The sequence below is a fragment of the Argopecten irradians genome, chromosome 1, assembly GCF_041381155.1.
Source record: "Argopecten irradians isolate NY chromosome 1, Ai_NY, whole genome shotgun sequence".
In the NCBI taxonomy this organism is placed as follows: Eukaryota; Metazoa; Mollusca; class Bivalvia; order Pectinida; family Pectinidae; genus Argopecten; species Argopecten irradians.
The window spans coordinates 33696722-33768810 of NC_091134.1; the positions used below are offsets into that span (position 1 = coordinate 33696722).

The 72089-nt window shown below is 33.3% G+C and overlaps 5 protein-coding genes across 5 annotated transcripts; 3 read left to right on the top strand and 2 right to left on the bottom strand.

Annotated features, from left to right (window-relative positions):
- Nucleotides 1-1972: 1972 nt before the first annotated feature.
- Nucleotides 1973-19187, bottom strand: LOC138323314 (serine protease inhibitor dipetalogastin-like). Its single transcript, XM_069267876.1, has 18 exons — nucleotides 19182-19187; nucleotides 18616-18693; nucleotides 17478-17555; nucleotides 15641-15723; nucleotides 14904-14940; nucleotides 13664-13746; nucleotides 13219-13255; nucleotides 12458-12540; nucleotides 12013-12049; nucleotides 11248-11330; nucleotides 10440-10476; nucleotides 9522-9604; nucleotides 9067-9103; nucleotides 7736-8540; nucleotides 6759-6841; nucleotides 5617-5653; nucleotides 5367-5402; nucleotides 1973-2079 (listed from the first exon to the last, which is right to left on the bottom strand). Exons 1-14 carry the CDS (start codon nucleotides 19185-19187, stop codon nucleotides 8436-8438), a joined length of 867 nt encoding a protein of 288 aa, XP_069123977.1. The 3' UTR covers nucleotides 1973-2079; nucleotides 5367-5402; nucleotides 5617-5653; nucleotides 6759-6841; nucleotides 7736-8435.
- Nucleotides 19188-23556: 4369 nt separating this feature from the next.
- Nucleotides 23557-26623, top strand: LOC138310334 (serine protease inhibitor dipetalogastin-like). The gene is made up of 4 exons (XM_069251506.1): nucleotides 23557-23593; nucleotides 24246-24410; nucleotides 24885-25007; nucleotides 26408-26623. The coding sequence occupies exons 2-4, from the start codon at nucleotides 24268-24270 to the stop codon at nucleotides 26445-26447; spliced, it is 306 nt and encodes a 101-aa protein (XP_069107607.1). The 5' UTR covers nucleotides 23557-23593; nucleotides 24246-24267; the 3' UTR covers nucleotides 26448-26623.
- A 4745-nt stretch (nucleotides 26624-31368) lies between these two features.
- Nucleotides 31369-34101, bottom strand: LOC138310337 (thrombin inhibitor rhodniin-like). Its single transcript, XM_069251519.1, has 4 exons — nucleotides 34029-34101; nucleotides 33545-33721; nucleotides 32044-32169; nucleotides 31369-31591 (listed from the first exon to the last, which is right to left on the bottom strand). Exons 2-4 carry the CDS (start codon nucleotides 33694-33696, stop codon nucleotides 31552-31554), a joined length of 318 nt encoding a protein of 105 aa, XP_069107620.1. The 5' UTR covers nucleotides 33697-33721; nucleotides 34029-34101; the 3' UTR covers nucleotides 31369-31551.
- A 3517-nt stretch (nucleotides 34102-37618) lies between these two features.
- LOC138310344 (thrombin inhibitor rhodniin-like) lies at nucleotides 37619-39955 on the top strand. Its single transcript, XM_069251532.1, has 4 exons — nucleotides 37619-37704; nucleotides 38090-38281; nucleotides 39216-39338; nucleotides 39731-39955. Exons 2-4 carry the CDS (start codon nucleotides 38112-38114, stop codon nucleotides 39765-39767), a joined length of 330 nt encoding a protein of 109 aa, XP_069107633.1. The 5' UTR covers nucleotides 37619-37704; nucleotides 38090-38111; the 3' UTR covers nucleotides 39768-39955.
- Nucleotides 39956-47341: 7386 nt separating this feature from the next.
- LOC138325083 (uncharacterized) lies at nucleotides 47342-62637 on the top strand. The gene is made up of 6 exons (XM_069270483.1): nucleotides 47342-47439; nucleotides 48771-49067; nucleotides 50053-50292; nucleotides 50647-50871; nucleotides 51698-51769; nucleotides 60121-62637. The coding sequence occupies exons 1-6, from the start codon at nucleotides 47382-47384 to the stop codon at nucleotides 60291-60293; spliced, it is 1065 nt and encodes a 354-aa protein (XP_069126584.1). The 5' UTR covers nucleotides 47342-47381; the 3' UTR covers nucleotides 60294-62637.
- Nucleotides 62638-72089: the final 9452 nt, after the last annotated feature.

The following is a 72089-nucleotide window of genomic DNA, read 5'->3' on the forward strand; positions in this document are numbered from 1 at the left end:
GCATCGTGTAACCATATTATTGCATCACGTCCCCATGTTATAGCATCGTGTAACCATATTATGCATCACGTCCCCATGTTATAGCATCGTGTAACCATATTATTGCATCACGTCCCATGTTATAGCATCGTGTAACCATATTATTGCATCACGTCCCCATGTTATAGCATCGTGTAACCATATTATTGCATCACGTCCCCATGTTATAGCATCGTGTAACTATATTATTGCATCACGTCCCCATGTTATAGCATCGTGTAACCATATTATTGCATCGTGTCGCTATGTTATAGTATTATGTTATTATGTTATTGCATCGTGTTACCATGTTATAGCATCGTACGTGTCACCATGTTATAGCATTACGTCATCATATCATTGCATCGTATCACCATGTTATAGCATGATGTCACCGTGTTATTGCATCACGTCCTCATGTTGTAGCATGATGTCACCATGTTATAGCATGATGTCACCATGTTAAAGCATCGTGTCACCATATTATTGCATCGTGTCGCCAAGTTATGAAGACGTTTTCTATTAAGACTACTTGGAAAGCATTTGGATTTTACATTACAGTAAAGCGTTTGGATTTTACATTACAGTAAAGCGTAAAGACGATCCCGATCACCATCTTCTAGCCGGAAACTATCTTCAGTGTTGTTTGGCGGGAGGACGTTTGGTAGGTATGATTAGATCTATGGTTTGATCTACAGCTACAAAATGACAATTTCTAATTACGATACAGTCGCTCTATTTTTGGCGGCGTACAGTCAATCAGAAGTACTTAGTTTAAAAGGTCCCAATGAAAAGGTTATACACAACGGTTCTGTTGCTATTAAAATTCAAGAAACATAACGGCTTTTTTGTTTATTCATATTTTGTGGTAACGCGGCATTTTAGTTCTTCATTCTGTACAGATACACCCAGGGGCGTAGGAAGCGGTGGGGGGGGGGGGGGGGGGGTGTAGCAAACATGTCTTTTTGTCTTTTTTGCCCCCCCCCCCCCCTTATTTTCGCCAAGTGAAATGTGCAAAAAAAAAATGCACACATTTGAAAGAAAAAAAGCACATTTGAAAGAAAAAGGGTCATCCTGCACACTTTTCGTACTTTCGAACTTCTTTTTAGAAAATTTTCCGCTGCGCAGGGCGTTTACCAAAACGTTCAAGCATGTAATTAAAATATTCATTTGTTTATATGTTTTAGCAAGACAATTAATTCATTATTATTTTAAGATACACAACAATGTGCCGATGGTGTGAATCCGGTATACATGTATATGTTCAGATCGAGCAGGGTTGCATAATGGTATGACGACATTCACAATTATCATTTCTAAATGCAGGTACTTTAAATCGAAAAATTACCATGTTAAGAACGCTTTAAATCATCAAAATACATTGTAAAACTCATCTCAGCCATTCTAAATATTTTTTCCCGGGGGAGTCTTGGAACCCCCCAAACAACAAAATCTCGAGCCTTCGGCGCTCGCAAAATCATCAATATACATCGTAAAATTCATATCAGCCATTCTAAATCGTTATATTTTTTCCCGAGGAGACCCCTCGCCCCCCTCCCCCCCTACAACGACAGGCAGCCATCTTGGAATTTGGTAGTTAAAGTTTGTTACCGCTATTTCTCAGAAAGTACTGAAGGGATCATTCTCAAATTCCATACGTAGGTTCCCCTAGGGCCCTAATTATGCATATTGTGTTTTGGGACCGATCGGTCAACAAGATGGTCACCAGTCCGCCATCTTGGTATTTGGTAGTTGAAGTTTGTTACATCTATCAGAAAGTACTGCAGAGATCTGTTTTAAAAGTTTGAAAAGTAGAGAAAAGATCCATCTGTAAATTGTCAGACATAGATCAATCTTTGGTGGGCGCCAAGATCCCTCTGGGATCTCTTGTTTCTGAAAGGTAGTGAACCGTTAACACAAACACATCATTTAAATGAAATAAGCAACAACTTCATGTAAATACATATTTATTTGTATTACAGCTATTGAACGTAATTAGGTCAAGTAAGAAGCCGCACGGTGTTTCCTCATCAATGTGTGATACCCATTCTACGTCTCCACCTGTTAAAGATAAAATGCTCACTATAGATGTAGCAGAAAAGAGTAGCTTTGGACAATTTAAGAAAATAAGGCGCTTGCCTTAAAAATATAGATATAGTCATTTAACTGTAAAAAACACCTGTACAAAAGTATATATATAATTAATCTGGACAATTTTTTCAATTACTATATGATATTTTGATAAAGACGAAAAATACCTAAAAAATTTTCAATTACAATATGATATTTTTGAAAATTACAATATGATATTTTGATAAAGATTTGGCCATATTCTGCGCTTATTCATGCACGTGAATACCATATGGCAGCAACGAAAAATACCTAAAAAATGGCAAAATATCATGATTGTTTGCCCAAAATTGCAGAAAATTGTACACAATATTTTATCTTAAGACATGCCTTAATTTGAGCATTTCTATCAATGACAAAATAAACTGTTCTTCTGTGGTCTGCTACCATAGCGTTGTATAACTGCAACAAATCGTTTTATCCGGTGATGACTATTATTTACTCTGATAATTCCGATTAACCACATATTTAGATTGTAAAAGATTTTATCATAAAGCCGATTATCACTTATTTAAGATTTTTTTTCCAAGATTTAAGATTTTATTTCAACTCAGGTCAACAGAGTTGTATTTACATGTATTATATAACTAGATGCAATGAACTATGTTACAAAGAATACGAAAATCACAAGTTAATTCTGAAATCACAAGTTATGAACATCAAAACCATAGGTTATGAACTCAAAAATAGCAAACTATGAGAATGTACACCAAACTCTCAAATAATGATCACCAAAATCACAAGTTATGAACATCAAAATCACATATTATGAACTCCAAAATCACAAGTTATTAACTCCAAAATAACAAGTTATGAACACCAAAAATCACATGTTATGAACACCAAATTCACAAGTTCTGAAAAAAACCCAATATAAGTAAAACGCTGAACTATTAAAAGAAAATCCAAAATCTTTGATTCAAACCCAATAAAAAGCATCTTTCACGCTATATTATACATGGATATGTAATCTACAAAGGTCATCCTGATATTATTGTGAATTTTAATGTTATCTCTAAATTCGAGTTACAGATAATATATTGATTCTATTTCAGAACAACCATATTAGGTCATAATTATATATATAGACGTTATATAGACGTACCGGTTTGAGAAAACTCATATTTCATAGAAAATTGACAAAAGGAGATTTTTTTTATTTAATTAGTCTCCCTCCAACTTAAGAATGTACACACTTTTTTGCTTATTTTTTATCCATGATTTAAATGTTGAACCTGCGTACTAATTGGTTAGTATAAACTGACATATGCAAAGCTATTCATTGCATCCAGCAATGTATAAATATATCTATAAATGGCACGGTCTTCACGACATTGTCACCAGATTTATTGTTAGTCTCAAACTTGAATTACAGATAATCTATTGTTTAATGGTTTCTCAAATATCAAAGTAGAAAACTTAACGACAGTTTCTGGTGTAACGATTGTGGAATGTACAATGTAATTACCCATTGCCCTTATCCAATGTCACTTTCAACTGATAGAAACATCACTGTAATTTGAAAAAGGATATCGTTAATTAGCAACTGATGTTTGTCATGGGTTTATTCAAAATCCCAAAGTTTGGAAATTTATTTGTTTATTTAGCATGTAATTAATTCGCAGTAATTTGAATAATTTCATTATTCAGAAATCAATTTTTGTTATATGTTAAAGATGCTCTACCGCCGACAGAGCATAAATGATATTCATCACTTGAACAATAATTGGTGTTTAATCGTGTATATATATGTCTAATTAACATAAAAAATAATGTAAAATAATTTATTTTGCCTTTGCTGCATGAGCAATCAGTACTTCATTCCATATAGGATATAGTGCCACGGAATTTTTTCGGGATGCAATTAATTATTTTTAACTTAAAGTAAAATTAGAAGCTCAAACTTTTCAATGGTGGTAATGGTGTAAAGTAAGTAACTTTTTTAACTGAAGAAAAATACTAAATCGTCTGCTCATGTTTTTGATAGTGAAAAAAAAACATTTGTCAGCGGTGGAGCATCTTTAATAAAAAAAAATTATTTCACAAACTCACGAAATGTAGTTTTAATTTTATTACTTCGATCCCCAGAAGCTAAGGGACAATGTTTTTTTTTTTTTTTTTTTTTTGTTTTTTTTTTTAATTTTGTCTGACCTTGCTACAACGCACAGACAGCTCCGTTTCTGAATTTTTCGTTTATCGCAAACCTTCAAACCAATAATTTCTGGGCCTAACTATGTCTATTTCAGTGGTAACTCGACTTTAAGGCAGATTATAACGTGACATTGTCGTGGTTTGCTCTTTTCTCTCTCACTTTAAATATTAAAGGAATTATAAAAACACTTGAAACCATGTCAAAATATCATATGCTTGCCCAAATCATTGTTAAATTAAGAATTACGGGAACACGGGTACAGTGTGATTAAAACACGGATCCTTATAACCACTCCGTTCAATAGAGGATCTGACAATACCCCATAAGGGTTCACGTCCAGATGACCTTTATACCACGTGTACTTCAGAGCAAATGCAGTTTCTACAATTGAAATCGCCTTTTCGCCCCAGTATATATATGCAATTAGCTTTGTTGTGCACTTCGGGCGAGATGACTACATACACGAAAATAATTTGGACAGCTTTTTCAAACTCTTTCGTCCCCAGTCAAGATTCTGGCAGTGCCAATTTGATTGGCTATTTCAAAAAGTCATCTTGACGTGACCCCTAATGGGATGTTCTCAGATCCTCTTATCCAACGTAGTGATAATAAGGATCTGTATTTTAATCAGATTGACACGGGTAAAATATCCATTACAATCTGTCGATAACCCCTGAAATTCGAATGAGCGTGTACTAATAACCCCTGGCAATAATTGCAATCAATTGTTATGAGCGCTTACATCCAGAAATAAAATCAGAAGAAAAGTAAAATCATAAGAATTCAAGTCATGCTAAAGATGCATCAATTGTGTTCGTGTTGCAGATAGATATTTGCACAATGGCTATCTTGTCATCGATTGCTTTATACACATTTATGCTAACTTTTGGTTTCGAACTAAAGTCATAGAGCTATCCCTCCCTCTTCAAAAGTGCGAGCACAATTACCCACCTCTTCAAAAATTATCTGGAGCACTGAATGTTATTTAGAAAGTGTGAGAAAGGAAAACCCATCATCGCTACACGTATCGCATGTAAACACCCGTGAATATCTAAATATGATTTACCTGTTTTGGTTTTGTAGCTTGTTTATGCGTGATGATCTAGAATATAAGAAGATATATATTGATATGTATTAAGATATTTCATACCAGGATGTAAATAGAGAAGCAAACAAAACTAATCGGCAAATAGGATTATAGAATTAACATGGAATAATGTTTACGTCAGAAAATATGATCGTTTACCGGATTAACATATATTTATACAGACTAGCGTGAAAGGTGTGTTAGAAAGTGATTTAGATCACTACAGTACCTTTTAACAAGCTCCATGATGGTTCAAAATAACTCCTCTGAAATGAAAGGATATTTGTCAACTCATCTTTTGAACAACTCCACCTGTTTTTCAAGATTTGTAATTATTTTCTCAAACGAGGTATTCGATTACAATCATGATTGATATATAATTTAAACAAATAAACAAAAAAGAATTAATTGTATTACTTATCTTTCACACAACATGCTATTTCTTGAATGATTCCAGTTCACGTATTAAGATTTAAGAGACAAAAGTACAATATAACCGTGTTGACAAAAAAAGATTGTTTAACATTTAAATAGACAAATGAAGAAGGTCATGTTTTAAAGATGCTCCACCGCCGACAGAGCATAAATGATATTCATCATTTGAACAATATTTGGTGTTTAATCATGTATATATATGTCTAATTAACACAAAAAATAATATAAAATAATTCATTTTGCCTTTGGTGCATGGGCAATCAGTACTTCATTCCATATGGGATATAGTGCCGCGGAATTTTTTCGGGATGCAATTAATTATTTTTTATATTTTTAACTTAAAATAAAATTAGAAGCTCAAGCTTTTCAATGGTGGTAATGGTGTAAAGTTAGTGACTTTTGTAACTGAAGAAAAATACTAAATCGTCTGCTGTTGTTTTTATAGTGAAAAAATACCATTTGTCAGCGATGGAGCATCTTTAAATAAAAATATTTCTATTAATAATACACAATGACATATCATTTCTTGAATAAACGTATAATTAAAGATCATAATTATGATTTAAAGATGCTCCACCGCCGACGAATGGTATATTTTCTCTACTAAAAACAGGAACAGACGAATTAGTATTTTTCCTCAGTTACGAAATTTGAGCTTTTTATCTTAATTCAAGATAAAAATATTAAAAATACTTAATTGTGTCCCGAAAAAAAAATCCATGGAATTGTGCCCTTTATGGATTTAAGTACTTATTGTGCATGCACCAGTAGCAAAATAAAATAATTTTATATGCATTTTCGTGTAAGTTAGACACATATAAACACGATTATACATCAATTATTTTTAAACGAATGGATATCGTTTTTGCTCGGTCGGCGATGGAGCATTTTAATGCAAGGGATGGATGCACGTTACATTATTATATCTTAACTTACTCGCAGTTCATCAGACACTCGTTGTTGTATGTTATCCCATCAGCGCCACAGACTGGCAAAAGTATTTTCTGGCAACCACATAACTACATGTATGTAAACAAAAAAGACAAGCAAGTTATTAAACACTTCAAGATGAAAATTGCTACAAAGGATTTTTTTTTCTGATGACTGAATTTTATTTATTTTTATGTTATTATAATACGTTATTGATAAAAATCGTTCTATAGAGTTGTTAAACTTCGCGGGCGTAGTATTTCGCAATTTTCTGTTTTAAAGCAAAAATAAGACAGAGTATGTGTTATAAAAACACCCTACAGTGTATAAACAATTTTTTTGCGGCGACTAATGTTCACAATTTTGGGTCATATAGTACCACATTACCTGTGCTAGGAACATTTTCGCGTTGATAAACTTTCGTGATTTCTTGGGCCAAACTTACGTTACTAGCACATTTATCATCACCTTCTGAACAGTTTAATTAGAATAAATTAATGTTAATTTTCATAACACGGGTCGTTTTATGTTTCCCGTTGTCGTTCTAAATACCGCACGGTAGTTGCACATGACTATCACCGCGCCAGACGGCAAAACAGCGAAATGAATCTCCACTGTTATCGTATATTACGCAGGAAATCTTGCATATGTTGGAGTTGTAATCTAACCTTAAGCCATCGATATATATATATATGTATTCTATTGTTATTAATGTTTTCAAGAAACCTTTAAATTTTGCTCCGGAAAGGTAGTCGGCCTTTAAACTACGATGTCAGTATTTATTAATGTAATGATTGCATGCACATCTTCAGACCGCTGTTCTATCTAGGAACTTGAAATTTATGTTTTAACTTATTTCTAAATATTTGACGTAGATTTGGGGATAAGATTTTATTTCGTTTATCTAAAATTAATAGGTGTATCGATGGTGCATCTATGGCTATATAATTATGTTACTTTTAGATATCGTCTTTCTACATTACCTTGTTGCATTCTCCATTATGATCCAGGGAAACTCCCCTGAAAGTGTATTAACAAGCATTAGTGGTATTCAGTCTTGGAATGTTTCTTACAAAAGATGAAAGGTCCATTCGCTTTGAATGTATAACCGAATGCAGTTTATTTGATTTAACGGTCTATTAATATGCCATGTACACAAAACAAACATTCATCTATTGTTTTGATTCCGATGACGCTAGTGGACATCATTCAGTTAATTCCTCTACTCATCTTTAAATAAAGATGTAGTGTAATTTAAATTGCTTTCGCGGCTACTTAATTTCGCAAGGTCCGTTTCAAAACATTTTCGCGGAGATTAAGTTTCGCGGATCTAAAACTAAGTTGAAATAATTTTGAATCTTATTGTGGAAGAATTGTGGAAATTATCAGTACGTAGAGATAAACTTTCGCGAATTAACATTAATTGCGAAATTTGCGAAAATAAATCGCACACAAAAGAAAGTTGGTTAATATCTTATATAAATTATAAAAAACATTTCAATATAAATTGCATCTACATCGGGTAATATTTGCTTCAAATGATAATTCCTCCGTCCAATCATGTTAATTTAATTATTAGTATTCCTGGCTAGAACATTCTATTAAGAGCTTAGATACTGCTCAAAACATACATTACACAAAGAATCCATTGTCTAACATACATGATAATTTACTCTTAAACAACTAGAAAATAGGTTGCACTTGCTTGCAGTTCATTGAACACTCATTTGGATAGGTGATTCCGTTCATCCCACAGACAGGCTTCCAATTCGCTGGGCAAGCACAAACCTAGAGAGAATAAAATGGAATGTTACTCTCAAATGACATCTTTAACGAAAAATGACTTTCGGGGTCCTCGGAACTTAACCTATGGAAAGTCGGCATAAATTTATCGTACTTCTTCATCAACTTATCTTAAACTAATTCAATATTACTGACAAATATTTATATCATTCAATAACATAACCAAATGACTTCGCCCCTTCTTCGCAAGGTAAATATCTTGACATAATAACATATTTTAGGAAAAGAGTGACTCCATTTTTTTGGAAATTCTGAGTTGTTATGATTATCTACACAGATCTTAATGTTATGGGGTTTCTTATCATAAAAACCTGCACGGTTTATTCACAGTATTTTTCGTTGTGTAGAATCTGTCTTTCTTTTCGTGGTTGTAATGAAACCATGAATATCACAACCACAAATCGGATATTACATATTATCAATGGGCGTATCTGTTCCTTTTTAAGCGTTTTGAGTTCTTCAGTAAGAACAATTTACACCTAAGTAGATTTATATTGTCTGTCTACAATACCTTGTTGCATTCGCCTTGATGATCCAGGGCAACGCCTCTGTGAAATACAGAAATTAACGAGAATTAGTGATGTCTTATAATATAAAGATATTTATAATGTTATTTACTGTATAAATACAGCAGCTTTTGATTGAGTAAGCTATAGGATGTTATACAAAATAATCGAGATCAATGTTAATGTTAAAATATATTACATTTACAGTATATATGGGATCGTTAAGAGTAATAATTACATTTATTTTAAAAATTATGAAACTAGATTGTGAAATAAATTATTCAAACATTAATTTTCTTTTATTCATACAAGGTGTTCAATACTATATCAGTATCATATTGATAGATTATCTTTTAATGAAACCTACATTGCTTACGTAAATATTTGTTTTATATATAGAATAAAAGCTCGTGAGGAGACATTTATAAACTCATAAGAAAATATATCGTAATGCACTTACTCGCAGTTCATTGCGCACTCATTCGAATAGGTGGTCCCGTCCATTCCACAAACAGGATCCCAATTATAATTGCAGGCACAAACCTAGACACCATAAATGGAATGTTTTCTTGCAAATGGTAATATTAACGTAATAACATATATTAAGATATTTTACCATCATTGATATGGAATGATACATGAAGAAAATGATATAAGTGTATATCTGTTCCATACGTAACATGCCAAGAAAAAACTAAGAATTAGTTCCGTTCTGTGTGTATGTGTGTGTATTTCTTATCAACATCAACCTGCCCATGATCAAAATCGCAGGGCAAACACAAACCTAGAGACAACAAAATAACGTAAATTTATGTTACTCTCAAATGACATCTTTAACGGAAAATGAGAGGTCGGAACTGAAGCTATGGAAATTTAGCGTTAATTCCTATCACTTTTCGTATGTTAATGAAATTATTTAATTCAATATTACGTGTAAGAAATATATTTGATTCATTTAGAAATATTCTTATCATTCAATTACGTAAATAAATTACTCGCCCCTCCTACGCATGGTTAATATCATGGCTTAATAACATATTTTAGGAAAACAGTCACTTTGAAATTTTGGAAATTCTCAGTTTTTATGATTTTCTTTAACAAATCTTTATGTTATGGGGTTCCTTATAAAAAAAACTGCGCCGTTTATTTACAGTAATTTTCCTCAACTCGAAACTTTCGTTCTTTTTTGCATGGTTGCAATGACACCACGAATATTACAACAACAAATTTTGTTTTATTTCATTGGTACGCTTTTCCATCGGATAATATTACATATTATCAATGGGTGTATCTGTTATTTTTTCAAGTGTTTTGGGTTCTTCAGTAAGAACAATATGTATGTCTACCTAAGTAGATTTATATTGTCTGTCTACAATACCTTGTTGCATTCGCCTTGATGATCCAGGGCAACGCCTCTGTGAAATACAAAATTTACGAAAATAAGTGATATGTAGTTTATGATATATAAATGTTGATGATGTAAGTCACTGTATAAATACTTCCCCAAAGACACCAAGTAGATATCGTATTACCTATAACAGGCTAACAATCCCAGAAAGCCCATGTGAAGTGAAAATAAATAAAGTAAATAAATAGATTAAGTTTTATATTCACTTTGATTTGATCTGGAACTTCACACACTCTTGGCATTGAGACAATTATATTATTTATATTTCAAATCATAATTTCTGGAAATGTCATTGAACATTTTTCATTTTGGTTTACACTTCAACAAAATCGTTGTTGCATAAACGTTCCACAAAATGTCTACCCACGAAATAATTTCAAAACTCCTAACCACGAAAATATGATTATTTTATGATAGAAAGTATAACTTTGTATTATACTATGACTCTCCGCTTTCATTGCCGCTTTTGATTGGCTAAGATCTTGGATGATTTAAAGTATTCGGGATTAACGTTAATATTACACTTTTATCTGATCGGTAAAAGCAATAATTATATTTTTTTTAAAGATGAAACTAGATTGCGAAATAAATGTTTCAAATAGCAATTTCCTTGCATTCATACTAGGTGTTAAATACTATATAAGTATCATATTGTTGCTAACTTTGCAATGAAATCTACATGACGTAATTAAATATTTGCTTTACATATGGAATAAAAGCTCTTGAGGAGACATGTACAAACATCAAATTATATGAAAATATATTGTAATGCACTTACTCGCAGTTCATTGCGCACTCATTCGAATAGGTGGTCCCGTCCATTCCACAAACAGGATCCCAATTATAATTGCAGGCACAAACCTAGACACCATAAATGGAATGTTTTATTGCAAATGGTAATATTAACAAAGTAACATATATTAAGATATTTTACCATCATTGATATGGAATGATACATGAAGAAAATGATATAAGTGTATATCTGTTACATACGTATCAATCCAAGAAAAAATTAAGAGTTGTTTCCGCTATGTGTGTGTGTGTGTGTGTGTGTGTGTGTGTGTGTGTGTGCTTCTTATAATTTCTCGTACTTCCCGTATGCTAATCATATTATCTTAAACTAAATTAAGTACATTTAATGATATTTTTATCATTCAATAACGTAAACAAATGACTTCGCCCCTCCTACGCATAGTTAATATTATGGTATAATAACATATTTTAGGAAAAGAGTCATTGTGAAATTTTGGAAATCCTCAGTTGTTATGATTATCCTACACAGATCTTTATGTTATGGGGTTTCTAATCATAAAAAGATGCGCGGTTTATTTACAGTAGTTTTCGTTATGTAGAATCTGTCGTTCTTTTCGTGGTAACACGATTATTTCAACAACTAATTTGGTTTTATTTCATTGGTAGCGCTTTTCCATTAGATAATATAGTACATCATAAATGTGTGTATGTGTTATTTTTTCACGCGTTTTGGGTTCTTCAGTGAGTACAATTTACACCTCAATAGATATATATCGTCTGTTTACAATACCTTCTGGCATTCGCCTTGATGATCCAAAGTCACTCCTCTGTGAAATACACAAAATAACGAGAATTAATGATATGTAGTCGTATAATATCAATTGGTGATAATGTTACTCACTGTAATACAGTCCAAAAGACACCATGAAGGTATTATATTGCCTATTACCAAATACCAACCCAAGGAACCCCAGTGGAAGTGGAAATAAATAAAGTAAATAAATAGATAAAGTTTTATTTTCACTTTGCTTTGATCGGGACTCGACACACTCTTGGTCTTAAGACAAATGTTGACTATTTTATTTTTTTCAACTAATTTACACTATTCTAAAATCGTTATTCCATGAGCGAATACCTACGAAATAATTTGAAAACTCCCAAACACGAAAGTAAGTGCCCCATTTTAGGCAATTACATACATCAAATTATAGGAAAATATATTGTAATGCACTTACTCGCAGTTCATTGTGCACTCATTCGGATAGGTGGTCCCGTCCATTCCACAAACAGGATCCCAATTATAATTGCAGGCACAAACCTAAACACCATAAATGGAATGTTTTCTTGCAAATGGTAATATTAACGTAATAACATATATTAAGATATTTTACCATCATTGATATGGAATGATACATGAAGAAAATGATATAAGTGTATATCTGTTACATACGTATCAATCCAAGAAAAAATTAAGAGTTGTTTCCGCTATGTGTGTGTGTGTGTGTGTGTGTGTGTGTGTGTGTGCTTCTTATAATTTCTCGTACTTCCCGTATGCTAATCATATTATCTTAAACTAAATTAAGTACATTTAATGATATTTTTATCATTCAATAACGTAAACAAATGACTTCGCCCCTCCTACGCATAGTTAATATTATGGTATAATAACATATTTTAGGAAAAGAGTCATTGTTAAATTTTGGAAATCCTCAGTTGTTATGATTATCCTACACAGATCTTTATGTTATGGGGTTTCTAATCATAAAAAGATGCGCGGTTTATTTACAGTAGTTTTCGTTATGTAGAATCTGTCGTTCTTTTCGTGGTAACACGATTATTTCAACAACTAATTTGGTTTTATTTCATTGGTAGCGCTTTTCCATTAGATAATATAGTACATCATAAATGTGTGTATGTGTTATTTTTTCACGCGTTTTGGGTTCTTCAGTGAGTACAATTTACACCTCAATAGATATATATCGTCTGTTTACAATACCTTCTGGCATTCGCCTTGATGATCCAAAGTCACTCCTCTGTGAAATACACAAAATAACGAGAATTAATGATATGTAGTCGTATAATATCAATTGTTGATAATGTTAATCACTGTAATACAGTCCAAAAGACACCATGAAGGTATCGTATTGCCTATTACCAAATACCAACCCCAGGAACCCCAGTGAAAGTGGAAATAAATAAAGTAAATAAATAGATAAAGTTTTATTTTCACTTTGCTTTGATCGGGACTCGACACACTCTTGGTCTTAAGACAAATGTTGACTATTTTATTTTTTTCAACTAATTTACACTATTCTAAAATCGTTATTCCATGAGCGAATACCTACGAAATAATTTGAAAACTCCCAAACACGAAAGTAAGTGCCCCATTTTAGGCAATTACATACATCAAATTATAGGAAAATATATTGTAATGCACTTACTCGCAGTTCATTGTGCACTCATTCGGATAGGTGGTCCCGTCCATTCCACAAACAGGATCCCAATTATAATTGCAGGCACAAACCTAGACACCATAAATGGAATGTTTTTTGAAAATAGTACTACATGTATGGATATATGTTAAAATATTCCTGCAATCATTGATATGGAATAACACACGGATAAATTGATATAACTGAATGTCTGTTACAGATATAGCCAAGAAAAACTAAGAATTGGTTGTAATATATTTCATATTAAAGAAGTTAAACATAAATCTGTCCTTACATTTAGATTTCTCGTCAAACACTATATTAGCACTTTTATTTAAAATGGATACTTGACCCAATTCCCCTTTGATATTGCAACTCCTTTCACCTAGATTTGTTTTTAAATAAGGTGATAATTTTACATTCTCAAAAATTCCTTAGTTTAATATTCTTTATATATATCATTCTTTTGATGTTTGTTTCAAATAAAAACTTAAGGTATGTAGAAATGTTTTGTAAGATCACAGCTCGTCCGGTGTGGACACAATATCTTAAAAAAAATATTGAAAAAATAGAGATTGCCTAAAGAAGAGCAACTACATATGTAGGTGTCTCCCGGAAATAATTACCTACCAAGGAAGATTGAAGAAACTTAATCTACCAACGCTGGCCTTCAGGAGAATCAGAGGAGATATGATTGAACTATATAAATAAGTGTCATACTTATCATACAGAATGCTTTAATTCCATATTACTTTGGAAAGACGCATAATATCGCCATAACGGTAGAGGACATACGAAAAAATATTCCATAAACGGTCAACAACTTTACTTAGACAGAACTATTTCTCGGTCAGAACTGTAACCATTTGGAATGAACTGCCAGAACATGTAGTAGCAGCAGTTAATGACAACTTGTTTAAGAATAAGTTAGATGACTTCATTGAAAAAATTAGAAACCCTTTTCAATTACGAAGCAACAATATCTTAGAAAATGAAATATAATTACATTTAACGACTAAACCTTAAAGGCTAGATTAGTACATGTAGCAACAAATCAAATGAGAGCAGAAACATAATTTCCTAATGTCGTGTCATTGTTCATATCATGATATTGCAATGACGTTGTGCCCGATATGGCCATTTTTATAAACCCTTTCAGGTAATATTACACTGATCACATATTAAAGTACATTACAAAGGCGGTCTCCCCAGAAGCGATGAGAAGACCTTATTAAAACAAAAAGGTCACCTGGTTACATTGTCCACGATGGTCCAAGGCCACTCCTCTAGAAATAAAATAACAAACTTTCTATATTATGCAAACCGATATGATATTGCATTGTATCAGTAAAAAGAATTCGACAATTTGGACTAAGGGTATATATCAAAGTATTTTTTATCTTACAAAGTGACGAACAGGGACAATTCTTCAAGTTGACAATACCAGTTAAAACAGTCTGCGTGATAAATGTTATTACTAGTATTCTAGTCATTTATTGTTAATTTTTTTTTGTCTCTCGTGATTACATATCGTTCCTATATATAGCTGCTCCCGTTTACTAGTACACGATTTTGGTGACAAAACAATGTTGTATACTGCATCAAGATAAACACTAGTTACAACGATATCAAAATATAGAATGATAAAGATAATAGAAAATCACTTTTTTTTTCTCTTATTTGAAGAGTGTTCCCAAATGGAATTTAAAGAAAATTTTGGCTTATATTTGCAATTTCGAATAAAGGGTGGAGATCGACGATTTTTGAAAAGACATTTTCTATTGCGAGAGCAGCGATTACTATGAATTTCCTTTGCTACATTAATCTCAGAAAAAATGGATTTTCAATACGACAAAAGATTATATTCATCGACAAAATGCAGTTAGAGCAATCATATTTTACCAGCATGAAATCCGCAAAAATATGACGACCGCTAAAATATGCATGTTTACAGTAAATCATTTCACAAAATTCGTGTATACTCACTTGCATTCCATTAGACACTTATTGTCATACGTAGTGCCGTCAGTCCCACACACCTTATTTATATTCCTCGGACAACCACATAGCTACAACAATATATATGAACATTTAATTGAAAACAAAAAAGAAAAAGAAACATCAAAACAGTAATGTCGATTTTGGATTTTTTTTCCTGCTTGTGCTTCATGTAAACACTGAACCTTTTCTGTAAAGGCCGTTCAAGAAACGGAGGGGAAAATGCTATAACCAGGTGGTTTTTATACACAGGTTGAAGTGTGTTGCATATGATCATTTGGGATTATAAAAATTGTTTTATTAAGCAGGTGGTTGTTATACAGAGGTGTTCGGTAATACAGGTTTTACTGTAATCAGAGTAACGCTTTCCACAAAGAAAAAACAATATCAGGTTACCGAATGATTTCAAATTCAATACCATTTGCAAAGTGGATTTATATAAAACTTACGTCATCGACACATAAATAACATATGTGAAATAAACAGTTTATCAATAGAAACATTTTAATAAACAGTTTTTGCCTATATGTTCCCCCTATCGTCCACTAAAAACGTAATTTAGTACATTAGGTAAATACGCACTAAAGATAGAAAAAACAAAACTAAAACAAATCTGCGATTATATACGTATATATATATACGGAGCTTATTTGTACTAACTGCAGTTGAAACACAAATCGGCATATCATGTTGCGTTTTAACAATGATATAGAAAAAAAGGAAATACCCAAACATAAATCTAGATAAGGAGCTGTATAGACAGATTTTCAAATTGCATTCTTTGTCTCTTGGTAAACACCAAACAAAACTGCACTGGTGTAATAAATATGAGACTCGAAAATAAAGTTTGTCTATTGGTTATCATATACATTGTGTATATTAAATGAAATTTGAATGTAACAAATATGAAATTTTGTATATTCAATTAAACCTCTCGTTACCTTTCTTTTTAAAAACCAGACTGTCAAATCGTCATCATGATAACTAACTTTGATTATTTTCACTTTTTTACTCTTAAGTACTTCGCTCAGAGCTATGAGAAAGGCTGCCAATACCTGGCAATTGCCCAGAGGAAGTATAACGTGACGAGACCGGTGGGTTTGCTGTTTGGTGTCCTTGGCAGTAAAACAAAACATTAATATGGTTCGAGCTATGTTATTGTCCCCTGAAACGCAGCGGTAGCAAAGCGTTCGAAAAGGCAGATTTGTATTAATATTTGTCTTTTATTATTATTATTATTATTTTGTTCCATCACAGGCACAGGGACATACTACATTTATCTATTTCATATATACTTTATATAGAGTTAAAAATGGACGCAGAAAGAGTTGCCTCTATATCCATATCTGGTATAATTTAAGAGTTCATCCAAATGTCTGTTGATATTGCAGTTGTTGATTATCTAAATTCTCTGGAGTAACGTGACTAAAATCTAAATTCTATTTGGATAAACGGATGATCTTTTTGTCCCATGACGGCCCTCTCACCATGTAAATAAATTCTTCCGAATCATCTTCTTCTTGTTGTCTCGTTTCTTCCTGAAGTCCTTATACCTTAAATCCTTGGCTAGGTCGTTTTGAATATAGATTTTGTAGTGTTTTTAAAAATTCCGGATTATCGAATCCAAAGTGGTAGAAAGAAACACACACACACACACACAATATATAGATATCACCGTTATTATCTTGAAAATATCATACACTGACCCCCAATTATGACTCTGTGGTAAAAATTAGATAGGAAACAAATTAGCAATTACAACTACTAGGCATCAAATACTTCTACGTGATAAAATACTTCCAGGTTTAGGTTTCCAGTTACTTACCTTGGCAGCCTCAATAACAATAGGATTCAACAGTGCACCAACCAAGAACACTTCAGTAAAAGAAATCATCATTATCATCTGAAAAGAAATAAACGTCTTTAAGTTTTTTGTACATTGTCATTGTTCAAAGTTCGATTTAGTTTTTCAAAGCATTGATATGTAAATTCAGATGATTCTTCAATGAGTCAAATATATAAGGAATCAAGATAACTTCTACAGCTGTATTTAAAATTGCTTATCTCAAATGCTTATATATGTATAAACATATCATATGATCATACCTGTGCTTAAATATGGACAGTATTTTAATTGAAACGATATATCATTTAATAAGATACAATTTAATTCAACATTCTTTCGTGTGCAAATTACTTTCTTGCATTTTACGATCCAAGTAAATTCTCGACAGGTTATCTACGCGAATTACCATTTACATCATATAAACTGTAAAGAATTTTCATTCAATCGTTCAACCTGCATTTGTTTCCTTGCGGACTTGTTTTGAAAAATAAATCTCGAAATTTAATAACCGAGAAAACGAATGTTGGTTTAAAATATAATTCTGCTGTATATTGTATTCACAAAAAAAAAATGGCGTAAATGATATTTAGCCTATTCAAGTGAATCTAATGAGCAAGCTATTTAGTTCCTTTTAGTTATGTTAGGTGTATATTAGCATATTTAACTCAAATTGTAAGCAGTGGTATTGTTTATCAAAGTTCCATTAAAGATGCTACACCGCTGACGATTAGTATTTGTCTCTATCAAGAACAGAAGCAGACGAAAAGTATTTTTCTTCGGTCACAAAATTTACTACATGTACCTTTACAGCATAACCACCATTGACATTGAGCTACATATACATATCTTACCTCAAGATAAATATATTTCAAACAATTAATAGCATCCCGAAAACAATTTCATGGCACTATGCCCTATATGAAATGAAGTATTGATTGCGCATGTACCAAAAAGCAAAAAAAAATAAATCATTTTACATGTGTTTTTGTGTTAATGAGACATATATATAAACACTAGTTACTGGTTAGGTGATGAGTGTCGTTTATGCTCTGTCGGCGGTGGAACATATTTAAAAGCTTCTTTATGATAAAGAGTCCGGATAGCTTAGTAGACTTACCTGGGATGTTTCTACGGGGATGTTCTTCGTGAAATTGATAGGACATTGCCTGGGATCGACTTTTATGTGTGCAATGTCCTTCAAACAGATGGTTATTTGATTACTGATATCTAATCTCTATTAGATCCCTAATAATTAATATTATCTAAATTCAGGATCTATGAAAAACATCAGGAACGTTGAGAAACACCATTGATTTTAAAGCGAATAATATTTTGTAATATGATTTGAAAACTGGATGGAATCAATTTAGCTACTACATTGTACATATAATCTTTTTTGAAATAGCTAAAAAAAATGTTGATTTTAGTGCTAACTATATAATGTCATCCTACAGATAGAAAAAAAACATTTATGAAGTAATGAATATTTTTTTAATACATTGAACAATCATTTAGTGGCCTCTATGCCGTAGAGCTAAAATCTACAAACATGTGTAATCACAGTATAGTAAATTACCTCGGTAACTAAGGAAGAAAAAACAAATGAAAAGGTATACAAATTACCTCTTTATTAATTGTTTTTGTAGGACCTTTATATGACCATTTAAACAACAAATTTTTCACCTCCATAATATTATTCTCGTCGACCTCTAATAAGAATTTGATGATTGGAATTTGAACATTTGCTAATGAGCAGTAAAAATAATTAAGATACATCAAAAGTCATGAAGCAGAAATCATTTATTATTAGTGCTTATTTCAATTGTACATTGAAAGTTCACCAGAAATGAATATGGCCAGACGTTGACCAATGTCCAGAGGGGTATAGTGGACACTAACGAGGTGGATGAAAGGTTCAAAGATGTCCAATCACTACAAGGCATCTAATAATACGACGATTGAAGTGTCCATCTGTTGACCGCCTATAGGCATGTGTAATTATTACTGTTTCCGTACGGTAACAGGTGAGCATAGTCATATGCTACCTATCATACATATCACCAATTCTATAACGATTGCCACACTATAGTTTAAACCAGTAAAAGCAAAATCTTGATGAAAGAAAGCACTTCAACTTTACTGTAAAGATGCATTTATTTACCTTCCCAGGTTTTACCAATATGCATTGAATTTTTGCTGTATATGTCTATTTTCCTTATTTTTAAATTTTGCGCTTTTAGTTCAAATGTAAAGATGCATTTTCATCCTCTGCTTTTGAAAATGTTCACCGGGACTTTTGCTGTAAAGGTGCATATTCCTTCTTTGCGGAATGTTAAAGCGGCTAAAACGTTTTCTCAAATAAAATCAGTTAAAAAGGATCATGCAATAATGTCATTTCCCAATCAACCAAACTTTCAGTTTTATATACTGTAAACCCACTTGTTCTCACGGTTTCACGGCGAATCACTCTTTAATAATGACGAATTAATTTCGCGTTTTCACGGCGAATGACTCTTTAATAATGATGATGTAAGTTTGCGTCAGTTGTATTTCTTTTATTATTTTTGAATATCCATTTATAAATTTCGTAAGATTCATGCAAATTAAATTACACAGCAGAACTGTTTAGAGCTTTTAGTTAGATGGAATAATATTTCATTACATAAATCTGACGAATAATAGAATACCCTTAATAAATGTATCATAACCCCATCCCGGAAGTAATGGGAATAACGAGTGAAAAATATCGGTAACAATTAAAGCAGTAATGAATATAGAAATCAGTATGTAATACCGTAGGAGGGGAGTCAAAATAATTGCCTATACCATAATATTCTAGTCCACAACTATTAATCGGTCAGATCCCCTTCATAATGTTTACTCTCATTTTAGGTTATTTTAAAATTTTGTTGATATACCTTTGTAACTAAAAACTTCTAAATCATAATATGTTTTTCCGTTTCTTTTTTTCTCCGTTGTCTTCTTTATCAAACCAAGATAAGCCCCATTTGATTTAAAATTATTCCATATTTTTATTTTGATATTTAATTGATTAAAATTAAATTATCCTTGAATTGTTAACATTTGTTATCAATAGCGGACGATTAAAACACTCTCATTTAAATGTGTTCAGTCTATTTGGCCTACTTTTTACTGAGACATCCATTCGTAATTTCCAATGTTTATTATATTGTAGAGAAATCCATTACTATAAGAAGCGAGCTATATTTTCCGAGTAATCATCAAAGTAATAAAATATATGAAAATGATATTTATATTTTAAAAAAAAGCTTTTCAAAATAGTCAATATGTGTACTTCAATGATACATTATCAAGCATGAGGTAAAGATAGAAATAGGCGCTCGACAGCGTCAAAAAAGAAACAAAATATGATAACACTTAATAGAACAAATTTTACATTCTGCTTTAAATTATTCACTACTCTATGCCGAAGTTGCTGCTATATTCAATTTATTTTCGAGCTTAAAATAACTTGAGGAGAAATGTAGTTAGAAATCAAACCCAATTAAAGGAATGAAAGAAATACTTTTGCTAAAACAAACTTGAAAACAAACAACATTACAATCACTAATGGTTAGTATGTTTACGATTTTCGTGTTTTTGTATCATATTAATTTTTCCAAAGGGATTTTTTTAAAGAAAAACAAATCGTGACTTTATACAATATAATTATCTTAACTTTTACCTTTGTGTTATTACATATCTCTTTGTTTTTTTATATATACATACATGTGATAATATATTCTTTGTCTATGAAAAGGAAACAATATGGCACCAGTCAATGAAACAAATCTCCATTCAAACGTAGACTAATCAGAAAGGTATAAGTATTGGATATGACATATCTCTTTATATATGTTCCCTATAAACAGGGTCATGAAATAGTATCGTATGGACAAGACAGGAAACGAATGAAACATGAAACGATCTGGGAGAGGTCGGGGTTAATTAATTAGTTTTCGATGATTGTTTTTAGAATCATTACAAGATTGGCTAGAGGAAGGTAAGATTGTAATGTTCTTCTCTAAGATTGAATGAAGATGATGGGGGAAAATGTCAAGTAAGCTAAACCTCAGATTGGACATGCATGTGGGCTTTATTAGAGATTATCAATGGGGTATTTTGCGCTATTTTCAAAATGCTTTGTATAAAAGGTTGATTATTAATACGTTGGGAATTGCAAACATCGGGGTCAAAGACACCATTTAAAAAAACCCGTAAAATAATTATTTCGTTGTCAATATACTTTGGTGATATTTAGATACCCTATTTTTATAATCTTTATTTTATTTATAATGATATTTGTTATGATAGATACCGTCAAGGATCTGTATGAAAGTTGATATTCATGTATATAATTGGTCATAAATTTAATTCGTGTAGTGGTGGTTTAACGACTTAATTGTTCAGTCACTGACCTAAGCACAGTACTAACCGCTGTTTATTGTGAATACTTTAGGAATTTATAGTCCAATGTTCTCGTCAGCTAAAAAAATCTTAATATTTAGATTATTTTCTACAAAATAGTGTTCAGAAATTGAAGTACATCTGATACATTGTTCTATTTGTTACAGTTAAAGCAAAATCTCGACCGATATCTAATTGAACATTCTCGAAGAAAATTCCTGGATGTATGGCATTTGATTTACTGTTGAAAACTGTACACCATCTTTCTCGGCACTTCTATTTAATACTTATATTTAATAGTGGATAATTTCTTTTGTAAAACTAGCACATGAATAACAAAAACTCTTTTTATAAGCGAGAACGATTACAAAACAAGAAGGTTTACTTTCGCAAATTTACTTTGTTCACGAACTTCGATTTACTGTCGTTGATTTTCAGTATATGTAAGTAGGACCTTTATCCAACCATTGTCTCTGGCAAAATTTCATGTACTCTACGTAGTTAACCAACTTATTTTGCAAAAATCAATCACCACGAAGAAGATTCATCTACAAGAATACAGTGGGCGTAACTTGGCGAAAATTTTAACATATGATTTGTTCTTCGTTAAGATTTTGAAAACCACCTGGTTTGCTGAATTAAGCTGTAAAAACCATTCAAATGAACAGAAAAAAACCCATTTATGATGCCTTATAATTAGTTACAACCACTACTTGACTTCATGGTATGACCGTATGTATTCATTTCACTTGACTGTAAATGTATATAATAATGATTTTAGCAGTACTGCCAAACATCATTTTCAGCTCCTATTTGTACTTGTAACATGAAAACCTATACATTATAAGTATTGTAATTCTCAAAATGTTGGTTATTTTTGGTTGCGAATAACATATTAAAATCTCTTCTTGATTCGTGAATATGTCACATATAACTTTAACTTTTAAACCGTAAAGCGAAGAATTTACAGTACATAAAATATATAGCTACACAAGTTAAAGATTTCAATATTGAGAATGAATTTATTATTGCTTATTTGAGACCTAATGAACATTTCTCCAAATAGAGAGGTAATTGATAATAGACTTGACAAGTCTGTGTCTTCTCCAGGGTTATGACAAATATGTGTATACTTTTATTACCAAATTATTGAACATAATGATGATGATTTCATCATTAGATTGCCAGATGTTAAAAACGGAAAAAATACATATTCCATTAGGTTAATATAATAGCATGTTAAGCGAATCGTAGTTATTACATATACGTACTCTTTATGTTAGATATACGCATATTTGAATAGGACAAATTTATGTTAAATTTTAGATGTGGGCACGTATGATCATAAATGTAATATTTACATATTGTTTCTAAGAATGGAAGGTTGTATATAAGGTTAATATTTGCAAATAACGACATCCACGTGACAATTTTACAGTTAATGGAATGTTTTGATAGGATGATATAGATTATTTCGACCTATGCGTGGTTCAAATTAACCTAGAGGCTATTGTCCACATGTTACTTAGGTGCCGGACATTTGTAATCAATGATGTATATTATATGTTAATTGATGACATAGTGAAACTAGTACCTATAAATAAAACATGGTTAGAGATCAAATAGTTAACGACGAGAAACAAGTCTCACTGAAAACACCAGTTAAGGTGAGTTATTGTATAGTTACATATTATCATAACTCAATCATTACTTGCTTGATATGTTAATTGAAATTCTAAAAATAAATTTATGAAGTTGATTATAGTATTATTTATTACCTTAAAATTGTATCTATTTGACATCTTACTGGGGATATTATTATAATTGTTATAAACTTGATTGCTCTCGTTTTTTTTATTTGTGTACCTTTAGCACTTTGAACTCAATCCCATAACTTGGTATAAACTATGAGCAATTTCGAGCTTCGAATTTCGTTTCCTAAAATCGTAAAAAACTTTCTTTATGCCCCACAACCTCTCTGAAGCCGCTTAATAACACCCTAATTACCGCGCGTTACTTGACTATCACTGCTTCAAAGGGCAAAGCAACGGAATTATTCTTACTCTTAATATAGATTGAGAAGGGAATCTTGTATATATTTGGTATTGTCACCTCATATTAAGCAATCGATATAAATTTTCTTGTTCTTATTGTTTCAAAAAAACTTTTTTTCAGAAAGTCAGAAAGGTAGTAGGCCTTTAAGTCTTAAGCATTGTACATTCCTTTTTCCAGTTTTAAGCACACAAATGTTTAAGTCCCATCAACAAACATGCAGATAGGCTCAATATTAGATTTTTTCTGCTATTTGTGTTTATTCAGGTATACAACTTTCTACCTAAACATGAAGCTGGCTTTTGTACTCTTCGCTGTTTGTATCTCCGTCACAATGGCGGATGAGAAAGCTTGTGCCTGTCAAATGAAATACAAACCGGTATGCGGAGCTGATGGTGAAACCTATGGTAACGACTGTATGAGGAAGTGCAAGTAAGCAAAGGACGACTTAATGTTTGAAGTTCATAAAATGATAAGACTCATCGATCATCAATCCAAAGAGGTTTCGGTTCTGTGACTCCTGAGGCGTATCTTGCCATAAACCATTTTTAAAAGATATAAATTCTACACTATATAATCATTAATATTGATTCATCATTAACTTTTTTTATTATTATTATTTTATAACATTGATGCATTACATTTGAACCTCGGCAAGGTGTTGCGTCGTACCGATATCTTATAGATGAATGTTATATTTTCAAGACCGTAAAAGCATATTGTTGAGAAATGAAAATGATTATATTAGCTCAAAATTAAATACCGCTATATATACTTTTATTTGTATATGCTTACACGTGTCATAAGGTCACAAGTAAACTTTGTTATACAGCACTATTTCTTAGTTCTAAACGAACTAAAAAACCTATAAAATAAAAAGTTTTGCATTGATTTATTTATTTTCAGCGATGTCCGATTGCTACACAAAGGAAAGTGCGAAAAAGATCTGTGTGTTTGTGACATGAACTTCAAACCTGTTTGTGGGGATGACGGGGATACCTATATCAACGATTGTAGTATGAACTGCCAGTAAGTATAATTATCGAATATTAGAAATAGCGATATATAGATATATGAGATGGTGTTGACTACTGCATTTATTTTTACTCTCGCAAGTGTGAATTTTACATACACTCGTAAGTGTGAAATGAATACCGTATTCAACAACCCCGAGTTTATCAGGCAATATAAATGAGTCTAGTTAAAGATACACTTGTGTTTGTCGATATAAAATCATCGATAACTATGCGAATATTAAATCTCAATTTTGAACATATATAATAGTCTTTTGATAAGGGACAATGGTATGAAATATACTGATTGAGTTATTAAAATACCTGTATAGTTACATGTATATCATTAAAGAGTAATAGTAATTTGAACAGTAAATTATTCATCGTCAAATATAAGGCCATTCTTTAGCATGGTGAAATCTAATATTTTGAGTCGATCAATTTAATGCAATAAGTAGAAACCAAAACGTATTCTGACATTACGGCGCATTTAGTTTGAATAGTATTACTATAGTGAAACACATATTGTATAAAAAAAAGATGCTCACTTACTTCCTGTAGAAAGTGGGCAATTTTGCTTATACGAATATTTAAGGTCAAGGATTTCAAGTTTTGCTAGATTCAAGAGGTCTGATTAATGTGGCATTTGATGGTCAAGCTACAGCAGGCTACTGGTGTCGGTCGATAATTGATGACGTATATGGGAGGTCGTGAGACATCGCGACATTAAGTAGTTCGTGTCAAATCTCAAAATCTCGATCAATAAAAAAACCGCAGTAGCCGTGATTTATCCCTAGACAGTCATGTATTAAATTATGGACCAATGAATTATATTAAGCATAATGCATTCTGATATAAATACAAACTATATATAGAGTATGTTTACAGAAGGATTAAAAGCTGTTATCAAGATGAGTGTGTTAGATAACGCAGTTGAAGTATAAAAATTTATGGAAAAAAGTATCTGTAAAAAATGCAAGTTATTTCACTTACATTTCTCATTCATATGTATGTCTTAAAAGTTTGAAATTCTCACCAATATCACAAAATAACAGTAAAACGTCTAGGTGAACATTAAAAAACTTTGCGCTTGACATACGGCAGTAATAATCAGCTTAATCTGAGTAAATATTAATACCGGTATTGTTTATTACAAAACATGGTCATGTATTTCTATTCTATCACGTTATCAAACCCATCACATCTATGTATTTGCTTTGATGTAATTCTTATAGCAAGTACAATATATATTGCTGTGTATTACGAAAATCTTAATAAGCGATTCATTTTAAACCGCACGTAATACTGTTAGCATCTTCACGATTTTTGTTTTATTTATATCAATGAATAAATTTTCCTTGCATCAAATCGTTTTCTGTATATATTGCTATAACACAATCTTACATTTTTTCACAGGGGAGTTAATCTTGCACATGACGGAGAGTGCGAAAAATAAAGCGACTAATGAAGTACGATCAAAACAATCAGCAATTTAAGGAATCAAATCATTTGTCCATCATCTCATCTTCGTAAAATTAAAAGTATATACAAACTCTTTGTATAATGGATAATGATTGAAATATGCATGTGAATAAGAGATTGAATAATTAATTAAATGTGTATTGAGTTAAACTAATTGTTTTGTTTATTTCAATGCGATAAATGGTGTAACTGGGAACGGTATATGTTTACTGTTGTTTTATACCAGATATGAATATAAAACAATGTCCTTGTTCCCGTTTCGAGACAATGTGCCTTTGTGGTCAGCCGAAGGATACTATAAACCTACTTAATTTCGCGGTTTCTTCCCAAAGACCTTTTACGATTACTGTAGACCAACTTTCTTTCGAGTGCCATTTATTTTCGCTAATTCCGCGATCAATATAAATTCGCGAATATTTCTGTCCGCGAACTAATATCTTAGCTTGCATAATAAGATTTAAAGATGTTTCTATTCAGTTCTAACTCCGCGATACATGATTTCTGCGAAAATGTTTCGAAACGGAAATCCCGAAATTAAGTAGCCGCGAAAGACAGTTGATTTACAGTAATCAATTTCACAATTAACTACAAAAATGCTGAATTGTAATAAATCTTTTTTCGTGACAAATTATTTCTTAGGTTTCTGATTACAAAGGAAATATGTGAAATAAAATGGTTGGTTTTACAGTAAATGAATGTTAATTCCTTATAATAAACAGTGGAATGATGAAGGTTTAATTACTTAGCGAATTCTGTAAATTCTCTGACACGTACAATGTTTAGCACAGAAATCATTCTGAACAAGCGAAATGACGAATAAGTGCACATATTTAGGATCTACAACAATTATTTTTATTAATAGTTAAATTTTTTATTCAAAACTTGCAGAGAATGCACTCAGTGATTTCGAACCAAAGCGCGAATTTCTAACTCGAAAACCGCTGAAATAGGGCGTTCACAATAACACAGATCATTGACATATACATGTGATCCCAGAGGAATACACCCTCGATACTCCAGGGGTTACTGTCGTGATATTCACCTCTGGATATTCTCATAGTTAAACTGATGGCAACAGAACATAACAGGTAATTTAGTCTTTTGATGTACTTCAAACGAATCGTATAACAGTACACTGTGGTTGACTGTGTGGCTTTGAAGTCGCTCTCTCTGTAGTCTTCAAAAGAGGTCTTTGCAGGCCTGTGATTGGTTATTTTTTTTCTTCTGAACTACTTTCAGTTTTACTATGAAATTGTCAAGGAATGAATATAACGCAAGTGATAATAACCCCTGGAACATCGAGGATGAGAAGGATAATGACGCCGACTATTGGACATTTAACATCAGAAAATAAAAATATGGATCTTTTCTCCCAATATTCCAGTCAGAGATATAAATAAACTAAATATCTATTCCAAATTTAATCTTATATATGTATAATGTATATGTATATACAACTGTTAAGTTATTCACTATAGTCAAACATCCATTAATTTCAAATTTTAATCAATATAAAACTGAAAATACATTAATGCGAACCTATGACGTTCAACAAATTACAAACTATCAGTAACATCAATTGGGGAAACATTGCTTTAGTTCTTAAAGTTAACAAACTTCAACCATAAGCCATTTAAATTTCAAAACGGCAGCCGATGGTTTCCTGTTGGCCATCTTGATGCCTGATCGTACCAAAATGCAATTTGTAGAACTAGGGTCCAAAGCGAGCCTTCATATGGAATTTGACAGTACAATTTCAGTCTTTATTTAGAAATAGCAGAACCAAGCTTCACTCATTAGTATCCAAATGGTTGGCTGTTGACATCTTGCCCCATCAATCCAAAAATGCAATATGCATAACTAGGATTCAAATGTTAAAATTGACATTTGCTTTGAAATGGTGGTAACAAACTTCAACTATCAAAATCCGAAATGGCCTGCTATCAGCCATTGTGAGACATGTCTTATCGTTCCCTAAATATGATATGTACAAATGTCGGATATATTGTTGTTAGAATGATTCCAAAATGCATTAATCGCAACTTATGTCCAGAGATACATACACAGGATTTGATACAGATCCCTGTGTTACTTTCTGAGAAATAATGGTAAAAAGAATATTGTTTACGAATGGACGTAACATATACACTCACAACAGGTAATAATAACAGAGTATTCATTGTAGAATATATTAAACAATACAAAGTTAATTCTGATACTTGCAATGCATAGGCTTTAATATTACATGCTCAAATAAGAGCTCAAAGCTAATTTTGGCACTGGCTAAACCTATTATATTTACGTCTAAATTGCAGTGAAATGTGTACATATGGTCAAACTATGAAGCCAAGATGTGGTTTAAATTTCATTTCACATTCCTACAGTGTAATTAGTAATTGTAAAGTGATTACTGCAGGTATGTTTTACATCTAAACCGGTGTAAGGCACGAAACAAGAACTTACACAGTACTTACATTCTATGTTGCAACTAATGTTTTTAAGGCATCATACATGTTTATCAGTCCATTTGAATTATTCTTACAGATTACTTCATTAAACTTTATTTTTTTCAATAGATTAGAGAAGAAAAAATAGCATGTAAAATTTTGACCAGTTATGGCACATATCATTTAAAGCTTACAATGCAAGTTTTTGAAAAAAAATCAGGTTAATATAAGAATATTGCTTTCTTTCAAATGTTGTGCTGATGTTCCCTCTACATCGTTTCTAGGGACGTTAATGGCCAGTTTCCTCTAGTACCTTGTTACCAATGTTGGAATTGGTTGGTACAAAAGCAGACTTGAAAACCGCCATCTGCCTTCGAAACAATGACTGATATCATATGAACACCATATTAAAGTTTCTTTTTTTTATTATCTCTACAGGAATAAACTCGTCCACTTTAAGTAACTATTGTGCGTATTAGACTAAGTGTTGTAAGTTATATAGAGGTTACACAACGTGTGGTTGTTGGATATGGAATTTATTCCACACGAGTGAGTAATTTTTTTAAAGTTACAAAAGGCACGAGCTTTAGCGAGTGTCTTTTGAAACTTTTAATAAATAACTTACGAGTGTTGAATAAATTCCATATCCAACAACCACAAGTCGTGTTACCTGTTTTTACCACAATTATATCCGATTTTAGCCGATAGAAATACGACGTACGCAATCCAACAGCAGTTTTGGTGTCATGGTGTCAAGCGGCGATCACAGCATAGCATGACGTCACTCGATTATTGATGACGTTGACAAAAGATGCGTACAAAGTTTATACCACGTGTGGTATAAACAATCAGCTGCATCGTTTATTTGATACCCTGAGAGTTGAATGACAGCGCCTATTTTGGTAGAAATGATATTTCAAAGCCCACTCACTTCATCCTAATTACGTTTTTTATGTAAACATGACAACCCACGAAAAGAAATTCATGTTTGAAACCAGTGTGTCTAATTTCGAAAATTATCGATATTCTAATTACAAATGCATGTTATGGGCAAAATGTCAGATTAATCGAGAGCGAACTCTCTGCTAATGAAGTCACGAGAACAAATGGATATTATGTCATCGCATATTCTGGCTGGCAATACGAATGTCTGAATAAAAGCGATTGTTTCGAAAAATAAAAAATAATAAAAATAATAACTTTTCTGTCACTATTCATGTTACATATCTTTCGAGCACAGAATGGCTTTGACCCCACATTTTCTATATTTGTGCGACATCACAAATCTACAGATTTCAAACGAGGTCATCTTTCTGTGAACATGTTGCATGTTGAACTCTTGAAATTTTATGTAAATCGTAATAATCATGAAGGATTTACAGACGAAGAAGAAATAAAACATCGAACATAAAATATGTTGTGTTCAACCACAGTGTACAGCTGTATGTAATAAAGTAAACCGAATAAATCTACTTCTAATAAAGTATTACTTTCTTATCGTGAGTAGTGACCTACTACACCTCCAACACAATATCTCGCAATATATTATTGTGAGCAGGTATTGTGTGACATCTTAGTAGTGCCTTTGTGATTGATATGAACTCCCTGTTAAAGGTGCCAGTATCTGAATGTAGGCCGGTGATTTTCTTAAGTACTCCGACTTTTTAAAATATACAAAACCAGACTCGTCCAGGCTTACGATAAAGGAGTAACGGTTGATTAATATGATTAGGAATGGATATTTAATTATGTTCATCAGTACCAAGAATAAGTCATTAGAAAACAACATAGCAGCAGAAAAATAAGCAACTCTTAAAGATGCTCCACCGCCGAGAGAGCATAAATGATATTCATCAATTGAACAATAATTGGTGTTTATATACGTCTAATTAACACAAAAAATAATACAAAATAATTTGTTTTGCCTTCGGTGCATGAACAATCAGCACTTCATTCCATATAGGATATAGTGCCACGGAATTTTTTCGGGATGCAATTTATTATTTTTTTATATTTTCAACTTGAAGTAAAATTAGAAGCTCAAACTTTTCAATGTCGGTAATGGTGTAAATTAAGTAACTTTTGTAACTGAAGAAAAATACTAAATCGTCTGCTCCTGTTTTTAATAGTGAAAAAATACCATTTGTCAGCGGTGGAGCATCTTTAAACGAATACGTGTTGGATCTCTCACTTAACGTTCTATAAAAATGTTTCTACATGCAATGAAGGCCCACCAGACAGATTAATCAAGATAAATCAAATGTTAATTTTAATAACGCAGGTCGTCCTATCCCGCCGCCGTCCTAATTACCGCGCGTTAGTCGACTATCACTGCGTCAGACGACAAAACAGTAAAATGAACCTTCACTATTAACATAGATTACGCAGGAATTTTGTTTTGGAGAGGAAGTGGGCCTTTAAATTTCAAAGAAAACACAAAGTCACTGCTTCTGATTTTACCGTTTTATTTTATATCCATTCTTCTTCGGTATGTTTTACATTTCATGGGTTATCTTAAAATTGATATCATAATTTTATTTTTAACATTTTCAGAAAAGTGATATTTTGATCGACACATATGATAAAAGATTTTTTTTAACACTAAACGTTAAGTCATGTCAATGGGTCATCTTATTTGTCACAGGAACCTTCATGTGCCAAGATCACTCCCCTGGGAATAAAATGTAGATACATTTAGTTTAATCTTATTCTTGAAGAAATTTTAATGACATTTAAAAAATAGAATGACAATGAAATGAAATGAAGTTGTAATGTAATTTTTTATTTAATAAAGGAATACTCATGAATAACTTTAAATACTCTCTTTTAACGACGTTCATTGGAGTGAAAGTTTAAAAGAATAAATATATCTTCTTCTATGTGATGGACTTGTATCTAAGTCATGTTAAATGTGGATTGGAATAAATCGCTTAAAGTATTAGCGAAAGTAGTCGTGTAAACCTATTTTCATTTCACACGGCATCTTTTTATAGATTGTTATGATAATCTCAAACTGTAGATTTTCATCCGTGAATGAAACTATTCAAATCACACGCTAAATGCATTAATAATATATTATATAGTTATATGTTATATATAAGTCCCATCTTATCATTTACATACCTGCACTCCATTCTGCAGGTGTTCATATATGTCTCCCCATCGTCACCACATACGGGGTCATATTCCGCCGTTTCACATTTGCAGTCATCGTCCTCGCATTTCCCGGTGTGGAGCATGCGCTCACCACTGAAAATTATCATATAAGTTGATGTTATGAGTGAATAAACGTTGATATGATAAATAAATGTACTTTCTACCACCAGTGGTGGGTTTTATTTAACTCTAAGGGCATCAAATAAACATCGCAGCTGTTGATTAACAACGTGTGGTATAAACTCTGTACGCATTCCAATTGACTGACTCTGTGGCCGTGCTACGTCATTTATTTGCCAACGTCATCAATAATCAAGTGACGTCATAATATGTTGTGAAAGCTGATAAACGTCCTTACGATGTGTCGTGGTCATTGTGTCGTGTGGTCATTGTGTCGTGGTCATGTGGTCATTGTGTCGTGGTCATTGTGTCGTGGTAGTCATTGTGTAGTGGTCATTGTGTCGTGGTGGTCATTGTGTCGTTGTCATTGTTTTTAAATACGTGTCATTTTTATGCGTGGTATATAATCGACCTGAAATACTGAAAGAATTTCTTAGACTCGTTTCATAAAATCTCATATGAAATGAACACTCAATCATGTTAGATCCTATATATAACTACATGTGTATATGTTTTATCCTGAAGATACTTCTGATTAGAATAATTCAATACCAATGAACTCTATCAAATGATATTTTTTTAATATCAATTATGAAAATAAAAATGCCTTTTTGCTCATGAAAATATACTCCTTATTTTCATATTTTGTTATATACATGTTAACTTACTCTGAGTGTATTTATTTCACCTAAAAGCGATCCTAATTGTGTTAGAAACAAATCACACCACTTATCGTTCTTGAATATGGAATTTACAACATACTCGTAATTTTTTTTAAAAAGTTACTTGCTAAAGCTCGTGTCTTTGTAGCTTTTGTTTTTTTTTTTAAATAACTCACTCGATTGAAATTAATTCCATATGCAATAACCATTTACTGTGTAACCTCTATGTAAACCACTTTATATTTACATACACTGTCCTAACTATACAATGTATACTGTAAACCCGTCACTATTTAGTGATCCGAATAAATTTGCAAAAAACTTAATCTCCGCGAATTAACATTATTAATATTGATAGGAATTTCCATTGAACTTTTAAATCCGCGAACAATAATTTTCGTGAAGTTGTTTTAAAGTGTAGATCACGAAATGTATTAACTGCGAAAGAAAGCTGATCAACAGTAAATATATATCCAGATTGTTATAGCTGTATGCACTATGATAATGAATTCTTTCATACTTGAAGAAAACTGTAAAATAATTTGTAACAATATTTGTAAAACGAATAAATCTTTCAAATTGATATTTCGTGAGCGTGTATAGGCATGTTGCTTGTTGCCCAATTGCTATTGTCTTTAACAGCCAATAGTGAAATAGTCGGACATGTCTATGGTTAGATTACTTACAAGCAGTCCATCATGCACTCGTTGCCATAGGTTTCACCATCAAGTCCACACACTGGTTTGTAAATCATTTGACATGCGCATGCTTTCTTTGTTTCTTCATCTGCCATAGCAGCAGCGATGCAAGCAGCAAGGAGAACAAAGATCAGCTTCATGGTGAGATGATGAAAAGTTATAGACCTTGAAAAATATACAAACAAAAATGTTGTAGAAAATTTAGTCGTTTTGTCATTTTTTCATACAAATATATATATATATACATATATGTGGAAATTCAATAAAAACCACACCATTATGACTTCCAATTAATGGAATTTATCCAACTATTCAAGAATGACAATGGAAAAAACATTGATATCAAAGTACTTACACAGTTGTATTATCTTTAGTATTTGATACTATAAATATAAGTATCTTTTGCAGAATAGAAAATTTGATATAGGAAAAGTGCACCATGCACGATATGATACAATTTAAGTATTCTTACCTTGACCGGTACTGGTACTTGATACAGGTAACACTGATATTTTTGGTATGGAAGTTACTCGAACCGTGCGCTATTTATAGGCACTAGTTTCACTTTGTCATCAATTAAGTCAATGAAGTACACATCGACGAATATCAACAGTGGTCACTCAAGTAACATATGGACAATGGCCTAAAGCTTACAAGCACATAACATGGCTATAGGTGTCAGATTCCATTGTTTGTGATCAATTAATTTAGATACTACGAATTTACTACAGATATCGAGAGATAAATTTTGGCAAAAGTACGTTACAAAATATACAAAAACATGTGTGTTTCGGAGCCCATGCCGGAATTTTATTTATATTTCCCATACTAATAAATAAACAGATGAAAACATGCATGATTTTATTCAAATTTATCAAAACATTTTTTCAGAAAAATCTAACGTTCTTTTCTGAACAATCATTAAAGAAATTACTACCAATACATTTATTAAATGACTTAATTAAGCTTAAAAAATCTTTGTTCGCTAGATTAATTTAAAAACATATTGACAACTTTTCTTGTTCAATATAACTAAAATGTATGTTCTGGAAATTTTGATAAAGTTATTCCAACAGAGATATTAGTTTATCAATTTTCGATATACTTACACGCTTAAACAATATCGTATCGTAATATTTTTTTAATTTATTAAGATATAGTGCAGCTACATTGTATCAATAAATTCATTATTTACCATTTCAACTTTATCGCTATTTGTTAATGCTTAATCAAATATTTACATCGTATTCCTGTAAAATCACTTGTAATAAAAAAAATACTGAGCTTGCCATTATGTGTATCCATATTCATTAATTACTGCAGAATGTTTTATAATGTAATAAATCGTAAATGTAATTATTTTGACGTAATTTCAAAATTGTTTGCCTTACATATATGTTGACCAAGTTAGCGCGATGAATCGTGTATTTGCACTTTATTACAATGCTTACTATATCGAGAAAATACAATTACCGCCAATCATATTCTAAGCGCTTTCTAGTACAAATTGGCCTTAAATATGATAATTTGCTAAGATATTTACGTTTACAGTAGTGAAACAGGAATCAAAATCTACATATATTGAAGTATGACATATCTCATGGAGAGTAGTCTAAAGAATTATTATAATAAATCTGAATATTACATGATTCGACGATGATGTATGATAAAACCATAACTTTTAAAAATGTACTAATCAAATTCTTAAGATAATGATCTAGACTGAAGGATGTCACATCGAGACATTTGTTTAGCAATACCATTTAGTATATGATATATAAAATTGAAAAACAGTTAGAATTATTTTCCATCCGTCGTGGTGGGATAAGTGTAATCAATTGGTATTCGTAAGTTATCTTTTGATAGGACCTAGAATCAAGGATGCCTACTTTTTGGGTTCGCAGGTGACCATCACAAGTAAGGTATTTAAAAAGTAAGATATAAAACATGAAACGATAAGTTCATAAAATGACATGCAGATTTAATAATGTGAAAAACCATTTCGAGTTCGTGGTAATAAAGAAACGAGGGGGATACTATTCTTGATTGGCAGAATTTTAAAGATTTCAGACTTTCTTAATAATGTTGATACTGTGGTTGATAAAACAATAAAAATCCATACATAGGTCTAAAACAATTTGTGGATTATCCACACTAATTAGGATCTTTTCATTATCAATATATTTTAAAAATCGCAAATTATCTTTTACCGTAAATTTGGTTTCAAACGCTTTTTTTATGTCTAAAGCCATAATGATAATATATTTATTGTACTGTAAATTTCACTAATACATTTGCTCTTCATGGCAATAGAATATGTTCTAACTAGACATAATTATTATTTCATTTATCGGTTCCGGATTCAACTATAGTGTAGGTGCTTATTTTATTATCTTGCACGTCAGTGATGACGTTGCATGCACACGTGGGTGCAGCAGATGCAAGTGTCATTCGTGACTAGGAGTGTAACTAACAAGGTTATGAATGATGTGTCATAGGTGACGGTTGGTGTGTACGAAATACATGTGTGAAGTACCATGAAACACAAATAATAAGGAATAGAAGTAAATGGCGAAAACTAGATTTGCAGAACATAAAATAAAATCAAGCCTTATCTAAGTATAAACCTTTTTTCGGCATTTTGTAACCATGTATACCATTGTAAATAAACCACGCTTGTTGGTCGGAATAGGAAATGGGAGCGGGTGTGTATAGGCACTTTGCCTGTTGCCCAATACCAATTGTCTTTAACATTTGAGATTAAAATGTTCTAAAATGAAAATGGAACATAATAAAGGCAAAAATCCGGGTTCTTGCCGAAAACCCACTTATTCAAGCAGGATCAAAGTAAGTTATCCTGTTTCGATACCCCATACATTTTTATATTCGATAGAGAATCGAGCTCCGTTCGTCTTGGTGAAATACCAGTGCGTTACCACGGTGACACTAGACCAGAACATTGTAATTGTTTACAGCCATAATAAGAATCAGAGAGTAAATTGCGCTCAAATTGATGCCAGTCACAAATAGAAATCTGACACTTTTATAAATAAAATAAATCATCACTACACGGTATAAGGTTTCATTGTTATTGGGTATTTTTAGCGAAATATAGTTAATTGTTGTTGTTAAGGGTTTTTTTTGGTTTTTTTCTCGTTTTTTTTTTTTTTTTTTTTTTTTGTTCCTCTTGAGGTTGTTTTCCTGAAAACCATTTTGTTATGGTCTTATACATATGTTTCATTAAATAAGGGGAGATAATGTTTTCTGTTTCCAAAATCTAATGATTTATTTTTTATTTTTAGATATACAATTATAAAGAAACTGACTTTATGATGATTTACATTTGTATTTCGCTCCAGAATTACCTTTTAAGGAACTATGTAATATAGAGACGCTTACCAAGTTCATGTATATATCTGTACAACGCGCCATATATTTGCAATTTTATTTGTTATCCTATTTCAATGCTTATTGTGACCTTGCCTTTTAAAAAAGAAACAATTATCGTAAGAAATTTATTTTCAAGAGAGATGATGCCGTAAAATAATGCATTAAGGGTTAATAAGACGATCATGTTTTCTCTAATTTACAACAAAGAATTAGGTTAATCAAATGTTACGATAACACTTCATAATTTATTGTTATTGGAATAAGAAATAATTTAAATAATTTAAATGTCGTAAGATACAAATGTATTCTGAATTTCAAGAGAGGTGGTGTTATTTTATCAAATTCATAATAAATCTTTTCAAAGTCGTAGATAATGCCAAATCATCTGTAGTACATAATACAGTGTACTTTCAAATTCGATATAACGCATTTTAGATAATCTTAAACTGGCTTTATATGCTGTATTTTCTAGTTTTATCGTCTATTTTAGATTTTGCGTACTCTGTGTGGTAAATTCGTAGTATCTACAATAATTGATAGCGAATAAACAATATCTGTCACCTACTGTCATGTAATGTGATAATAATCTTCAGGCCATTGCCCATATGTTACTCGAGTGACCAGTGTTTATATTCGCCGATGTGTACTATATTAACGTAATTAATGATAAAGTGAAACTAGTGGCTATAAATAGCGCATGTCCAGAGTAATGTTCAAACGAACAGCATCAGAGCTACCTGAATCAAATATCCAAGAAGGTAAGTAAACTTATACCAAGATATAATGTTATATCGTATACATCTTTTTTCATTTGTTTTATAATGAAAATTTGTGTTCAATTCATATCATTAAAACGATGAACACAATAGTTTTTCGTTGATACTATAAACGAACTTTGTTCCGCGTACGATTTACTTTTGCAAACAAAGTAAAATTATTTTCCATAGTATATTTATATCTCAAATATATTCAAAAGTCGTTGAATTAATCATTCTTGTGTGAAAGTAAATAGATAAATATCCACGTCAAAACTACAAAAATAAGTACCCAGATAAAATCATAATACAGTATTTGAAATAGTCTCTAATTATTCTGATCAGGACCCAATCAGTTAATATTACTATACATCTCTAATTGTTCCAGATATCCGTCATCCCGTCTAATCATGAAGCTGACATTTGTTCTCCTTGCGGTTTGTATCGCTATCGCTATGGCAGATGAAATTTTAGATGGTGAAGTTGATCTTGATCCAGCATGTCCTTGTCCCCAAATCTTGAAACAAGTTTGTGGTGCTGACGGCGAAACCTATGACAACGACTGCATAAGGAAATGCAAGTATGTACAATGTACCATGGAACACTGATAATGTCATTTTGTCAGCCGAATGTTTTGCAGTTGCTGTAAAAAACGGTATAGAATTATCTGAGAAGAAAGCACCCATTTAACAGTATACTTCAAATACCATAGCTATTTTTAACCACGTGTATGTCTAAAATTGAACACATATATAATCATTTTTATAGATGATTTTTATTTTTATGCTTTTGACGTATGTCACTAAGAATATATATCTTTGCCATCTGTTTACATGCATACAGTGATATACATTGATAAAATGGAAGGATTTTAGTGATATATACTTAGTTCAAAGCACCACATAAATTAAAAATTAAAAATTCAACAGAGCTGGTGTTAACAAACAAGAATATTTTAACCCAACAATAAACATATATATAATGCATTTTTATGGAATGATATCTGTTACAAAACATGTGAAAGTTTCATGTATGACGTTCTATGACTATTGCGATGAGTACATTGCCGCGGCCTTTAGAATTGTAAATATCAAAACAAAGCCATGTTTTCAAACTTGAAAAAAGCACGTAAAAAACTATATTTACTTATACTTTCACTTTTTTGTTGTCTTTTGTTATGGGCGGTTCATTATTAAATGATATGTGATCTTGGCGTCGTTTAGAGCAGTCAGACCATATACTGTAAACCAACATTCTTTTGCGTGCTATTTTGCTATGAAGGTATAAATTTGAGGAAATTTATCTCCGCGAAATACTATCTTTCTTATATTCTTTCCCGATTAACTTCAAAGTTTTCTATTCAATATTAAATCCTCGAAACCTTATATCCGCGAAAATGCTTTGAAATTGACATTGCGAAATTTAGTAGCCGCGAAAGAAAGTTGATTTTCAGTATAATAACCAAATTCTACATTTACCAAGTATATGCACCCATCACTCTGTATTCATTTTAGTGGTGTCCGCCTTTTGCACAAAGGGAAATGTGAGAAAGATCTGTGTGTTTGTAAGATGGACTTCAAACCAGTTTGTGGGGATGATGGGGATACCTATATCAACGACTGTAGTAGGCAATGCAAGTAAGTATATAGGTACAACCGGGTTAATTATCAAAGTACGCTCATTTATTTCGTCACATGTACCTGGATCAAACATTCTGCAAACTTTTATTCAAAATTAATTTTGTTCTAAAATTCAATGTTTTTAAATGAGAAGGTTTAAAAGCATGTGTTTACATGGAGATCTTCGTACACATTATACAAATACTGTCTGCATGTTAAAATTCTGCAAAAGACAACAACAGTTGAAATTTATGTATATCCAATGAAAGTAATTCCATTTCATCTTCACAAACAATCATTATAATACAGTAGATCAAAACATATGAAACTTATTAAAGATAAAAGAGAACCGATCTTCATTAGTTTAATTCACATTGCCGTAATAAAATGTTTCCACTATTTATTCACAGGGGAGTCAGACTGGCACATGAAGGCGAATGTGACTAAATTCCAAGGATCCAGCAAGACCAAGTTCTTTAATTATTTAACAAAATAAAGCATTTGTCATGTTTGTACATCTTAAGTCCGTTTCTCAAACAGATTAATTTTTTTGTTTCCTGTACAAAAAGAAATAATATGAAATTTTACAAATGAAAAATTTATTATTGATAAAGTATAGATTGATGTAAACAAAGTGAAGCGTATTTGTTTTCTGTTTAATACACATGTATATGTGCAGATGGTACAACAACAACTACCAAACATTATTTCAGATAGTGACTACAATATGTATTTATGTGGAGAATCTTTTTGGACCCAAAGGGTCAGGATGACCTATAGTCGTCATGTTTCGTCCGTCGTCGTCCGCCGTCCGCCGTGCGCCGTGCGTTAACTTTTCACATTTTGAACTTCTTCTCAAGTTCTACCAGTGCGATTTGGCTGAAACTTGCATGAAATGATCCTGACATGGTCCCGACAAAGTGTTGTTACTTTTCGGGTCGATCCGAAATCCAAGATGGCCGCCAAAGCCGCCATCTTGAAAACACATTTTGAACTTCTTCTCAGGTTCTACCAGTGCGATTTGGCTGAAACTTGCATGAAATGATCCTGACATGGTCCCGACAAAGTGTTGTTATTTTTCGGGTCGATCCGAAATCCAAGATGGCCGCCACAGCCGCCATCTTGAAAACACATTTTGAACTTCTTCTCAAGTTCTACAGGTGCAATTAGGCTGAAACTGGCATGAAATGATGCTGACATGGTCCCGACAAAGTGTTGTTACTTTTCGGGTCGATCCGAAATCCAAGATGGGCGCCACAGCCGCCATCTTGAAAACACATTTTGAACTTCTTCTCAAGTTCTACCAGTGCGATTTGGCTGAAACTTGCATGAAATGATCCTGACATGGTCCCGACAAAGTGTTGTTATTTTTCGGGTCGATCCGAAATCCAAGATGGCCGCCACAGCCGCCATCTTGAAAGCACATTTTGAACTTCTTCTCAAGTTCTACCGGTGCGATTTGGCTGAAACTTGCATGAAATGATCCTGACATGGTCCCGACAAAGTGTTGTTATTTTTCGGGTCGATCCGAAATCCAAGATGGCCGCCACAGCCGCCATCTTGAAAATACATTTTGAACTTCTTCTTAAGTTCTACAGGTGCAATTAGGCTGAAACTTGCATGAAATGATCCTGACATGGTCCCGACAAAGTGTTGTTATTTTTTGGGTCGATCCGAAATCCAAGATGGCCGCCGCAGCCGCCATCTTGAAAATACATTTTGAACTTCTTCTCAAGTTCTACCGGTGCAATTTCGCTGAAACTTGCATGAAATGATCCTGACATGGTCCCGACAAAGTGTTTTTATTTTTCGGGTCGATCCGAAATCCAAGATGGCCGCCAAAGCCGCCATCTTGAAAGCACATTTTGAACTTCTTCTCAAGTTCTACCGGTGCGATTTGGCTGAAACTTGCATGAAATGATCCTGACATGGTCCCGACAAAGTGTTGTTATTTTTCGGGTCGATCCGAAATCCAAGATGGCCGCCGCAGCCGCCATTTTGAAAATACATTTTGAACTTCTTCTCAAGTTCTACCGGTGCAATTAGGCTGAAACTTGCATGAAATGATCCTGACATGTTCCCGACAAAGTGTTGTTATTTTTCGGGTCGATCCGAAATCCAAGATGACTGCCACAGCCGCCATCTTGAAAACACATTTTGAACTTCTTCTCAAGTTCTACCAGTGCGATTTGGCTGAAACTTGCATGAAATGATCCTGACATGGTCCCGACAAAGTGCTGTTATTTTTCGGATCAATCCGAAAACCAAGATGGCCGCCACAGCCGCCATCTTTAAAACACATTTTGAACTTCTTCTCAAGTTCTACCACTACGATTTGGCTGAAACTTGCATGAAATGATCCTGACATGGTCCCGACAAAGTGTTGTTACATCTCTGGTTGATCCCAAATCGAAGATGGCTACCATGACACTATATCTAATTAATTTCCTACATGTTAAGGCCCTTTGGCCTCTTGTTTGAAATAAAATTTGTTGAAAGAAATTGAAAATGATCCTGACATGGTCCTGACAAAGTGACACCATATGAAATTAAATTTACTATTGCCAAGGTAGTCAGATGACCGTTAAGGCCCTTTGGGCCTCTTGTTTAAAGTTAAGTTATCGCGTATTTATATTCAATATTTATTCTCCGCAAATATATTTCATTTTTATCTTCCCTGGTTTTATAAGTAATAACACTAACCAAATTTCACATCTAGGTTACATATAGAAACATATTCAGCTTTAGCTTTTTCAATTATATAATATATATAAAGTAACGTTACCCATATGTTACTTGAGTTGAAATATTCTTGTAATCCAAGATTATTTTAATCACAGTTTAACAGCAATTTTCATATTAGGATAAATAATTTCATGTGAAACAAACTAATTTTTATATAGACCCGATTGTTTGAAAGATGATTCGCAAAATTACTTGATTAGCTAATTTTTTTTCTCATTTACTGTAAACCCTGTGATAATATCTTTTCTAAAATGGGCCAGTACGTTAAGCATAGAATGCTTCAGAATTCTATCATTTTTGTCTAGTTTGTTTTACAAGAAATTATCATATATTTTTAAAATTGTAATTAAATTGTGGTGAGCTTAAATATGCTCCACCACCAACAAAGCATAAATGATCGATATTCATCATTTGAACAATAATTGGTGTTTAATCGTGCATATATATGTCTAATTAACCCCCCAAAAAATATAAAATAATTTAATTTGCCTTTGGTGCATGAGCAATCAGTACTTCATTCCACATAGGATATAGTGCCAGGATTTTTTTTCGGAATGCAATTAAATATATATATTTTTTATATTTTTAACTTGAAGTAAAATTAGAAGTTTAAACTTTTCAATGGTGGTAATAGTGTAAATCAAGTAATTTTTTGTAACTGAAGAAAAATACAAAATCGTCTGCTCCTGTTTTTAATAGTGAAAAATACCATTTGTCAGCGGTGGAGTATCTTTAATCATCTTTTGAACAACTGGGTCTTGGTCCCTGGGGGAATAGGATGGGACAAATTTAAGTTAAATTCTTTGAATCTTAATGCAATTTCAAAGCTTTTCATATAGTATTTAGCGAGGAAACTTTGCTTTTTGCTTTCGGCTGCCAGAGCAAATTACAACTCAGATGGGATTTAATATTACTTTGTGGAAATAATTACCCAACTATTATTTGTCCATATTTGAACAGGAATACACCTGAACAAAAACCTCTCCTTTAATATTTCGATAGATGCATATCGGTATGGGAATTGTCATGGTCAGCACGACAATATCACAAGAATTTTTTTCTTTACAATATAAGGTAAGACATATTCAGTGATACCTATATATTTCATCTTTATTGGTATATCTTAATTACGTTTTGATATACCTTACATTTTTGTCGACCAGTTCTCCTTATAGTGTGTGTGACGTGTCCAGGCCCTTGATTTGCAGGAGTCATCTTTGATGCAGAGAACGGTCAAGCGGTTAAGTCATTTTTTAAAGCATTTCTCTTCATGAATTATACTTGCGATAGTTTTTAGGAAAATTATGTTTTCTTGAGTATTACGCATGTACAATTTGAAATTCTTTATACAATTATTATACCTAGATATCAGATGACATATCAATTCACAATGTAGAACCCGTATACATGGCAACATTAATATTCCTTATAACCTTAAAAGTGGATATTGCTAGATAAACCATTTTTATGACACAAGCAAATATGATGTGTATGAGAAAAAGCAAACGTTATTCCTTAGTATTATATATCTTTACTATTTCCATCAGATATGAAATGGACCAAAAGTAAGCGCATGAAGCCAAATGAGCAAATCAATTATATTCATTTCAACGAGCACTCCGGCTTTATTCTACCAACAAACCTGGCATGTTCTTTAATGACCCTGGCTATAACTAGGACTTTGCCTTGTATGTATATATGTAACAACGTAAATTCCTCCGTTTATTTTTCGGAGCACCCGCCTATATGACGGTACAACGAAGTCAGATACATTTGTACACTCCACAAGGGATTACTGGGTTTAGTGTATATGGCATCCAACAACCAACTTTACCAAAACAAACTAACTACAATTGATATACAAACATGTACATGCAACCATACACAGAGAACATTTAATTTAACTATTACCATATACACCTAGCCCCCAAAGAATGCACTGACACTTGATATAATCAAACTAAACGTTGCGTGGGCGTGTGGGGGCCATGCATGACACGTTCGGCTCGATTTGCTTTATCAAATTGTTATCCATAAAAATGATATCGAGACGTTCGCAATTCAGAAGTCAATTGGTTTTCTTATGTATTATCCATTATAACTTATATTAGTGTGTATATGCCGTGATGTCTGCCTTCTCCTTTATGGTATTTTGATGAATGAAATCTTTAAGCGTATTTTTTTCAATACCAATTGGCACATTTATCATGATAGCCTTCTGTTTTACGGACAAAACACAGGGGTCTGAGACTTAGTTATAGTGTACGTATTTAGCATAATTTAAAGTATGATTTTTACCGACTTGTTTACCTAGACTCCTGAAACACCTAAAATGATCTATGGGCACTCTGGTGGGTCCATAATTATAATAACCGTAACTAATATTCAGATCCCCGTGATATAAAAGAGTCTGTGGGCAATCTGGCGGATTAAAATTGATATCAACTGTAAGTAATTCCCATATCCTTTTGTTAAGTCCTAGCTTCTGTTTGAAGCTGCAATGCTACAAATATTAAACACACAAAAAAATGATATTGTGCGAATTTTATATTTAATCATATTTTTTTCTATCGTTCACATACATGTATTACTTTAGTCGCCTATTTAATGTTTCTGAATATCACTCTAATATCATATGACCAGAGTGTAACACGTTACTGACATAGAAAAACACATAAAAGACACTAGCCAGGGTATTCAGTACAACATTCAGTGAGAGTACTGTACTGAATACCCTTTGTTAGCGAGGTTTATGACGTCCAGGATATGTTTCTGCTCTTTGTTCTGTTTCTTCAAAATGGCGGGAACAAATTTGATTGATTAATTTCATAACCTTTATTAATTGGGATTTCAAATCATCTATTTTTTTAATAATTACACGTACCATTGTAACTAATTTATATCTAATTGCTGTAATATATTAGCATACCGTCGGAACACAAGCGTTTGCATTTGGCTCTATAGTATGGCACGCCGTTTTGTCATAAAATACACATAATACTTAATGTCAAATCTTTTGACCTTAAGGGCAAAAAATGTTTTTTGCCATTATGTACATTTCACCTTAAGGGCAAAAGATTTGACCTTAAGGTCAAACAACTTTTTTGCCCTTAAGGTCAAATCTTTTGCCCTTAAGGTCAAATCTTTTGCCCTTAAGGTTAAATGTCCATAATGGCAAATAATTAATCTGTAGAAGTCACTATGTTATTCATACCCCTAATCACATAATGGACTTGTCCACATACTGAACAACATGAAACACCTAGCGAAATGAAATTTTAAGTCCTTTAAAAGTTAAAAAAAAACAACATGAAAACACCAAACAACTGATGAAAATTGAAAATCCCATAAAATAATTTAACAAAATTGTTTTCAAAATTGTTCATTTATTGACACTAGAAGTCTATCTAGTTATAATTCATTTGTATTGCTACAATTATAATAAACAAGTTGTAACTTTACATGTATATTCAAGAAATCTTTAGCCCTTGCTTAAGGTCAAATAACCTTAAGTAAATAAATCTTTTGCCCTTAAGGTCATAAAAATCTTTTGCCCTTAAGGTCAATGATTCTTTTGCCCTTAAGGTCAAAAACTTTTTTAACCTTGAGGTAAATCAATCTTTTGCCCTTAAGGTCATAAAAATCTTTTGCCCTTAAGGTCAATGATTCTTTTGCCCTTAAGGTCAAAAACTTTTTTAACCTTAAGGTAAATAAATCTTTTGCCCTTAAGGTCATAAAAATCTTTTGCCCTAGGTCAAGTCTTTTGCCCTTAAGGTCAAAAAACTTTTTTAACCTTAAGGTAAATAAATCTTTTGCCCTTAAGGTCATTTGCCTTGCCTTACCTTAAGGTCAAAAAATTTTTTGCCCTTAAGGTCAATGATTCTTTTGCCCTTAAGGTCAAAAACTTTTTTAACCTTAAGGTAAATAAATCTTTTGCCCTTAAGGTCAAAAAAATCTTTTGCCCTTCAGGTCAAAGAACTTTTTTTGCCCTTAAGGTAAATAAATCTTTTGCCCTTAAGGTCAAAAAACTTTTTTAACCTTAAGGTAAATAAATCTTTTGCCCTTAAGGTAAATAAATCTTTTGCCCTTAAGGTCAAAAAACTGTTTGGACTATTTTATACTTTAGACGATAATAAAAATTCTACCATTCCCCTTCAAAAAATGAAAAATACTACAAGATTCTTGAATTATTGGAACATTAAAACCTCATTGTCCATCGCTGATACTGTTTATTGAAGAAACACCTGATCTCAAAATGACTCCCCTTCCCCTTAATGAAATGAATACTAATTCTGAACAACAAACAATTGGATGATTCCATTCCCAGTAAGTGGTATATCAACATTAAGGACATCACACATAATAACAAAAAATATTTTTTGCCCTTAAAGTCAAAAGATTTGACGTTAAGGTCAAAAGATTTGCCATTATGTAAAGATTTGTTTACAACTTAAGGTTAAAAAATATGGACATAATGTCAAATAAACGCTTTTGCCATTATGTTACCTATCCGATTTTTTAACCTTAAGGGCAAAAGTTTTGACCTTAAGGGCAAAAGTTTTTGCCATTATGTACAGTTTCAACGTTTTAGCCCTTAAGGTCAAAAGATTTAACCTTAAGATAAAAAGATTTGACCTTAACGGCAAATCTTTTTACCTTAAGGGCAAAAGATTTGACCTTAAGTATTATATGTATTTTATGACAAAACGGCGTGCCATACTATAGACATTTTCTCTCTCTCTATCTTTATAGGTAATATATTGTGTCATGGACACAGTATTACATATGTATATATATAGAGAAAATGTCTATAGAGCCAAACGCCTGTGGTCGGACCTATGCAGATGTGTTAATTATTCGCACACTGTACCAGAAACATTTATACATATGTATATATGTTTCTGACTGTACATGTACAATGTAGAGTGATTAGATTAATGCGCGGGCCCGTGCGATAAATTAAGTTTTCTATTTGTAACGCATTTTCATTTCGACCGTCACATAATCATTTCCCCCTCATGCACATGCTTTTGCAAATATATCTTATTTTTTTCGGGTGTAAAGTGTCAAATCAATTGTTTAATTAACTTAAGGGAAGTTTGAAGTTGTTGTTTATTTATTTCATTTTATTTATTGTTCATTATTAGCGTTTTTTTGTGTGTGTATATTCCTGCTGCTAATTAATTAAGCGATATAATATTTATCATTTGTAGAAACACCAAATTCCAGATAAATTATTACAATCATGTTACGGATTTAGTCGGTCTTTATTACCTGTTCAACACATACATCCGGTGATGACGTCATAATTCAAAAATGGCTACTCCATGGCTGTTTGTTTTGGTTATATCTACCTGGATTTCTCACCTGACAGGTAACTAATTTAACGTTATAAACAACTCGGCAAATATTATTAAGCCTAATGTGAAGAAAACATTTTACGATATGTATACTGTAAACTCGCACAGTTGATTATTAGATATTTATTTCACCTGTGCAAGTGTGTAGTACAGGTATATGTGCTAAAAATAGCTTGGTAGTGCTAAACCGATTAATCATTTCCTGGTGATCTTTAAATATCGGTTAGTATAAAAGATGATAAGTATTAATTATCTTAACTACCTGTATATTTTTATTATAATATTAATTAATATCAAACCTATATGTTGGTGTAATGGGACAAATGCGCTCAAACCTGTCAGCCTGTCCCTTAAATTGGAAGATCAAAGTAGTGTTTGCTGTTAATAACTGTACTGGTATATATCAGCACATCTATGAGCGTATAGCCTAAATATACCCAAAAGTTAAATTTCATAAGTGTTATAAACCTTTTACATAGAGAGATGATTGTATTGTATATATAGTGAAAACATATTGTATATGCATATGATATTTAGGCAACACCCCCCCCCCATAATGCATAATGCATATCATAATGCACGAAGTCCCACCTAAAATTTTATATGTCAGGTGTCAAAATTAGGTCATCGGGGACCTATATTGTGACCATTGACCTCATGAGTTCATCTTTATTTTATACATGTACACATGTATAATATATTGGTTGTCTATCTAGCTGATCACCTATATATAGCTAATCATTCTTTTCTTCGACCACCAAGTCAAATTAATTTTAAGAAAAAGGCAGTATTGCTTGTGTATCATTTACATGAACCACTATGTCACTTTGACCTTTACAGTTTGTAGTTTGATCTTTAACCTAAAATTAAGAAATTCTATATACAATATACATGTATCATATATGACACTGAATTAAATAACATACCTGGTGTATGAGTCTCCCTAATTAATAAGGCAATATATATATGTGTGCATACCAAAACCAGATCACTGTGACCTATATTCTGACCTTTAACCTACATTTAATTTTCTTGTTTGGACTCTATATATGTATGACAATTATCTTCAAATGTACTGCGCTGAAGTAATAGGGCACACTTTGGTATACCTAGGAAAAGAATAGTGGTACAACATGTCATGAACCTGAAGGTCTTAACATATAATGAGGGACTTTTGATTTGCCAAACCTCTGTGTTTTGCTGTTTTTCATTACATGTTTTTAATTTAAACCTCATCATAGTTAATTTAGTGAAATAGGACCGACAACCATTTTAGATACAGTAAATATTGGGAAGATGGAATCCTATAATATAGTATATTAAAATATGTTTCTCTTTCTTACAGCTGATATTGTTGTCCAGTCAGATCTGTACTGTTCTATCTGTACTTATAACGAAGAGTTCTGCAGAAACCCCGCCTACGTCAATACCAGATACAAGTTTTTCAGTCGCGATGTTGAAGATGTGAACTCAAATGTGGGTACCAGCTACCAAGATGGCAGGAACTGTATTGTGTCGATTGAAGCCCACCCGAACAACCAGATTGAGGTTCAGATTGATTACCTGGCAATAGATAATTACGCTATCATGGATGAAAGAGGCTATCCAAAATACTGCTATGATTATCTGAAGCTTTATAATGGTATGTCTTATAATTTATATTGTTAACTATGTATATTGACAGGAGGTGGCCAGGTGGTGTAGTGGTTAAGCCACTCACCTTTTACCAATGCAAGCCAGTCTAGGTTCCATCAATATCCCAGAACGGACGCGAAAAGGTCAAGGGCCATGTGCCCAATTTCATGGGTTTTTCTCCTGGCACTCTGGTTTCCTCCCACTCTATGTCCCTTCATGCTTACTGTACATCAGGTCAGACCATCAAAATTGATTTGTATGAATTATATACAGTATATCAAATGTTTCACATTCAATGTAAAATAAAGAAAGAAGTTCAAAGGTTTTCTTTTTAACCAGTCAGTCACATTATACTGACAAGCACAAACCAGTCATCCTTTTGAATTTTCTGATTCTATCATAATTCAATGATTGATCACTATAATTGTAAACAAGACTGAAGTCTGTATACATGGATATATATCTGGACATGGGTAACAGGACAGTTCATATGTGTTTTCCTTACAACGACACAATAGTCAAACTATAAAATTCTGAGACACCAAATTAAAAGCAAATTAATGCAATAAAAGTGTGAAGATATAAAAAAAAATGAAGTACATTATGAGCCATGTTTGTCATGTTTTGTGGACAAAGAGAGTGTTGTGATGTAAAAAAACAAATGTAAAGACTATTTATATATAGAAAATGGAAGGGAGAGTGTTTTTATGAATTTGTATAACATTTTATCAAGATCATGAATGTCAAATTTTTATTGCAGTGAGACGATAAAAAGACCATATGTTTTTTTATGACTCGTTTTTCACACATTTTAATATGATTTGAAAAGCATGTAGATCTATGCTATATGTATCATACTTTGGCATTTTGTTTTGATGCCTATATTGTATTTTTGTGTCATTTTAAAATGATTAGATATACCTGGTAGACCTTATGGTATGTATGTAGTACCTTAACATTTAGTGATGACTTTGTATTTTTGTGTCTTGAAGGTCCAACAGCAGACAATGCCAAGATGTTTCCCAACATCCCACCGTCTGGTATTTGTGGCACAAAGAACTCCCCAGCAGATATGTCTGATATTCAAACATTCAAGACCACCCAGAACCACTTAACTGTCCAGTTTGTTACAGATGGCCGGAAGGAGAGTTTCGGAGGATTCAAACTGCGAATATCACAGTTCCCGTATTCCAATACAGGGAATCTGTATCCGTCTGGTGGTAATCTTGGAGGTGTGTAATAACCAAACAAATATAGCTATGTACAAGCGCAGACGTTATCCAATAAGTGTTTGTCAATGTTATTTATGTTTTTTTTGTCACTCTCTTGTCTTTCGACTAATTTGAAAATAATTAGCTTAACAGTGTTTTTGTAGCTTTTGAGTAATAAATAAATTATTATGACAAGGAACTATTTCATTATAAATACATTCAAGTTTATACAGTAAGATTATTGGACATAGAAAAAAAAAGAGACTACAAAATAAAAGCTGAAATCCAAATAATGAGAGTTTAATGAATCTGCGATTTAAGTCATTATTGGAGAATAAAATTTTTATTTAATACGTATTCTGATATCTGTTAAAGGCTGGAATGATGGTTCCTATAACGAGTTCCAGGTTTACTGGGAACAAAAGAATGTGATTCCTGGAGGCATTTTCCCGGGTACCGGTGGGAATGACTACAGCCAGGAAGTCGGAGGCCTTGAGTGTTACGACTGTAATTTCTGTCCAATAGAACCTTTTGACCCTGACCAGCTATCAATCAGTACCAGAAAAGGATGTCATGTCTGTTCAAAAGAATTTGATAACAGTAAGTTTTGATAAATTGTTATGGCTGGTAATAATTTTCAATAATGGACCTTTAGTGAGGTCAATATGGTGTTATAACTTCCTTGTATAATTGAATAATGACCGAGGGCGGTATAACATCATATGGGCCGAATCAAAGGTTCTTAATTTCTATATAAGATATTTAGTTTCTTTGACAGGTATCAAAAGTATTATCAAATGTGCATGCTAATCGTATGAAAAATGATGGCCATAAAACGCCACCCTGAAGACTGTTTTCTAATTTTCCAGCTATAGTTGCCATGATAACATTCCAAAATATGCATACATAATGAAAAGTGAAATTTTGACAATTTTGGCCATTTTTTGCTAAGTTTTTGTCTATGAAACTATAGAGCGCACCCTTGAACAAACGTATATATTTACTGAGAATATGTATTCACTTTCAATACATCTTTAGGAAAAATATAAAGTTTGTTCAATGATATGCTCTATGGTTTTTTAAAGCAAAAACTTAGCAGAAAAAGGTAAAAATTGTTAAAATTTTCTCATTTTTATTATTTATGCATATTTTAAGTGGTTACTATGACAACTGAAGCTGCAAAATTAGAAAATTATCATTACAATTAAATAAGGGATGTACTAAATATGTCACATACAACAATATAAATACTAAATAACAGTTTTGAAAATTTGGATTTGGGGGCCAAAAAGTGCCCAAACCATACATAGTCCTTTGGATGATATATTGAAGCTAGGTTAACCAACCGCTACCTACCGAAATAAACATTGATTGAAGTTTATATCAATATTGTAAAATATTTACATGTTTTTAATCTTCTTTATAGGTTATACAAATGCCAGAAGACAGTGCTATTCTCAAACAGATTACCAATATTTATTGGAAAGTTTATCAGACGGTGGGTATATTTTATTGTCATTGATTTATGAATTAAGAAGAAAAGTATTAAAATGATTTTTCTGTTGTAATTAGTGATATATCAAGTAGAATTATGATGACTTGTATTGTTTTCAGAACTTCTGGTTTTTCTGAGTGCAACAGTGTTTATAAAGGTTAAAACTTTTCCCTGTTCAAGAAAAATACATTTACTGGTGTATAATTTCAATACTCTTAAACTGATTCAGATGAATACATGCTCCTTGAAACAGCGGTGATATTTAAAGAAGGAACTAATATAATTGGTGAAATATAAGGAAAATTGCTCTTCTTCATACATGTATTCACAGTTTTAATAACTTAAATATGCTACCACCGCTGACAAATGGTATTTTTTCTCTATCAAAAATAGGAGTAGACAAAATAGTTTTTTCTTCAGATACAAAAGTTACTTACTTTACATCATATTTACCATTGAACAGTTTGAGCTTCTTATTTTACTTCAAGACAAAAAAAATATTAAAAATAATAAATCATATCCTGTAAAAGGTCGATAGTGCCATGCCCTATAAAGGAATGAGGTTCAGATTGTGCAGAAAACAAAACCAACACAAATTATTTCATATTACTTTTTTGTATTAATTACATACATTTACATAAGTAAACACCAATTATTGTTTGTGATGAGTATGCTCTGTCGGTGGAGGATCATCTTTAATTTATGGTATTTTCTACCACAATAGGCAGTGTTATTCAACTCCCAGGGCATCTAATGAACACTGCAGCTGCACGTGGTATAAACTCTGTACGCATTGACCGAACTACTTATTTCTCAGTGTCACGTCATCATTGTCAACGTCATCAATAAGCAAATGAAGTCATTCTATGTTGTGATCGCCTCTTGACGTCCAAAACTGCTTTTGCACAGCATATGCGTCATGATCGTTGTGTCAAAATACCTGATGTTTTCATACATATTAAATTTACCATGAGTACTAATAACACACTTTTACTGATGAGTTTCGTAGATTTAATGCGTATGAAACGTACTTGATTTTGATGGAACTGGCTTGACAATTGTCTTGCGGGAAATAGACGATGCCATGTCGTGCGAATGCTTTTACATGTATACATGTAGTCCGACATTGAGTTTTATTTTCTGGAAGCAACTATAAAGATTTGAACTGAATAAGAGGTAAAATGAGTATAATTTAACCCTAAAGATGTTCAGAATTAGAAGAAGTTGATATCGATGGATTCTTTATCAAAAAATGACTTTTGAATGCTAATTAATGTCTTTTTGCTGCCGATAATATTACTACACCTTCTTTGCATATTTCGGTTAATACAGGTTACCGGTTCCCCGCCTTATCGGCTAAAACGAATATGATTGTGGTAGAAACAGGTTACACTACTGGTGGTTGTTGAATATTGAATTTATTCCACACTTGTAAGTTATTAGTTAAAAGTTACAAAAGACACTCGCTAAAGCTCGTGTCTTTTGTAACTTTTGAAAAATAACTCCCTCATGTGGAATAAATTCATAATTCAACAACCACTCATTGTGTAACCTCTATTTAATGTACCTTATTTAAAGTATATGACATTTCAGGTGTTATTATAGTATTTTTACCACCCATTAGTCCTAGCATGATAAATTCTTCTACACAATGCATGGACACCTTGCATGGTGCTGATTACAGTGGTTAGAATTGAGGTAAATTGTGAAAATTTGTCATTTTAAAAGAAACTTTTCAAGAGGAACCCTAAACTTTCCTTTGCACCACCCCTGAAGTCAATTATTTTTAGAGCGTTTGGCTTTAGCTGTAGCCAAATAAAATTTTAATATCCATACCATATATTCATTTCAGTTTTATTTCACATTTTAAGCTACATACAATCTATCATAAATTATGGTTGAAGATTGATCGAGTAATTAATCAGCCACTAAACTATTCACCTATCGGTGACAAGCAATAAGGATTATGACAAAATATCTAAGGCACATGATATGTTGGTAAAATTCAGAGGAAAACATATGGGAAAAAGTTCAGTTGACAATGATGCAGAAGTAGAACCAATAAAGATGTATGTGGTAACTGTTTAGTTTCCTTTGACTCTAATTCCACAATGCTGATGTTAGAAGCTTCACCTGTTGTAAAACAGGGCATTTTCCATGGGAAGGAGGCGTTTATACAACTTCAGAACTTTTCCAGAAAAGGGGAGGGACGCTAATTACAGCAAATACGGTATTATGGTTTTTTTTCACAGAAAACAATTTAGCTGTCCTCAAGGTATTAATGATCAACGTGTGGTTTTCATGTTATGGTGTGGCCAATTAAAAGAGTCAGTAAAAATGTATATTTTATTATGATGATCACATTATTTTCATATGCCGCATATGTATGCATTTATTATTATTTGTAGTACCTCTATAAAATATCTCATTCCCATAAGATCAAGCGTTACCATATCTTTTGAATACTATTGACAACAAAAAAATGATCTTCAATGTTTTGCTGATATAAATTACCCATCAATATGCAAACATTCAAACTAACAACCGTGTTTCCTATTAAATCTTACCAATATTTAAAACTTAACTGCAAATTGTGGATATTGGTCATTAAATCATTAATATTATTTTTGTGCCATGCCATTCAGCCAAGGTTGTTTGAGGACATATAGTTCTATTCATGCCATTTACCACATCATTTCTCATTGCATTCCGCTTTGATATTGCGACCGCCCAGTCTCATCAGCATTCCTTAACTTTAAGGGATTCCTTAACTTAAACGTCTTCATAGAAATGTATTACAAATGTTAAAGAGAAAAAGTCTCATGTTAAGGAGGCTTCTTTAAAATATGTAATGCTTTCCTATGGAGAATTTTAAATTAAGAAATTCCTTAAATATGCTCCACCACTGACAAATGTTATCAAAAACAGGAGCAGAAAAATTAGTATTTTTCATCAGTTACAAAAGTTACTTACTTTACACCATTACCACCATTGAAAAGTTTGAGCTTCTTATTTTACTTCAAGATAAGAATATTTAAAACAATTAATTGCATCCCGAAAAAATTCCTTGGCACTATGTTCTATATGGAATGAAGTACTGATTACGCATGCACCGGAAGCAAAACAAATTATGTCATATTATTTTTTGTGTTAGTTAGACATTTATATACACGATTAAACACCAATTATTGTTGAAATGATGAGTATCATTTATGCACTATCGGCGATAGAGCATCTTTAAAGTTAAGAAATAATCTAGAAATTGTGCCCGGGAAAGGTTCACCAATTGAGATTCTTTCTTTCTTTGATATACTGATTTCGTATGGAGAATTAAGTTAAAGGAACGTTGATTTAACTTACCTGGGGCCAGTTTATTACGATAATTGTGGTTTATCGAGAGATACATGTACCATTTCATATACAATGTATTATTATATATTATTAACATTTTATTTTTCTGTTAAGTTGAAATGCATAAATGTATTTGCAAAAGTGTTATTGTAATTGTATAAATGATGTTAGGTTACCAATCACCAAAACATGTTTGTTGCATATTAACGGATCATCAGCTGTCAATCAGACCGCACGTGACTTGGCATTTTGTATTGTGTATGCTACTGTGTTTGTTCCGACATTGAATAGGTACACGTGCGTTTGCTGGCACGAGGCGTGGTTGTATTACACCTGGCGATAGGTTAATTATGCGTTACGTGCCTTAGACACGTACTCATAATCTCTAAGGTCAAAAGTATAGCAAACCAATTTACAAATCAAATATAGCCAGAAGTTAATAAGATATGCTATGTCATTGGGTGCTAATTTTCTATATGTTTTTCATGGAATCCATGTACATGTGTAACATTCCATCAACTGGTTTGATTAGTGCTTGCCGAGATGTGATCCGCACGAAATCTTCCAATTTTCTTATTTGCACTGACAACATTAGTCAAACCTAAACTGTTAACTTACTAGTATTCCACACATTGTTTAGTTATGCCAGGTTCAACTTCCCTTTGATCACCAGTGTTTATAACAAACAAGTCCTTAATTAAAAACTGTTGCGTTTATGGCATAATGGTACCCATCAGGCTGGCTTGATTTTTAAAATCAGAAAGCGCCACAAAAATACATATGTACTTGAATTGTAATACTATCTAAATCTCTGCTTGAAGCAATTTGCCACCGACAATTGCCATTAAATCATAAATATTTATTATTATATTGATACTTCCATTAAAGATGCTCCACCGCCGACAAAGCACAAACGGTGCCCACCATGTGAACAGAAACTGATGTATAATCGTGTTTGTGTGTCTCTAATTAACACAAAAATGCATATGAAATAATTCGTTTTACGTGTGGTGCATGCACAATCATTACTTAATTTCATCTTGGACAAAGTGCGACGGATTTTTTCGGGATGCAATTAATTATTTTTAATAGATCTATCTTGAAGTAAAATTAGAAATGCACACTTTCAATGGTGGTAATGATATAAAGTGAGTAACTTTTGTAACTAAAGAAAAATACTAAATTGTCTACTTCTGATCTTGATAGTGAAAAAATACTATTTGTCAGCGGTGGAGCATCTTTAATAGTTGCTAAACATTCTTCATTAAAGATAATTAAAGATCACTCTTTGTCTGTTTTATCGCAAAATTATGTATATATATGATAAACCACTTTGACAAACATCGAAAAATGAAATGAAAGTTGTTTTTAGTGTTCGAAACTCAGCTTTTTGGTGAATTTTAAGAATTACACAGAGAGACAGAGTCTCTCAGTCAGTCAGATTAGTCTTTTCGTCCATATATGATATGTTTAGGAGCTAGACTACTTTGTGTCTTAAAAATTCAGAATTTTGGTGGATTTGAAGTTTTGTTATAAAGTTTATTTTTGACAAAGCTATCAAATTTTACTGAAACCTTTTCAAGCTCCTACTTCTATCAAACAATACATTAGATCAATCCTTTTTTGTTTGGAAATGATTATCCCAGAATTTGTTATATTTTTTAAATATAAATTGCTACCTGATTTAAGTCAAGTTATTTAAAGTAAACTTTGCATTGGTAAGAAATATATTGAACAGAAGACAACTTTTTGGGTTTACATTACTATCATTAAAATGTAACATTTTTTCTCGTTTTTAGCTCACCTGGCCCGAAGGGCCGGTGAGCTTATGTCATGGCGCGGCGTCCGTCGTCCGTCCGTCCGTCAACATTTCCTTTAAATCGCTACTAGTCATAGAGTTCTGCATGGATTGTAACCAAATTTGGTCACAAATATCCTTGGGTGAAGGGGAACAGAACTTGTATAAATTTTGGCTCTGAACCCCTGAGGGCAGGAGGGGCGGGGCCCAATAGGGGAAATTGAGGTAAATCCTATAAATCGCTACTTGTCTTAGAGTTTTGCATGGAATGAAACCAAATTTGGCCAAAAACATTGTTAGGGGTAGGAGAACAGAACTTGTATAAATTTTGGCTCTGAACCCCGGGGGCAGGAGGAGCGGGGCCCAATAGGGGAAATAGAGGTAAATCCTATAAATCGCTACATGTCTTAGAGTTCTGCATGGAATGTAACAAAATTTGGCCACAAACATCGTTGGGGTAGGAGAACAGAACTTGTATAAATTTTGGCCCTGGGGCAGGAGGGGCGGGGCCCAAGAGGGGAAATAGAGGTAAATCCTATACATCGCTTCTTGTCCTAGATTTCTTCATGGATTGTAAGCAAATTTGGCCACAAACATCATTGGGGGAAGGGGAACAGAACTTGTATAAATTTTGGCTCTGACCCCCTGGGGGCAGCAGGGGCAGGGCCCCAATATGGGAAATAGAGGTAAATCCTATAAATCGTTACTTGTCCTAGAGTTCTGCATGGATTGTGACCAAATTTGGCCACAAACATCGTTGGGGGAAGGGGAACAGAACTTGTGTAAATTTTGGCTCTGACCCCCCGGGGGCAGGAGGGGCGGGGCCCAATAGGGAAAAAGGGGTAAATTCTATAAATCGCTACTTGTCCTAGAGTTGTGCATGGATTGTAACCAAATTTGGCCACAAACATCATTCGGGGAAGGGGAACAGAACTTGTGTAAATTTTGGCTCTGACCTCCGGGGGCAGGAGGGGTGGGGCCCAATATGGGAAATAGAGGTAAATCCTATAAATCGCTACTTGTCCTAAAGTTCTGCATGGATTGTAACCAAATTTGGCCACAATATCGTTGGGGAAAGGGGAACAGAAATTGTATAAATTTTGGCTCTGACCCCCCGGGGGCAGCAGGGACGGGGTCCAATAGGGAAATAGAGGTAAATTCTATAAATCGCTACATGTCCTAGAATTCTGCATGGATTGTAACCAAATTTGGCCACAGACATCATTGGGGGAAAGGGAACAGAAATTTTATAAATTTTGGTATGACTACCGGGGGTAGGAGGAGCGGGGCCCAATAGGGAAATAAAGGTAAATCCTTTAAATCGCTACTAGTCATACAGTTCAGCAAGGAACATAACCAAATTTGGCCAGAAACATCCGTTGGGGAAGGGGAATAGAATTGTATAAATTTTTACTCTGACCCCCCGAGGGCAAAAGGGGCAGGGACTGATAGCGGAAATAGAGGTAAATATTTAAATTCCTTTAGAAAAGAAACAATGAACCTGTATTCAAAACATAACTTGGCATTACAAACCAGGTGAGCGATACAGGCCCTCTGGGCCTCTTGTTTGATAAACGGAACAAAGATATTAATCGTCAATGTTTGATTTCCACCGAAAAACATTAATCTCTGACAAAACTCTTACTCAAATTACTATACTATACATGTTGCGAATCCAACGTATGATATAAGTTTATATATAAATGCAACCATAATTAATAAATGTCACTCTTCACTCGGAATCAAATGAAGTTACACAATAAAAAACGTTATATGTTTATGTAAGAATAAGTTTTATCCAACTGGTGAATAGTTCGGTGAATGGCTAAGTTGGACCTTTGGCTATGCGGATTAGTGGATCCCACCTAAATTAACATAATTGTTTTGTACAATCTTGTTAGATAACCGTGTTTGACATAGTTTTAGTCTTATTTCTTTATGATTATTTACGATATTTCACGTAATTTCGTGGTATTTTTGAATAATGGCATATTTCATTGCCCATTAAACACCCATTTAATATAAATTTTAAAATCTTGATTCGCAATGTTACTTAATCGTCACAAACTCAAATCCTGTAAAATTAAAAAATGTGGTTTACACATTTGTTTAACATTTTTATTGCAGCTTTATGCATACTACATATATGCATATGTACTTGCAAATTATTTCGTTGTGGTTTGTTACGGTATTTTCTATCATTAAATGGGATTTACCCATGTAGGAACGATAATGTGATAGATACAGTCTGATTTGAAAACGTCAGCTTTAATACCATACTGTTACAAGCTTAAGGATGTAATAGCTATTGGTGACAAGGTAAATTTGCCTTTGCTTTAATGCGTGAAACACGACAAATTAATGAAGATTTACTCACGCATTAATATACTAAACAAAGTGATAAAATACTAATCCGGTATCAAAATCGACTTATTAAAGATCAAATTCGATTTTTATCGAGATTCTTGAAAAAGTATAAGATGGGTAGTAGTTGTACATGATTTTAAATCGACAGTCGCCGGACAAATTTAGGTCAAAGTCCGGTCATGCACAGGCGTCTGTATCTGGTTTTGGAAAAATGAAATATCCTACGTAGGCCTATACCAATATGAACAAGGTGAGACACTCTATGAACCAAAAGTTGAGGGTACGCTCCAATTTACTTTGAAATTAGACCAAATTTGACAAATATATTGAGTGTCTGCTCGTTAAATCAATGTAACTTAATTAAGAATCCTCTTTTTGCAATGTATGCAAGGTTTTTGTCGCAAAGTTACGGTTTTTTAATATGAAACAGGACACCAAGCATCCAATTAGCAGACGATGCATCAACTATGGAACGGAAGTTGATCTTTCAAGCAAGCAGTTTTGCAAGGAGTAATCCTATTGGTTATTCAAATTAATTGAGCAATCAGATTGCTTCTTGCAACTGCTCGCTTGAAGAGTTCCACTTTCGTTCCACAGTTGAAGTATCGGGGTGTCTCACCTTGTTCATATAATACGTGTAGGTTATTATATTTTTATCAAACCAGAAGCAGACGCCTGTGGGTCATGTCTGAAAAAGAAACCATTTGGCAACGCGACATTGCGTAGATTGGCTGATTATTAATGTAAGACATATGTATACTCATCCCTTCAAAATTAACTCTTTTAAGATTATTACATAACGCGTACGTCAGATGAAACGTGCTGTTTTCTGTTACAGGGGTAGACAAGGTGGAGAGTTACAGCGGATGTAAACAGTTCAGCACACAATACGGTCGTACAGTCAACTATTGTTTCTGTCGGGAAGACAAATGTAATTCTGGTACAACGCTTCTTTTTAACTGGACGACTTTACTGATCGTGATAGCGTCCTCTATATGGATGTCATGGTAACGGTGCTTACGATATGATATAATTGTTTTATATGGAAGTCATAATGACGTTGATAGTGAGGACGGGGTTCAGTCGACGTTCTGAGTTTTTTTTTTACTATTGATTATACATGATATATGACATCCCCCCCCCGTGACACTATGTATTTGATAGTTTTAAGATTCGACACAATGTGTCTGATATATGTAAACTAATTGCTAAATGTTACGTTGAATCAAGTGTATGCCCAGCTGAAAAATAAGTATGGAGTAGCAGTAAAAAATGTACAGCACTTTAAAAGCCCTTTTAAAGAGGAGTATCTCTAAGTACCCGATATATGATCTATTTATACATGTATAAATGAAATAATGATCTACGATAAGATATTAAAGAGCCATTCTATGTAAGAATAAAAATCTCCTATATACAAATGTATGGATTGGATGTTTCAGAAAGCCATCATATTAAACAGAGCATGACTCATTTTGAAGGCGATCTGTCAAGGTTCGGGATCAACTTAAATGTAATGCGATTGGGAAAAAGTTATAAAAACGTTATTTTTTGTGTTATGTTTAATGTCAAATTCGGTGAAAATTCAATAGCATATAATTGATATGTGTGACTTTTATGCTTTGTTTTGTGATCAGTTGTCAAACAATTGGAAGTTTTTTCATGCGTGCACATGTCGGTCCATTGCATGGATTGACTCGGTTATACCGATTAATGCTGTGTTGGCAGAATGATAGCATCTGATGTCTGTGGCAAATTACAGATCAAATGTAGTGTGATACATGTCATTCGTATGCTGTTGTGAACATTCCACCCAATCTGACGTAATACGGAGGTGAGGCATGACTAATGCATTTGATTATTGCCAAATAGAAGTTCATATAAGTAAACAATTTTCAACTGTATTTTTATGAATCACGTAAACTACCTTACATCGTATGCTGGACCTTTCCATCACCTGTCGGATGCAAGCAACATTTAGGTGTGATTGTGAATTTTTACTCATTCACTCATTTATTACGATGCTGGTAGTAATTTATATCTTGTTGTTTTGCGCTTGGTATTTCAAACGACCCCAATAGGAGCTCATATTCACAAACAAATTACATCTACTCCATTTATGGAAATGTTTACCGTATTGAAATTGTGAGGGCAATGCTACTTTGAACATCGATTTGACCGATTTTTTGTCGCTGTTTTAATGGTTCAAGCGATGGGCAATGACATATACACTAGGAGTGACGATGTTCGCTTGAAATATTAAACCTGTAAAGATATTTCTAGACAAATGAATAAACATGACCGAATATTAAATTTCATAACCAATGTTCTGACCTTTGTTTTAGGAATGTATGGAAATTTTGACCAAAACAGACATTAAAATCGTATCTGGCGTACGATGAATCTATCTGGGGTCCCAATTGCCTTGGTTTCGTCTGGAGTTACCGTTATATGTGCTATATCAGACAAACTTTGACTGGCTATTTTTAGCTCACCTGGCCCGAAGGGCCGGTGAGCTTATGTCATGGCGCGGCGTCCGTCGTCCGTCGTCCGTCGTCCGTCAACATTTCCTTTAAATCGCTACTAGTCATAGAGTTCTGCATGGATTGTAACCAAATTTGGCCACAAACATCCTTGGGGGAGGGGAACAGAACTTGTATAAATTTTGACTCTGACCCCCCGGGGGCAGGAGGGGCGGGGCCCAATAGGGGAAATAGAGGTAAATCCTTTAAATCGCTACTTGTCATAGAGTTCTGCATGGATTGTAACCAAATTTGGCCACAAACATTCTTAGGGGAGGGGGAACAGAACTTGTATAAATTTTGGCTCTGACCCCCCGGGGGCAGGAGGGGCGGGGCCAAATAGGGGAAATAGAGGTAAATCCTTTAAATCTGTACTAGTCATAGAGTTCTTTATGGAATATAACCAAATTTGGCCACAAACATCCTTTTTGGAAGGGGAACAGAATTTGTATAAGTTTTGGCTCTGGTCCTCCGGGGGCAGGAGGGGCGGGGCCCAATAGGGGAAATAGAGGTAAATCCTTTAAATCGCTACTAGTCATAGAGTTCTCCATGGATTGTAACCAAATTTGGCCACAAACATCCTTGGGGGAGGGGGAACAGCACTTGTATAAATTTTGGCTCTGACCCCCCGGGGGCAGGAGGGGTGGGGCCCAATAGGGGAAATAGAGGTAAATCCTTTAAATCGCTACTAGTCATAGAGTTCTGAATGGTATGTAACCAAATTTGGCCACAAACATCCTTGGGGGAAGGGGAACAGAACTTGTATAAATTTTGGCTCTGGCCCCCCGGGGGCAGGAGGGGTGGGGCCCAATAGGGGAAATAGAGGTAAATCCTTTAAATCGCTACTAGTCATAGAGTTCTGAATGGAATGTAACCAAATTTGGCCACAAACATCCTTGGGGGAAGGGGAACAGAACTTGTATAAATTTTGGCTCTGATCCCCCGGGGGCAGGAGGGGCGGGGCCCAATAGGGGAAATAGAGGTAAATCCTTTAAATCGCTACTAGTCATAGAGTTCTGAATGGAATGTAACAAAATTTGGCCACAAACATCCTAGGGGAAGGGGAACAGAACTTGTATAAATTTTGGCTCTGATCCCCCGGGGGCAGGAGGGGTGGGGCCCAATAGGGGAAATAGAGGTAAATCCTTTAAATCGCTACTAGTCATAGAGTTCTGAATGGAATGTAACCAAATTTGGCCACAAACATCCTTTTTGGAAGGGGAACAGATCTTGTATAAATTTTGGCTCTGGCCCCCCCGGGGGCAGGACGGGTGGGCCCAATAGGGAAAATAGAGGTAAATCCTATAAATCGCTACTTGTCCCGGAGTTTTGCTTGGATTGTGACCAAATTTGGCCATAAACACCCTTGGGAGAGGGAGAACAGAACTTGTATAAATTTTGGCTCTGACCCCCTGGGCGCAAGAGGGATGGGGCCCAATAGGGGATTTAGAGGTTAATATTAAAATTCCTTAAGAAAAGAAACAATGAACCTGTATTCAGAACATTACTTGGCATTACAAACCAGGTGAGCGATACAGGCCCTCTGGGCCTCTTGTTTAATAATATTAATAATATTTTTGCATTTGTCACTAGTGTAATATGACATGGAGTGATTTTCATTGGCTAGAAATTTATTGTGACGTCAGACAGAAACAATAAAATGACGTCAGGAAAAATGACGTGACGTCAGAATTACGAGGACGGCGGGACAAAATGGCGGCCTCTTTTGACGTGACATTCTTTGTTATATAGGTATTTGTAGATTTGTGATAAAAAGTACCTTAAATTTGTGTTCATTTCCTATGAAATTTTATGAAAGTCGTCGCCAAGGCTCGCAAAAATTAAAACGTCTTAGACTCGTCTCATAAAATCTCATATGAATGAACAATCATGTAAGATCCTATATACAACTTTCTGTATTGTAGTGAATAATATATTGAAAGTTCTTCTTCATTGGTGAATATGAAAATTACGGCACATATAACTTATAAGAAAAATGATGTAAATAAAAAAACACATTTTGAAACAAACTTTCGGCTGAAAAATGATGATTTTGTCAAAACATTGCTACATGTGTCCACTCTTAACGTAATTATTTATCATTACCATTTCTCATCTTCCTCACTAATCTTGGGAACTCCAAGTATCACATTTAGTATTCATCATCATTCATCAATCAAAACTTTACATCTTTATTGTCGAAAATGTTATCATTTCATACCATTAACAACATGTTTTCATTTCATATCAATTATAACATGTTTTCATTTCATACCATTAACAACATGTTTTCATTTCATATCAATTATAACATGTTTTCATTTCATACCATTAACAAAATGTTTTCATTTCATACCATTAACAAAATGTTTTCAATTCATACCATTTATAACATGTTTTCATTTCATACCATTTATAACATGGTTTCATTTCATACCATGTATAAGGCGTGTTATCACTGTATTCTTTTGGTGCCGTGATGGCCGAAGGGTTATAATAAAATTATCACTTGCGCTCCACATCTAGGTTGCTAGTTCGAAACCTATATGGAACATTTGTCAGGTTCTAACCGAAGTGATGTTTGTTAGTTGGAGATATTTTGGGAGGAGATTAGGGGTTGGGGGCTAGGTGTTTCTCCATACATTTCTCTTAATCTACATCATAGAACATTTACCTAATTGACATTAGATTTTAATATGTCGTAACAAATATTAATTATCCCTGTATTGTATTGTTTATAGTTAAAGCAAACAATTGATTAAGCGTTACCGCATATTTTTAACCTGCGCTGAGGTGTATAGACGGGAGCATGAACAATAGATTTATGATTTCTAAGCCTTTCTCTATCATCGAAAATGAAATCATTTTATTCAATAATTATAATTTGATTTTTTTCTGCTAAAGCATTTTGTATATTTCTTAAATGTCTTTCGTAAAATGCAATCAGACTTAACTCAATTAAATTAAACACATATATACATGTACATGATTTGTTTTCCAAATCTATCGATTTTTCACTTCATATTAGAAAACTGAGTTATGTTCGATTTTTATTAAATATTATATCATTGACGAATGGTCTTTTTCAAAGGTGTGGATGCTTATAAAATAATCCTTTTACAATAAGATTTAAATATTAGCGATACAATGTTATTTGAACAACCTTCTCCATATGGTGTAAATACGTGTATTGCTTTTGTTTAAAAGTAACAAATGCTTGACTTTAAGATGACTATATTATAAGCCTTATCAGCAAGAACAGTTTATCTGGACCCAGTTTCACGAACATTCCGAAGCTTATAGGAATTCCTTGATTACAGTCCTCCATAGGAAAGCATTGATGAAAGTGGAAATCGTTTCAGGAACTTTTCTTAATTTCCTAGTGCTTTCCTTTAGGTAATTTTAAGAGTGAGTACTCTAAGCTAACTTATTTTTACGACGATTATAAATTTGCTGATCGATACCTTAGTTCTAATTAACCGGTGTTCGGAACATTTTTTAACTGTTTATTTTTGCGATATCCTGTTATCCGCGAAATATTGAAAATAAATCGCATGTTAAATTAAAATGGTTTACAGTTTGAGTTAGGTAGAGTGTGAAATGAGAAAAGAGCAGCAAAATACATATACGGTAATCGACCCAAAAAGCTCCCCTCCCCATTTTTAGACCTCAATTTAATTTATCTTGAATCGAAATCAGGTCGAAAATATGAAAACTGTGGATTTCTTTATTGATTTTTTTGGTAAAATCATGTATTGCTTACTTTGTACAATCATTTAATAAAAGGCTCGTCCAAATTTGGTTGTATTAAGCGCCTCCTTATAGATTGGTGAGAAAGATATGAGGGAGAGATATCGATATAAAATGTGAACTTTTAGACGCAATTTGTTAGAATAGTTCCGTTTTTATTATACTTTTCTTTTGTAAGTTTAAGTCATTTTTATTTTATTTGTATATAGGGTCCATTATCCATAAGCAAGGCTGTCAGTTATAAATATTCATTTTGGGCTTAAAGCTTATAAATATTCATTTTGGGCTTAAAGCTTGAAAAATACATGATTTTCCAAACAGAAATACATATTTGTTCTATGTGGTCATTCATGGAAGATATAAAAGTGTGCAAATTCATGCTTAATTATCCATCATTTGTATATACAATGAAAAACATGTGCCATTGTGTCTCTAATAAAAGATTCATTTTTATATAAAATATGTGGAAGTTATATCATTCTTTTACTTACATGTACATATTAACACAAGACATATTAGAATCGATTGTTTTCCGTTTACAGAATTTTCTTCTTTCTAAAGCATGTTTGTCTTGTATTCGACAACAGATTTGGATGGAGACAAAGGATTATGGTCCCAGTGATCATGGCGGTAGAATGATTCCGTTAAACGTTTCCTTTCAACAATTTACGTTAATCATATTCGATTGAATGAAACTTGGTCAAGTTTCTATTTTTTTGTCAGAACAAAGATTGAACATTTTTTAAATGGTTTTGATATTCTGGGTCTAATTTTTTTATGTATTTCCAATTTTTAGGTCATCTGACCTGATGCACCGTTCGTCGTCGTCCGCCGTGCGTAAACTTTTCATTCAAACAACTTCTTCTCAATAACCGAAAGGCCCAGGGTACTGATATTTGACCTGTAGCATGCTTGGATGAAGGGCTACCAAGTTTGTTCAAATGAACGACCTTGGCCTTCATTCAAGGTCACAGGGGTCGAAAAGGCTAAAATCTTCAAACGACTTCTTCTCAAGAACCAGAAGGCCCAGGGAATTGATATTAGGCCTGTAGCATGCTGGGATGAAGGGCTACCAAGTTTGTTCAAATGAATGACCTTGACCTTCATTTAAGGTAACAGGGGTCAAATAGGCTAAAATTTTTAAACAACTTCTTTTAAATAACTAAGAGGTCTAGAGGCTTGATATTGGGCCCCTGACATACTGGGATGAAGGGCTATCAAGTTTGCTCAAATCAATTACCTTGATCTTCATTCAAGGTCACAGGGGTCAAAAAGGCTAAACTCTTTAAACGACTTCTTCTCAATAACCTGATGGCCTAGGGTACTGATATTGGGCCTGTAGCATGCTGGGAGGGAGGCTACCAAGTTTGTTCAAATGAATGACTTTGATCTTCATTCAAGGTCACAGGGGTCTAATAGGCTAAAATCTTTAAACGACTTCTTCTCAAGAACCAGAAGGCCCAGGGTACTGATATTGGGCATGTAGCATGCTGGGATGAAGGGCTACCAAGTTTGTTCAAATGAATGACCTTGACCTTCATTCAAGATCACAGGGGTCAAATAGGCTAAAATCCTTTAAATGACTTCTTTTCAAGAACCGAAAGGCTCAGGGTACTGAAATTGGGCCTGTAGCATGCTGGAATGAAAGGCTACCAAGTTTGTTCAAATAAATGACCTTGAACTTCATTTAAGGTAACAGGGGTCAAATAGGCAAAATTTTTTACACGACTTCTTGTGAATAACTAAGAGGCCTAGAGGGCTGATATTGGGACCCTGACATGCTGGAATGAAGGGCTATCAAGTTTGTTCAAATGAATGCCTTTGACCTTCATTCAAGGTCACAGGGGTCAAAAATGCTAAAATCTTCAAACGTCTTCTTCTGAAGAACCAGAAGGCCCAGGGTATTGATCTTGAGCCTGTATCATGCTGGGATGAAGGGCTACCAAGTTTGTTCAAATGAATGACCTTGACCTTCATTTAAAGTCACAGGAGTCAAATAGGCTAAAATCCTTTTAACAACTTCTTCTCAAGAACCAGAAGGCCCAGGGTACTGATATTGGGCATGTAGCATGCTGGGATAAAGGGCTACCAAGTTTGTTCAAATGAATGACCTTGACCTTCATTTAAGGTAACAGGAGTCAAATAGGCTAAAATTTTTAAACAACTTCTTTTGAATAACTAAGAGGTCTGGAGACCTGATATTGGGCCCCTGACATACTGGGATGAAGGGCTATCAAGTTTGCTTAAATAAATTACCTTGATCTTCATTCAAGGTCACAGGGGTCAAAAATGCTAAAATCTTTAAACGACTTCTTCTCAATAACCAGATGGCCTAGGGTACTGATATTGGGCCTGTAGCATGCTGGGAGGGAGGGCTACCAAGTTTGTTCAAATGAATGACTTTGATCTTCATTCAAGGTCACAGGGGTCAAATAGGCTAAAATCCTTTAAATGACTTCTTGTCAAGAACCGAAAGGCTCAGGGTACTGAAATTGGGCCTGTAGCATGCTGGGAGGAAAGGCTACCAAGTTTGTTCAAATGAATGACCTTGACCTTCATTTAAGGTCACAGGGGTCAAATAGGCTAAAATTATTTTTTTATGAATAACTAAGAGGCCTAGAGACCTGATATTGGGCCTGTGACATGCTGGGATGAAGGGCTAAAATATTTAAATGACTATATTTTATTGTGCCAATAGTCAGATGACCATTAAGGCCCATAGGCCTCTTGTACTGAGACATGATCAGGTTATCAATATCATTCTATATTATGTGATCAAACGCAAAGATCAATATTTCACATGATTTAGTTTTCGTGTCGCCTGCAACGCGAAAGCGACACATAGGTATTACTATGTCGACAGGCGGGTTCCGGAAAGACTTCCATGCGATAAAGTATACCGAATTTGGTATATTACTGTAAATCAATTAAATATCAGATGAGTTAAATACTGGTCAAATCTGTCAATATTTGCAAGAGTTACGGGACTTTAAAATCGTCAAAACAGATAAATTCATGGTTTCCGCTCGATAACTTTAGTATTTATTGTCCGATTTCAACCAAATTTGGTATATTGCTTCACATGTTAATATTTGCAAGAGTTATGGGACTTAAAAATCGTCAAAACAGATTTATTGACATATTTCAACCAAATTATGTATACTGCTTTATATCAATGACATCTTAAATGGGTTTGAAACTGGTCAAAATCTGTCAATATTTACAAGAGTTAAAGTTATATTAAAGCTAATTTCACTGTAACGATATGTCACTTAAACATTTGATTTTTAAACATTGACTGGTAACTTGATGATTTTGATCCCCAAAAGCATATGTCGGCCTATAAGAGAACCGAAATCTAGGGATCATATATTCCTGGTTTTGAATAAAGCTCATTTAATCACCGCCACGTTCAGTGACTTCGGGTTTGTCGGATTCCGAATCGCATCACATGACTGACGTTCGACACGACCTGCACGTGGTGAGCCGGTAACTAGCGCGATCGCACATCTGTTTGTTTACGTTTTCCCTTCTTGTTAATATGAGCAAATCATGCTGGTATATGTCCGCAGAATGAATATTTGAAACATCCAATTCACACATTACCGTTAAATATTGTGTGTATCAAATATTGTAATGTGCGAACATTATTTTCATTGTAGATCCAGTCTGCTGAAGTAGATTTGTTGACATTTTCTCTTGGTTCCACAACTCTCGTGTTACTTCGAGATTGTCGCGACGATGTTCGGAAGAGTTCGGAATAATTAGGCATCTTTCGAGCCTAATTTTCACGTGTACACGTTAAAAAGATTTTTTACTTTTATAATTAAGATACTTCCAGTGCTGCAACTTTATACAAAAATGGTAAAAGTTATAAAAGTTTAAAACTCAGATCAGCTAGAGGGAGAAAAATAAATATAACACTTCAACAGTTTTCACTATGACAAAAAAGAGCGAAAGTGATAGACCATAAAACATTAAGGGACTTGATAACTTCACTTAATTATTAACAATATTTTTCAACTGTAAAAAACTATTTTTGTGATGTTTTAAATTGCTATGCAGACGATACACCCACTTAATGGAATTTTTGTTTCTTGAAAATCTTCTAGACTTGTCAAGAGTAAGACAATAATATCAATCAATACCTACCCCTGTGGTACTTAAATTGATTTACATACCGATGACACGAAACTCCTGGCCAAGGGTTTATGTGTTACACATAGGATGACACACTTAGCCGTACTTCAACTCCTCAGGGTTTTTAGTATGATAGCTATGTAATTGTTACACATTTCTAGGGTAATAGTATTCACAACATTGATTTCCTCACCCAGTGGTGTGAAAACAATACTTGGCTTCATGAGCAAAACAATCTGCTCAAAAGTGTTACACCACCATCAAAAGGAACAGATGAATTCGTATTTTCTTCAGAAACAAAAAATAACTTACTTTACACTACACGTATTACCACCATTGAAAGTTTGAGCTTAATATTTTACTGCATTTAAAATATTTAAAATCATAATTGCATCCCACAAGAAATCCATGAAAATTTGCCCTATACGTAATGAGCTACTGATTACCAAAAGAAAAACAAATTATTTTACAAATGTATATGTATTTTTGTGTTAATTAAACATATAAACACACGAGTTAATATCAATCATTGTCCAACTGATGATGTTTATTCCTGTGGTCAAAATGGACACTGGGGAAACAAAGACCGCTTCAATATATGAATTATTCATGTCCCCGCTTAGGTCACTGCTACCACTGGAATTCGACTCCAGCCAATCCTTCAGACTGAGGCAGAGGTGAACGGACAACCGAAAGCTACAGGAAGGCTACATCAAGGGAGAAACAAAAGTCTGTTAGGAGAAGAAAGATTCGAGAGAAGACATGTTTTAGACGCATCGACGCTTATGGAATGACGCCAAGAGATAAGCTATTATGCCCTATGAACATACAGTACTGTAAACCAAGTATTTTTTTGCGTACAATTCAATCTCATGCTTTTCGCGGGCAGTTCGAACCCACTTAAATTGGTAGCTGTTAACATGTTGTGCGTAAAAGAATCAAATCGCGAAATTAAATCGTTACGAAAATACGCCGATTAGATACCTGGAAAACTAGTTGGTTAACAGTATACTGTCGCGTTAACCCGTATGACAGACCAAAATCAAAGGCCAATGTGGTATAATGAGTGAGATGTCCTTTTATATATATCTTAAATCGCTGAATTCAGCAATCTATCGACACCATCCGATAATTTACTTTATAGGTCATGATGATCTTTTTTTCTTTTTTTTTACTGACCTTTGCAATCAGACTAACATTACTAAGATATTAGGGAAATTCGAAAATCAAACTTATTCGACCGTAACTTACAGAGTCATTGCCCTATTTACTGAACTCCATGATACTTTCGTTGCAGACTAACATAAGTAAGAACACGAGCGAGGTCGAAAATCATAATTATCCTACAGTAATTGTTGGAGTTAATGCTCTTTGCAATTTTAATCGTTATTGCACATTGTGAAGACATTTACCGAGCTTTAGGAAATTTGGTTGGAGTTGGTTGCATGAAAATATATTGCCCAATGCAGTATAAAATGATATATTTGTTCTAGCAAAACTGGACCAAACAGAAAATCGACCTTCCTGTTTAACTCCCAATAACTCACATGGGACTCCGAACTGTGCCATATCATGATGTCCTAACCACAGGAGTATCCGTAAATAAAAGATACTGCTTATTGGAGGGCCCAGATTGACATTCCTCCTTTGTTTGTTATTGTGATCACTCTAACATTATAAGATCATAGAATATTTGCAAATTATAAGTAACCGATGAAAAAAATATATAAACCATTTCTGATGATCATCATCATTATCGGGTGACGTTTAAGCCCATCAGCCTCTTGTTCTGTTCATTAATTTGTTTTCTTGGTGTAGTAGTTACACTCACGAATTCAATTTCTTAATGATAAATGTCACCATTTACATCAGACATCTATATATCTTTTGTTCTTTACGGTCGTAATAACGCTAGATTCAAATTTGAAATTAGTGATGATTTTTTTAGTCTATGATACCAAATGCATATGCCACCTATTGCGTTTTTGTAGCGTGTCTGTCAAGGATGACGTACATATACCTGCTACACGTAAAACATCAAAACCGTCATTGTCTCATAAAAAAAATCTTCAAAGTTTTGTTTCAAGCATTTCGTGTTGAGCTATTATCAGCTTAATGACATCAAGATAAGATGATATCATTTAATCTGTTTTACACGCGTTTGATATAAATATACTAATCCAATGGCATAGTTTCCATGCGATCAAATGGCTAAGTGCGCTTACATATATAGTACACGCATACTTGTATGTGTTAGGCTATTTTAAAACTGATACATGTAGTCAGAATAGCGCAGGTCTCTGCGCGGCCTACTAACCATAACACGTATGTGATAATTTAGATTCCAATACATTCCAGTACTCATTGGATTTTGAAATTGTGTCCTGCGGGAAAA

What these genes read in the sequence shown, in the direction of transcription:
- LOC138323314 (XM_069267876.1), bottom strand. An exon ending in AAGTGTCTAATGGAATGCAA is followed by an intron (nt 14,941 to 15,640) that starts GTGAGTATACAC and finishes TTTTATTTCTAG; the next exon opens with AGGAGTGGCCTTGGACCATC. An exon ending in ATCAAGGCGAATGCAACAAG is followed by an intron (nt 9,605 to 10,439) that starts GTATTGTAGACA and finishes TATGGTGTCTAG; the next exon opens with GTTTGTGCCTGCAATTATAA.
- LOC138310334 (XM_069251506.1), top strand. Translation starts at nt 24,268, where the DNA reads ATGAAGCTGGCTTTTGTACTCTTCGCTGTTTGTATCTCCGTCACAATG. An exon ending in GACTGTATGAGGAAGTGCAA is followed by an intron (nt 24,411 to 24,884) that starts GTAAGCAAAGGA and finishes ATTTATTTTCAG; the next exon opens with CGATGTCCGATTGCTACACA. An exon ending in GATTGTAGTATGAACTGCCA is followed by an intron (nt 25,008 to 26,407) that starts GTAAGTATAATT and finishes ATTTTTTCACAG; the next exon opens with GGGAGTTAATCTTGCACATG.
- LOC138310337 (XM_069251519.1), bottom strand. Translation starts at nt 33,696, where the DNA reads ATGAAGCTGATCTTTGTTCTCCTTGCTGCTTGCATCGCTGCTGCTATG. An exon ending in GAGTGCATGATGGACTGCTT is followed by an intron (nt 32,170 to 33,544) that starts GTAAGTAATCTA and finishes GATAATTTTCAG; the next exon opens with TGGTGAGCGCATGCTCCACA. An exon ending in ACCTGCAGAATGGAGTGCAG is followed by an intron (nt 31,592 to 32,043) that starts GTATGTAAATGA and finishes TTTTATTCCCAG; the next exon opens with GGGAGTGATCTTGGCACATG.
- LOC138310344 (XM_069251532.1), top strand. Translation starts at nt 38,112, where the DNA reads ATGAAGCTGACATTTGTTCTCCTTGCGGTTTGTATCGCTATCGCTATG. An exon ending in GACTGCATAAGGAAATGCAA is followed by an intron (nt 38,282 to 39,215) that starts GTATGTACAATG and finishes TATTCATTTTAG; the next exon opens with TGGTGTCCGCCTTTTGCACA. An exon ending in GACTGTAGTAGGCAATGCAA is followed by an intron (nt 39,339 to 39,730) that starts GTAAGTATATAG and finishes ATTTATTCACAG; the next exon opens with GGGAGTCAGACTGGCACATG.
- LOC138325083 (XM_069270483.1), top strand. Translation starts at nt 47,382, where the DNA reads ATGGCTACTCCATGGCTGTTTGTTTTGGTTATATCTACCTGGATTTCT. An exon ending in CTGGATTTCTCACCTGACAG is followed by an intron (nt 47,440 to 48,770) that starts GTAACTAATTTA and finishes TCTTTCTTACAG; the next exon opens with CTGATATTGTTGTCCAGTCA. An exon ending in GTCTGGTGGTAATCTTGGAG is followed by an intron (nt 50,293 to 50,646) that starts GTGTGTAATAAC and finishes TATCTGTTAAAG; the next exon opens with GCTGGAATGATGGTTCCTAT.